This window comes from Carassius gibelio, chromosome B22 (assembly GCF_023724105.1).
Source record: "Carassius gibelio isolate Cgi1373 ecotype wild population from Czech Republic chromosome B22, carGib1.2-hapl.c, whole genome shotgun sequence".
Classification (NCBI taxonomy): Eukaryota; Metazoa; Chordata; class Actinopteri; order Cypriniformes; family Cyprinidae; genus Carassius; species Carassius gibelio.
Window position 1 is genome coordinate 20,506,854 of NC_068417.1, and position 72,089 is coordinate 20,578,942.

The 72,089-nt window shown below is 37.0% G+C and overlaps 3 protein-coding genes and 2 long non-coding RNA genes across 7 annotated transcripts; 3 read left to right on the forward strand and 2 right to left on the reverse strand.

Annotated features, from left to right (window-relative positions):
- Nucleotides 1-619: 619 nt before the first annotated feature.
- Nucleotides 620-43,552, forward strand: LOC127986961 (SLAM family member 9-like). Of its 2 annotated transcripts, XR_008161003.1 has the most exons (7): nucleotides 620-904; nucleotides 1,316-1,648; nucleotides 2,142-2,444; nucleotides 4,394-4,510; nucleotides 4,598-4,665; nucleotides 4,929-5,037; nucleotides 43,446-43,552. XR_008161003.1 is itself a non-coding variant. In XM_052589237.1 (6 exons), the coding sequence occupies exons 1-6, from the start codon at nucleotides 856-858 to the stop codon at nucleotides 4,974-4,976; spliced, it is 918 nt and encodes a 305-aa protein (XP_052445197.1). In that variant the 5' UTR covers nucleotides 620-855; the 3' UTR covers nucleotides 4,977-5,940. The 2 variants fall into 2 exon arrangements, 1 of the variants encoding a protein (XP_052445197.1); XM_052589237.1 differs by lacking the exon at nucleotides 43,446-43,552 and having other exon boundaries at nucleotides 4,929-5,940.
- Nucleotides 23,502-25,465, forward strand: LOC127986974 (CD48 antigen-like). The gene is made up of 3 exons (XM_052589253.1): nucleotides 23,502-23,713; nucleotides 24,014-24,337; nucleotides 24,838-25,465. Exons 1-3 carry the CDS (start codon nucleotides 23,665-23,667, stop codon nucleotides 25,161-25,163), a joined length of 699 nt encoding a protein of 232 aa, XP_052445213.1. The 5' UTR covers nucleotides 23,502-23,664; the 3' UTR covers nucleotides 25,164-25,465.
- On the forward strand, nucleotides 37,007-39,411 carry LOC127988205 (SLAM family member 9-like). The gene is made up of 4 exons (XM_052590831.1): nucleotides 37,007-37,055; nucleotides 37,478-37,807; nucleotides 38,548-38,841; nucleotides 39,281-39,411. The coding sequence occupies exons 1-4, from the start codon at nucleotides 37,007-37,009 to the stop codon at nucleotides 39,409-39,411; spliced, it is 804 nt and encodes a 267-aa protein (XP_052446791.1).
- Nucleotides 43,553-51,263: 7,711 nt separating the features above from the next.
- LOC127986989 (uncharacterized) lies at nucleotides 51,264-53,117 on the reverse strand. Its single transcript, XR_008161015.1, has 3 exons — nucleotides 51,820-53,117; nucleotides 51,612-51,712; nucleotides 51,264-51,505 (listed from the first exon to the last, which is right to left on the reverse strand). It is a non-coding gene; the product is annotated as an uncharacterized LOC127986989 (long non-coding RNA).
- Nucleotides 53,118-55,451: 2,334 nt separating this feature from the next.
- LOC127986992 (uncharacterized) lies at nucleotides 55,452-59,213 on the reverse strand. 2 transcript variants are annotated; one of them, XR_008161019.1, is made up of 4 exons: nucleotides 59,118-59,213; nucleotides 58,770-58,807; nucleotides 58,112-58,233; nucleotides 55,452-55,502 (listed from the first exon to the last, which is right to left on the reverse strand). It is a non-coding gene; the product is annotated as an uncharacterized LOC127986992 (long non-coding RNA). The 2 variants fall into 2 exon arrangements; XR_008161018.1 differs by lacking the exon at nucleotides 59,118-59,213 and having other exon boundaries at nucleotides 58,770-59,061.
- Between the last annotated feature and the right edge of the window lie 12,876 nt (nucleotides 59,214-72,089).

Here is a 72,089-nt window from a genome sequence, read left to right on the forward strand (position 1 = left end):
AACACCCTGTCTAAAGACCTTTTAAAGGTTTGTGTTACACCATCCACCAAATGCTCTTCAATCTGGCAACCAATCCTGGAGGGATCTCACACATAGCTGTCATTTTCAGAAGAAGCTATCCACTGCTGAAAAGCTGCATATCTTGCATAAATGTGTTTATGTGTGTAGCCACCAGGAGGAGCGCTTCCCAGAAAAAAAAAAAAAAAAGAAAGAAAAAAAACTTGGCCCCTGTCCTAAGGTTCACGTGAATAAACATCTTAAAATTCCACTTGCACAAACATTTTAAGCACTGTTCTTGGATCTGGGCCAATTCGTAAGGTAAGTTATGCTAGAAACATAAATGGAATTGACGGCCCTTATTTTAAGATTAGGGATTAAGAGAGGGATTCGCACTAAACTTAAAAAGGTTTGTTTTTAGTACTTAGCGCTGTTTGTTCTAATAGAGATGTAGATTATTGTACTCATACTGTATAATAGGGGAGGATAAAGAGAGAGAGAGAGAGAGAGAGAGAGAGAGAGAGAGAGAGAGAGAGAGAGAGAGAGAGAGAGAGGGAGGGGTTGTGTTCGTGCACTTTGTAGCGTAATGCGTGACTTTTCTTTTTCAGAACCGAATATTCAAGCCTAATGGAACAATCTTCATATAGCCAAATGTGATCATTTCTCTCTTGTTAACGTTTTGTTTTTATTATTATTATTTTTAATTCTTGGATGTTGTTACTGAAGAGGTGATGGAACACTCTAGCTACATCTTTTTGTGAGCAGAGGACCAGGTCGATGAAGTTGTTTTTCACACGCACTTAGTTTTTGTGTCATGTTTAGACTGTTGTTGGGTGTTTATGAAGACGTTACAAAAAAATGCTTCACAGCACATCTTTCCTCTGTCTGTGTCTTGTGCTATCGACTGGTATGTTAAGAATCGCACATTAAGAATCATTAAGACCTTTTTGTTTTTGTTTTTTGTATTACAAACTTCTCTGAAATGTTATATGCAAATAAGGCATTATCTAATTAAATATGAACTCAACTGCATACATTTTTACAACGAAAATCTGAATATTGAATAATGCAAGGTTCAGAATTCTTGCTGAGGAAAAGGAATAAATAAATAATAATAATAATAATAATAATAATAATAATAAACATCCGGAATATAAAACTGTAAAATCTGGTGCATGTAACTTTTTTCTTTAATTCTTTGCCTGAAGTGTCTTGCCTTAAAAGCAATAATATTTGTCCTGCTGGATATCTTCCTCATTATTATTCTGTTTGAACTTAAACAGGTTTTTTATTTGCTTTATAAACTGTTTTTCTCCAGGTGTGTTTGGTGATACAGGTGAAGTGAAGTCAGTGTCAGTGACTGAAGGAGATTCTGTCTTTCTAAACACTGATGTTAAAGTACAGAGAGACGATCAGATACGGTGGATGTTCGGACCTAAAGAGACTGGAATAGCTGAAATCATTAAAAGAGACCAAATAAACTTTATTTTTGTCAGTAATGATGAGAGATTCAGAGACAAACTCCAGATGGACAATCAAACTGGATCTCTGACCATCAGAAACATCAGATCTGAACACTCTGGACTTTATAAACTACTGATCCTCAGCAACAGAGGAAACTCAGACAAGAGATTTAATGTTTCTGTCTATGGTGAGTAACTGGTATCATGTCCATGATGATCCAGACTGATGATTGTCACAATTAAAAAAAAAAATTCTCCTGATTCATCTGTGATTTATGACCATTTAATGACAAACCAAAGTGTAAGTGAAACTTATTTTCTACACCCTGGTTTGCAAGACTATTCCATTATAATAGCTATTGTTTTATATTTCCTGATGGAAATACTTATTAATAGAAGTATTTATATATTAGGTATAATAATTTATAATTTAGTTACAATAATAGTTAGAAAAGCTATAAAGCAACATTTAGAAAGAGAAATGAAATCATTATAGTTTAGATGGATCAATTGGTGTAAGAATTAAAAGTCAATTTAGTATGCAAACATAACTGTCACATCACCAATGTCTTTTACATTTTGAAAGCATCAAAAGTCAAAAAACAAACAGACAGCAAATAAAAACAAACAGACAGCAAAGGCAGTTTTAATGTTTTTTTATGCGTAATGTTTTTGTTTCAGCTCCTCTGCCTGTTCCTGACATCATCAGAGACTCTTTACAATGTTCTTCATCATCAGGATCATCAAGTCAGAATTGTTCACTGCTGTGTTCAGTTGTGAATGTGAGAGCTGTGACTCTCTCCTGGTACAAAGGAAACAGTTTATTGTCCAGCATCAGTGTGTCTGATCTCAGCATCAGTCTCTCTCTACCTCTGGAGGTGGAATATCAGGAGAACAACATCTACAGCTGTGTGATCAACAATCCCATCACAAACCAGACTCAACACAACATCAACATCACTCAACTTTGTCAGCCATGTGCAGGTACATGATCTCTTTTCCTCTAATTTTGTTAAAGAAATAAAACAGTTAGTTGACCCATCCCATGTTTCTTGGCAGATGTACACTTTTCTCTCATGTGACAATGTATTTTAGACCCACCCATAATTATATGCCAGATTGTGAAAAGGAGAAACACATTGGGGGAATGGAAGGCACCCACTTACTTTAAAAACAGTTTTTGGCTTTTTTAGTACAATTTTAGCATAACAGATGTAATGTTTGGTAAATCAAAGCAAAGTATCCAGGTCTAAAAATAGCTGACACATATAGGTGATTTAGCTATAAAACCATGCATATCAACGGGTAAGATTATTATCTTTTTTTTTCAAAATGGCAGCTATGGGCAAAGTGAGCCAAATGTTGTGGGATAAATTCTATCAGCATTTTAATTTACCCCACCATAAGCCACTTTAGTTAAGTCACATCTCTGAATTATAAACCGATGTTTTAATGTGATATTAGTGATTTGAAAGGATAGATACTTTCATTGTACTTCTGCGTCATTTTCTCTTATCTTGAAGAACACATAAGTAAAAAAAAAAATAATAATATTATCCCACTCTTCCCTACAAGTATTAGACATTTAATTTAAGATTTTACAGCATTCATCTATATTATATACAAATAAACAACTCATTTAGAACATTTATATTTTTTAACTATTTCCTACTATTAATATGGTTTTAATAAAATATGATGTGTTATAAATTAAAAGACAACTGATTATAATGGGAAATATACTCAATTACAAGAATTGAAGTGTGACAAACTGTTAAATATTCTATATGATGATTCACCTGCTTGCTTGCTTTGTATTCATGTTTGCAATGTTGAACTTAGCAACCTCCACGCACTCTTTCTCTCTGTCAACAACAGCAAATTTATGTTATTTATGTTAGATCTATTCGGCTATAATAATTTGATTAGACATTCTAATAAGAACGTGGATATTTTGTTGTAATCACTTTAATCACTTTAACGACAGAAATATTCATTCAACTAGAATAACAAAATATCAAATGACTAATTGAGTGAATCATCCACTGACTAATGTGGACTGTGATGCATCTGTTAATGAACGAGCTTCGGGAACTGTGTCTCTACGCCAGAGAGGGGAACACAGGTTGTGAGTGATGTGGAGCAGGAACAGACAACTTTGAGACGGGTGAGGGTTGGGGGTGGTGAGAGGGCCACCTCTGCAAACGAGGGCAAAGGGGCAGTGGCTCTAGCCACCGGGCCACCCCCCTGCACCTGTTAATGTTATCTACATACTGACGGTTCATTGTTAGCAGATACTATCATATACAAGTATTTGTCTAGCCCAGGGGTAGGCAAGTTCAGTGCTGGAGAGCCGCAGTCCTGCGGAATTCAGCTCCAACCCTGAAAAAAACCTTCACCTGCCTGTAGCATTAGTAATCCTGAAGACATTGATGAGCTTGTTCAGGTGTGTCTGATTAGGGTTGAATCTGAACTCTGCAGGACTGCGGCTCCCTAGGACCGAACTTGCCTACCCCTGGTGTAGCCAGTCACGGTGTGACATTTGTCTGAAATGAATGCCAGTTAGTGGGTAAAAAAAAACGGCATGCATTTTGTCCCACCCTAAATCCTGTTTATGTAAAAAAAAAAAAAAAAAAAAAATATATATATATATATATATATATATATATATATATATATATATATATATATATATATATATATATATATATATATATATATATATATATAAAATAAAGTTCATCAAATAATTTCTTTACTAATTGTAAATACTGCAGATATGTTGGGAGTGATAAATTAAATAAAATACTTTGCTTGAATACATGGTTAGGTAAAATGTAGTAATAATTTAATAGATCCCATCACAATAATTATTTATATTTAAAGATTAAAGTATTAAGATTACACTATTGGCTCTTTTCTGTGCATTACAGAACGTGAAGAGAGTTCACGTCTCAAGTCAATAGTTATTATAGCACTGCTGGTGATGTTAGCTGTAGTTGGAGGTTTGATCTACTGCTACAGAAAGCATACACATTCAGAAAAAGAAGGCAAGTATTGACATGCAATATATACAATTGAAATATATATATTAAATGTAGTTAGGTTTATTAAATGTGTGGTTATTATTAAAACAGATGAGGCTCAAGAGGAAGAGATACTTTATGCTGATACAACATTCTGTGCAGATCGAGTTAAGCGTACGGTAAGATATATCCTATTTCTGTGTGAACTCTGACTTTTGTGTGTGTGTAAACACCCTCAGCTTCTTTAAAAACCTGAAGTCTGTTGTGTATGTGTCTGAGAATATGTTATCACGCTGCTGTGTTTCTCTCTGATGTGATGACGCTGAAAGCTTTTCTTCACTCATTCTGCTCATCTGTGGAAATAGAGCCGTTGTTTGTCTTTCACTATTATAATTCAGTGTTGGAACTTGATTTTATTTTTGATTGTGATGTTTCCTTGCAGGATGTCGTTGCACCAGATCAAATATTATATTCATCTGTTAAGATATGAAAGACTGATCAAGCTCAGACATCTTGTAGACGTCTAAATTCTCTACTTGCACCATGAGGAGGTGAAGATCGAGGAGTGAGGAGGCGTCCTGAGGAGTCATGAGCAAGGACACACAGATGTATCATATGAGGAAGTCTTTTTTGAAAAAATCATACATGTCACTTACTTTAACAGGGTATCTTGCTTTATTAATATTTATTCTGAATGCCTTAAATAATGAACATCAAAAACATAAGGGTAGCTGATGATGCTTTGATTCCTCCATCCTTGCTTCCTTTCCTTGTATCTTTTCCTCATATCTTGGTGGAGCTAAGACGCGAGGAAATGTAGCGAGAAAAGGAAATCCTTCTGCAAAGGATGCAGAAATAAGAAATGAGAAGCAACACAGATGTCATGTTGATAACACCAGTTTTTCCCTTACATGTGTTTCATTACATTTCATTTAGGAGCAGCTAAAGTTAAAGTGTCAGATTAGTGAGGTAGTTTTTGTAAATATGTATATTTTCATTTCACTCTACATTTCACAGTATTATTTTGTATGATTTTATATATTTTGTAACGCTTTAGGAGTGGGTGTCATATATATTTTTTTCTTTTCCATCAGCAGTTTTGACTTTATAATTAAGTGTCAAGTTAATAATGATGTAAAAGATCATATTTGAGCAGCCAGAGCATTCGGACTGAGACACATCTGTTAAGATTTCTTTTTTCTTTTTTTTTCTGCTGTTCAATTTTTTTTTTCTATCATTTGGTGATTTTGTTGTTTGTTGGTGTACGTATTGCTGTTTGTTTCTTTTGGCTGTTGTTCTCTCCTGAAACTGTGCTTCCACTGATTGAGAGGCATCATTGTTCTGTGTTCCTGTTTACATTGCGTCTCCACCCTCGTCCTATTTATAAAAAGCACTTAAAAAGATTATCATTGTCTTACATTGGTGATTATTAAAGTATCTCCTTAAGACTTAAAGTTTTCCTTCAAGACTGGTACTCTGGAAGTCTGGACCAGCACCTTTCCAGGTTTATACTGTATGTGATCTCCCTCTCTCTGTGATCAGTGAACGAGCAGCACGCTTGCTCCATCAAAATGAAGTACAAAGTTGTTTTCCAGAACCTTCATCTGCTCTGTTCTTCAGTGTTAAAAGAGGTTTCCAGCCTCCATAATCAGCTGAAACCATCACAACTTTTAAGAACACCACAAAAATATATAACAATGATGGAAACACATAATGACATCGTTGTGACCTTAAATGCCTTTCAGACAAAACAACTCTTTGTGATTGTAATGAAGGCTAATGGGTGTTGTCTCATAACAATGTAGCATTCAAAACATTATCTAAGAAACTTTTAAAGAATGTGCCATGAGAAGGTAGTTTTCGTCTTTCTTGAAGGTGTTGAAATATGTTATGAGCTCCAACAGTTTGTGAGATTCACAATAAGACTCTATTCTAATAAATATAATTGTGGCGAGTGGGGCGGGGCCGAGAGGCGTGGGAACGAGGAGTGAGGCCAGGTGTAGTGATTGGAGATGAGCTACACCTGCGCCCTACCGCCAGTATCGAGTCCCACGTAGGAGATGGAAGGATATAAAACTGGAGTGACGACCGTGAAGGACGAGAGAGGACCAGGCCTGGGACATTATTTTATGTGTTTGCTTTTTTTATTTGTGCGCGTCAGTCGCCGTGAGGGGCTGACGCGCTGTTTTGTTTATTTTTGAATATTAAAATTATGTTTTGATTGTGCGCCGGTTCCCGCCTCCTTCTCCCGGGTTTCGGCACCACTGTAACGATAAAAACTCTCTAATCATCGGGAAGAAGGAGGCGGGAACCGGCGCACAATCAAAACATAATTTTAGGGTTCCATGAATTAAATGTAAAATAAAATTTAAAATATATATATATTTTTTATAACATGTGACAAGCCACGCTGAGCCACACATAGACAAGGCCACGCTGAGCCACACATGACTAGGCCACACTGAGCCACACATAGACTAGGCCACGCTGAGCCACACATGACTAGGCTGCGCTGAGCCACACATAGACAAGGCCACGCTGAGCCACACATGGACTAGGCCGCGCTGAGCCACACATGACTAGGCCTCGCTGAGCCACACATAGACTAGGCCACGCTGAGCCGCACATAGGCGGGGTGACGCAGAACAACGCAACTAATTCATGGCACGAATTATGAAAACTGTACTATTGACAGATAGATAGAGCATGGCACCACCACCAGTAGTTGCATAGGAATTTACCTGAATTATTATTGCAGCGCTTGCTGAGCTCCGAGGATGATCTTAAGGTCAGGTCTTATGTAAGACTCGAATGCGGAGGAAGACCATCTTCCCAGGATCTTAATAGCTGATGTAGGAATGCCGCGTTCGGCTGCTGTAGTAGCTGCTCCAATCCTAAATGAGTGTCCAGTATACAGGGAAGGGGATAGGCTACAGTTTTTAAGGACGGAAACTAGATGAGATCTGAGCCAGGTTTTAGAGAGAGGAGCTCCGTTAGAGAGTAAGAATAGGGGTGAATGATCTATTTTTAAGGAATCTAATCATATATGAGAAGGGGCAGAAATTGATTACACTAGCAACAACTAGAGGATAAATCTCGTAGAGTGCAGAAGACACAGAACCTGATTCTTTCTTAGGAAGGAAGTTTGGCTACCGAAGCCGATAGATAGGGCAGCATCGGTAAATAAATGTAGGTCTGCGGAGGATTCAAAGGCGTCATTGTAAAAAAAGGAAATACTGTTCCAATCATTAAGCAACTGAGTATTTTATATCGGAGAGTAATCCATCATCTAACTGGATCGGCTTAATTTTTGGACGGAATGAGCCATAGTTAACAGCCGAGAAATAAATGCTCTGCCTTGTGGTATGATGCTCATAGCGAAATTGAGGTGACCGAGCAGAGAGAGCATGTCTCATTTCGTGACGCAGCGTAGATAAGAAAAAGATTCCAAAAACGACCTGATCCTTAGGAGTTTATCTTGTGGCAAGGAAGCTTGCATTTTGACTGTGTCAAGAGAAATGCCTAAGAATTTTTACGAAGTAGAGGGGCCTAATGTTTTTTCGGCAGAGAGTGGAAAGCCAACGTCGCTAAATATTTGTTTAAGAATGCTAAGGATGGAAGATTGTGAAGATGGAAAGTCGACTAGCAAAAAATCGTCTAGTAAATGCAAAATGAAAGGAAACTTACAGACGTTCAGTAGAATCCAACACAGAGCTTCTGAGAGACTGTTGAAAATATGCGGGCTACTTCTACAACCGAAAGTGAGCCTCACAGAGTAGTAGAATTTTGAGTTCCATTTCACTCCAAAATACGGCCAATCAGATGGGTGAATTGGCATAGTTTTAAAAGTGTCGGTAATGTCAGTTTTGGCTAACCAGGCACCATGACCAGCTAATTTAATTAACTGGATGGCGTTATCCACCATAGCGTAATGAAGAGAAAAAGGTGTTAAGGGAATGCATTCGTTTACGCTAGCTGTGTTGGAGGAATGTGGAGAAGATATATCAAAGATTAGACGTTTTTTACCGGAATATTTGCGAGTTGCGATGCCGATGGCATTAATCCAAAAAGGAGAAAAAGGAGGAGAAGTGAAGGGGCCGATAACATATCCTTTATTAACCTCTTTGTCAAAAAAAAATGAAACCACATCAGTTTCGTGTCTAGCAGATTGCAAATTTTTTGCAACAAAAGTGGCAGAAAGAGGAGAAAAGATACCCACCCGAAACCCTTGGGACAAACCGGTGATTAAATAATCAACAAATAACGGATCGGGGTGAGAAGAGAGGTAGCTTGAAAGGTTAAGAATATTAATAGGAGTAGATGGGTGTTTATTCAAATTTTTTTCCGAATTAGGGCTTTCCCTCTGGGTGCAGGTTTGTACCGGCGTGGACAAACAGATTTCGGGTGTGGATCCTTGCAAACACTATAAATATGAGCAAATTTGCAATTAGGGAAAGAACAAACGGCCTCATTAAATTGAAAACAAAGAGGTATGTTATTGAATTCTGCCGCAGTAGAGCGACCTCTGGAGTTTGAAGAGAGGCTTACATTTTCAGGAACGTGGACAGCGGCTGGATCATTACTAGCAAACGCTTTAGGGCAAAATGAAGCCTTGTGACCGTGAGCACTGCAAATGGCGCAAGTTAAGCTTTTTGGCCTCCGAAATGGTGGACGAGCAGTTCGGTGTCGGTAACGGACCAGTCTAGTCTTGAATTAAAAAGTGAGATAAAGGAGGCAGATTTCGATGAAAAGGACTTGTGGTACTCGTAAAATAGAGTTCCCCCTTATCTTTGACAAGTCAGCCATCATTAATAGATAAAGATCTAGCTCTTCCCTTCTCTCGGGGTAGGTTTGACATAGAATGTCTCTGTAAATACTGAATGCAAAGACGAATTTGCCAAACGAGAGATTTCGTTGTAAACAGGGATTGGAAGTTTTAAGAAGTACTGCCACGTCACCACAGTCAACCATTTTCCTGTCGGCAACAGGCGAAGGAAGCAGTAAGGTAGCAAGATTGATGTCCTTACCTTGGATGATATTGCTTCTTAAATGGTTAGACACTGTTGCGGCGGCTGGTGGGACAAAACGCCTACTGAATGCTTGTGCTGGAGTTGCTGTGGAGAGGTTGAAGTTTGAGCAATCCGGTGAAGCGGAGACATTTTGAAAAGGCGTCTGGATAGTGAGCTGAGAAGGTGGCGAGGAAGCTGAAGTCGATGGCATGCTCTGATAGTTACTAAATCCAGAAGGAGGAGGACGAGACTGTGGAATAGCTGAGTATTGCCGGATCTGCACTTGAGTGCGAACTGGTAAAAGAATTTTCGAGGTTAGCCATTTTTGATTGTAGCTCTTTGACTGTTTTAGAGAGATTTTGAACAGCAGAGATGAGATGGAAATTCGTATCGGTGGATTCGATGAATTGAGGTGAAGATAGTGCTCTGGCAGGTTGTGGTGTTCTTTTTGCGGGAATGGGTGAAGATGATTTAGCCATTCTTTTCCTTCCGGTCTGTTTTGTCTGTGTTGTCGATGTTGATGCTTTTGGAGTCGTTTGGGTAGGAACAGGGGGATAGCCTTGAGAGACCTTGGCTTATTGGTATGCCGGCGTTTTCGAGGGCTTTGGATATATTTTCCCAAGACCACTGAGCCCATGGTGAAGTGCGGCACTGTAAACGCGAACTTCGGCGAGAGGTAACAGGAGATGGCAGGACGATTTCATTGTCAGAATCTGAATAATCGCAAATATATTGCGAATCTTGAAACATTTTTTGGTCGGCAACTGAACACAAGCAACTGAGTGAAGTGTTCAGCATCTGCAAACTAAGATAAGTGTAAGAACAGGTTATTTTATACTTCTATTATTAGAACGTGATTGGACAATTGAGAAGGTAATAGGTGACGCTAACAATTGAGTCTTCCTGGCAGAACTTATGCTAAAGCTTTCCTTTCATGCATACATGACCTCTAGACTGGACTATTGTAATGCACTTCTAGCTGGTTGTCCTCCATCTTCAATAAACAAGCTACAGGTAGTCCAAAATGCATCAGCTAGAGTCCTTACAAGGTCAAGAAAACATGATTAGATTACCCCAATTTTACAGTCTCTGCTCTAGATACCTATCTGTCACACTGTCTGGTCTCTGTTTCCCTGGGTGTCCACTAGTGGTCTCACTTCCCCTCAGACACCTCACCGTAGGCACTACAATTCCCACTAGCCTTGTCTCTTCATCACAATAATTGCACTCCTGTTAACTGCACCAGGTGCCTTCACTTATTAGTCATTTGCCTCCCTATATTAACCAGACTTTTCCTGTTGTCTGCATGGAGTCCTTTCCTTCTGTACCCAGTCTTCTCGTCTTCCGAATTCCTCACATTCCGAGTTCCTTTTCCTGTTTCCATTCCTGTTCCCTTCCTGTTCCTTCTTTGTTTGTTTATTTGGATTGTATTCTGGTTTTGCTCCCGGCTTGTTGAATTATGATTTGGATTACCCTAAATAAACAATACTGAAATTGGAAAAGAAAAAGAAAAAGAAGCCACTCTAGGCCAGTCATCATCTTAGAAAGCTCTGGTAGAGGCAGTAGCAGAGGAGGCTCATGGGGTTGCTGACCTGAAGAAGCCCTTGTCTGCAGAGGACTATCGGCAAGCAGAGTTGATGGTTTTCCGTAGAAGTCAATCAGAGTGCTTTGCAGAGGAGCTGAGTTGTCTCAAACCTGGAAGGATGGTAGGTCGGAGTAGCCGGCTTCTTACCCTTTCCCCAGAGCTAGACCATTTTCCTGTCTAGGCTTCTTACCCTCTCCCCAGAGCTAGACCCACTCAAGGGAGTGATTCGAGTAGGAGGTAGACTCCGACGTGCATAGTTGTTCCATTATTTTGGACCCTTCATATTGGACAACTAAGCTGCTTATCCAGGATTATGATGCACGTTTGGGTCTTCGCAGAAATATGGCATCACTTCTGGATCCTCCAAGGTAGCGATTAAGCGATTAAGAGGGTTCAACATCAATGTCAAGAGTGCAGGAGATGGAAATCCAAGCCATCAATCTAGAAGATGTCTGATTTACCAGTAGCCCGTTTACAGTTATACGAGCCAGCATTCTACTCGACTGGAGTAGATTGTTTTGGACCATTCCAAGTCAAACTGAGGAGGCGTTCAGAAAAGAGATGGTGTACCATTTATAAGTGCCTTATCACCCGAGCAGTGCACTTGGACCTCATACACACGATGGTTGCCGACTCCTTTCTAATGAGTCTCAGAAGATTCATTGCCCGCCGAGGGACGAATTTTAGAGGAGGCGAGAAGGAGCTCAGTTAATGCTTCCGCAGTATGTCCTCAGATCTCAGACAACTTCTGGCCAAACAGAAGATTGATTTCCATTTCAATCCTCCTGCCGCACCTCTTTTTGGGGGTTCGTGAGAGCGGGAAATCAAATCTGTTAAGGCAGCTTTGTACACAGTCATTGGAGTTCAGCCAATCTCTGAAGAGGTACTGCACACAGTTCTACTCGAAGTTGAGGCTATCTTAAATTCGAAGCTGCTGGGTTAAACCTTCTCTGATGTTGTTGACTTGGATGCTATCACCCCAAATGGTCTCCTCATGGGGCGACCAGATGGGGCACTGCCTCAAGTAGTGTATCCACTATGCCATATATATATATATATATATATATATATATATATATATATATATATATATATATATATATATATATATATTTATATATATATATATATATATATATATACACTCACCTAAAGGATTATTAGGAACACCATACTAATACTGTGTTTGACCTCCTTTCGCCTTCAGAACTGCCTTAATTCTAGGTGCCATTTAATTAACAAGGTGCTGAAAGCATTCTTTAGAAATGTTGGCAAATATTGATAGGATAGCATCTTGCAGTTGATGGAGATTTGTTGGATGCACATCCAAGTCACGAATGTGACGTCTTGATCAGTGTGATTTTAGTCTAATAGAATCCTGGTTCTCAGTCGGAAAAGGGTGGATTGCCCACTTCAGGTTGATGGAGAGTTCCTGCCTCAAGTGGAGGAGTTCAGGTATCTTGGGGTCTTGTTCACGAGTGAGGGAAGGATGGCTCCGTCGGGTGGCTGGGCGCTCCCTTAGAGATAGGGTGAGAAGCTCGGTCACTCGGGAGGAGCTCAGAGTAGAGCCGTTGCTCCACCAGCTGAGGTGGCTCAGGCATCTATTTCGGATGCCTCCTGGACGCCTTCCCAGGGAGGTGTTCCAGGCACGTCTCACCGGGAGGAGGCCCCGGGGAAGACCTAGGACACGCTGGAGGGACTATGTCTCCCGGCTGGCCTGGGAACGCCTCGGGGTCCCCCCGGAAGAGCTGGAAGAAGTGGCTAGGGAGAGGGAAGTCTGGGCATCTCTGCTTAGACTGTTGCCCCCGCGACCCGGCCCCGGATAAGCGGAAGATGATGGATGGAGAATCCTTTTTCATTAACTAAAATTTATCCATGGCTCTAAATTTAGTTAATTGTATCGTTCATTCCAAATTTGTTGTTGTTCCTGTTGTTGTGAAAATATGTATTGTTTTGTTTCCCCTTGTTTTGTTTCATGGTGCTGGCCACCTCATATAAATTCAGTGTATGTTTTGTCTAGTGAGGTTGTTCCTTATAGAACCGTGGTAAAGGTGGTGTGGAATGTTGTCCTCTGTCAGTTTGAGAGAATCATGCCCAATTATGTCCTTTGTGAATCTCCTGTGATGTAATCTACATGGAATACAATTTTTGTTATTTTTTCCTCTCTAATGAGGTCTGGTCACATTTTATATTGCGTAAGCAAGAATTAATAAACTTATCACAATTTAAGACTACTTTGCTCCCCGTTTTGTGGCTATGGACCCTTTTTTTTGTGTGATTTGCTCATGCTCATGACGGATCTTTCACATTCAAGAAACCAATTTGAAATGATTCAAGCTTTGTGACATTATCCTGCTGGAAGTAGCCATCGGTAGCCATTGCTCAGGTAGGCTGTGGTATTTAAACAATGCCCAATTGGCACTAAGGGGCCTAAAGTGTGCCAAGAAACAGCCCCAAGCCATTACACCACCACCACCACCAGCCTGCACAGTGGTAGCAAGGCATGATGGATCCATGTTCTCATTCTGTTTACGCCAAATTATGACTCTACCATCTGAATGTCCATCACCAATGTGCATCTCTTCATAAATAGTATGTGACAATAGAATAAGTCCCAAATCCACAATCCATTTTGCTTTTAACGAGGATTTGGTACGGAACTACAAGCATTTATACTTCTTACTCATCCAACTTTTTTAGAAAATGTATTTATTTTTGTGAAAACCTGTGTCTCCACTGTAAATCAATTGCTATTTTGTGGTCTACAACATGAGAAAAAGCCATGTACATGAAAAACTATGTGGCATCATTGTGCAGCAGCAACAACCCATACAGAGGAAGTAGATCATAAGTTATGGGGCTGTTGTAGGAAATTACAACAGCTTGCAGGACAGACTATATATGCAACTATTAAAATAAGAGCTAATTAATTATCTGAATGATTTATTTGATTGAAGTATAAAGCTACATAGAATGTAAAGCTACATACAATCTCTTTTTAGTTTGTTTTAAATGTAATTATCATGAAAAGGGAATCATCAACATGGGTGCAACGAAGGATGCAGCCTCTGAATTGGGACACAGCTATTGTGAAAGTGAAGAAAAAAAGTGAAAGTCATGACATTTGCCAAGTATGGTAACCTATACTCAGAATTGGTACTCTGCATTTAACCCATCCAAGTGCACACACACAGCAGTGAGAATTGAACACACCGTGAACACACACCTGGAGCAGTGGGCAGCTATATATCCAGCGCCCGGGGAGCAACTAGGGGTTCAGTGCCTTGCTCAAGGGCACTTCAGCCATGGGTATCAAGAGTGGAAGAAAGGGCTATTCATTCACCCCACTTTGGAAAGCACACACGAACATTGCCTGGACCAACCAGAAACTCAAGTTATGTGTTATAGTATGTGACCAAAATTAACATAGTGTGCTCAACTAGAGCAAAATAAACTGAAAGCATTTTATATGAGAAATTGTGATTCAGCACAACTCGTATCACAAGATGCACATATACAAACCTGACCACAATTGAAGACCACTTCCAGAGAAGTGTTTTTTTAGTATAGACTATAGACTGTCTAAAGATCAAAATCTCATTCTGCATAATTTATTGTAAGTCAAACATATGCAGTTACTGCAAAATTACAACTACAGCATTAAATGTAGCCATTGGAAATGGCATTAAAGCTGATATGTTTCTCGCAAAAATGTTTTGCAATGAAAAAGTTGTGAACAGGCCCTTTTTGAAATACAGAATGAACATGAGATGCTTTGTGCATTTACTAACAGCTCAGTTTTAGACTCAACATGATACCTGTGGTCAGAACTATTTAGGTCAGTTTGGGGTATCAAGCGTTTTTGTTGTTGTTGAATGCAGCTACTGGTGTTTTGGCGTATACCTATTATTGGACACACAAGAGTGCACTCAAGTGTTAGTGTGTATAAGGTGTATTTGTGACCACAGTTTCTTGCGAAACTCCCTTACCACTCTTTGTGCTTCACAGAAAACAAATGTAGCTTCAGAGAACTGGAATACATACTTTAAATACAGCTACAGGTAAAAGAACAGCTTGAAATGAAAGCAGTGTTAAGTGACATTTACGAAGGAATGTTTCTCTTTTATGTTTCTCGTCAGCTTCACTGCCATCATTCTAGACAGTCTTCATTATAGTTTTGAATAACACCCAACATATCAGTAAACTGTTACATTTTTATTGTGTTGAATGTAGCTTGTCATTAAGATTTGGAGTTTGGGGGAAAGCATCATGCTTCAAAACTAAAGAAAGTAAATAGCAAGAAACTTTTTGACTTTATGGTGGCATTAGTTTAAGTTCGAGAGACCAAGAAAACAGATTACAAACAGATTTCATTGTTTGGCAACAAATTGCATTTCCACAAATTAAATATGGAAATGATTGAAATAAAAGTAATAAGAAGCATTGTAAGTGTAATAAATTTAGTTTCCTGTCGTTTCATGTTGCTTAAATGGGGGGGGGGGGGTGAAATGCTCGTTTTCACTCAATATCCTGTTAATCTTGAGTACCTACAGAGTAGTACTGCATCCTTCATAACTCCAAAAAGTCTTTAGTTTTATTATATTCATAAGAGAAAGATAGTCTGTACCGATTTTTCCCGGAAAAACACGAGCGTCTGGAGGCGTGACGTGTGGGCGGAGCTAAAGAATCACGAGCGCCAGTAGGTTTTAGCGTTGAGAGCATGTGGAAGCTGTGAAATTATCGTGAGGAAAAAACCATCATCCAAAACAAACCATTGGCTTACAGTCAGATTCAGCCGTTTATTCATGATCCAGAATCAGATCCCGAGGCTGAAACTGAACGAGAGGAGCAGCAGCAACGACTCGCTCCAAGCGGGGCTCGAACCGGGGTCTCCGGCATGTGAGGGGACGCACTAACAAGGAGGCAGAGATATTTGAAGCAGTTTTACTCACTGCCTGCGGTTCCAACACATGATCGTGACCCTTTTTCGTTGGGATTACATCATCCTTAAGAAATAAACGATACGCAAATCCGTCATTAAACAGGGCCTTGTTTGTAAAACAAGCATCTTCGAAATGCAGGGAACAAACAAAAACACTTGCACAACTCCGTTGATGCTCTGTAAAAATAAACTCCATCCACTTGTCCCTTAATGCTGTTTTTTTTTTTTTTTTTTGGTAATCTGTGCAGGGTTGTCTTGCCCTGGCAACCAAAAACACTTCTTTTGTGACTTTTCGCGACGCTCTTGCTCTGATCAGTGAATCGCTCTGATAAGTGAAATGTCTCTGCTCAGCCTCACTATACAGGAGCGCGCGCTCTTCCGGCAGACGTGCCCTCAGGACCCATATAAGGAAATTCCGCTCCATCTAACGTCACACAGAGCCATACTCGAAAAAAACTTTCCGAACCTTGTGACAAACCGGAAGGAGTATTTTGGGAACAAAAATACTCCTTCAAACGTACAACTTGATTTTTGAAACTTTGTCCATGTTTAGCATGGGAATCCAACTCTTTAACAGTGTAAAAAACTCAGTATGCATGAAATAGCATTTCACCCCCCCTTTAAGTTAAAACTGAGCTGATGACTTAAAAAGGATGCTACAGTAATAAGCATATTATAATTCATATTCTCCACAGTTAGGATTTTTCAGACTATTATAAATATGTTTAACCTTAACCATCCGATGAAAAATTTGTCACGGAGGTTGAGTTTTTGTCACAGTTATAAACTTCTGTTCTTACTGAGTTTCCTTATTTGGTCATGTTCCTTTTCTTGTTTAGTTTATTAATTAGCCCCACACCTGTTTCTGTTTCCTGCTGATTATGTTCCCAGTATTTAAAAATCTCTGTTTTAATTTTTTGCTTGGTCCGCTATAGATGTTGAACATTTGTGTTTGTTTGTGCCCTTTTTTCTCCTGTGGATCATTAAAAAGAACTATTTTTAAAATCTCCTTCGTTGTGAGATTGCTTTACACACCAACACGTGTGACAGTTTTAGCTGAATAGGAAATGGTGGCCAACTAGAAATCAAAATGTCAACAGGAAAAAAAAAACCTTCTAGAGGTGAACTGAGAGGAACAAGTCTGTTACACCTTCTCAGTGGTTTAATGGTCATGCATTAGTGCTGTGTGAACTAGCATACTACCATTTTCCTCTGTTCACACAGTATCTTTGAACATGGGGTTGAATGTCGGTGTGCTTACCTGAAAGCTTCCTGAAGTTATGCAAACTCTGTGGTTTGCATTGCAAATTGCATGTTGGGTCACTCAGACTCTCACAGACACAGGTGCATTGTTATATCCCATCCTAGAAAAAAAGAAAAAGAATGTAACATGAAAGATCATTATTTTTATCAAGTTGCCATGGCTTCATGGGAACCAAAGATAAAAACTAACCAACAATAGAAGTCATCAAATATAAGTAACTTGATTAAATGAAACAAAAATACAAAGTACCTTTCCTACCTGACAAAGACAAAAACAAAAAGAAAAGAAAATCACAAACTAATTCAAAATTATATGTCAGGTCATCCCTGTACACTGTATCTAATAATGCCTTTAGCAATTCTGAACATTAACATTAATCTGTATCAAACATGTGTTAGATACACTACAGTTTGGATCTGTCGATGTGAGGAGAATCCACGGAGCTCTTCTCTCCAAGAGAATCAATGAACACTAAAATGAACACCCTGTCTAAAGACCTTTTAAAGGTTTGTTACAAACCCGATTCCAAATAAGTTGGGACACTACAAATTGTGAGTAAAAAAAAGAATGGAATAATTTACAAATCTCATAAACTTATATTTTATTCACAATAGAATATAAATAACATATCAAATGTTTAAAGTGAGACTTTTTGAAATGTCATGCCAAATATTGGCTCATTTTGGATTTCATGAGAGCTACACATTCCAAAAAAGTTTGGACAGGTAGCAATAAGAGGCCGGAAAAGTTAAATGTACATATAAGGAACAGCTGGAAGACCAATTTGCAACTTATTAGTTCAATTGGCAACATGATTGGGTATAAAAAGAGACTCTCAGAGTGGCAGTGTCTCTCAGAAGTCAAGATGGGCAGAGGATCACCATTTCCCTCAATGCTGTGGCAAAAAATAGTGGAGCAATTTCAGAAAGGAGTTTCACAGAGAAAAATTGCAAAGAGTTATTATCATCTACAGTGCATAATATCATCCAAAGATTCAGAAAATCTGGAACTATCTTTGTGCGTAATGGTCAAGGCTGAAAAACCATACTGGATGCCCTTGATCTTCGGCCCTTAGATGGCACTGCATCACATACAGGAATGCCCCTGTAATGGAAATCACAACATGGGCTCAGGAATACCTTAATTCGCCATTGCTGGCTAAAACTCTATAGGTCAAAAATAGGCCATATCTAAACATGATCCAGAAGCGCAGGCATTTTCTCTGGGCCAAGGCTCATTTAAAATGGACTGTTGCAAAGTGGAAAATTGTTCTGTAGTCAGACGAATCAAAATTTGAAGTTCTTTTTGGAAAAATGGGACACCATGTCATCCCAACTAGAGAGGACAAGGACAACCCAAGTTGTTATCAGCGCTCAGTTCAGAAGCCTGCATCTCTGATGGTATGGGGTTGCATGAGTCCGTGTGGCATGGGCAGTTTACACATCTGGAAAGGCACCATCAATGCTGAAATGTATATCCAAGTTCTAGAACAACATATGCTCCCATCAAGACATCTTCTTTTTCAGGAAAGACCTATTTTCCAACATGACAATGCCGGACACATAATGATGTTTTATTAACAAGGTTTGGGAGGAGCACGTCAGGTACTTAGCCTAACCAACACCGGTGGACCACAATCAAGTAATAAATACAACAGTATAAGTACCGCTGACTTACCTCTATCCATTGATGGTTTATCAGCACTGGGTTTGCTCCTTTTGCCATTATGTGTCAGACTCAGCTTCTCTCACAAAACGATGAGATCTATACTGGGGATTTTTCCAGGTGCTGTCTGTAAGCACTGGATCACAGTGGCAGGCTTCCAACCTTTTTACTGCGGCTCTTTTGGCCACAGCGTTGTATGCAGCCAGTCAACAAGCCCTTGCGCTAGCGGCACCAGGTACTTGCTTCTTTGTATGGTTAAGAGGAAAATGCCTGATGTGTCAAATACTTATTTTCCCCTACAAAATCCTTTAAAATTGCTTTATTTAGCTTTATTTATTTATACTATACTTTATTTTGCTTTATTTATTTATACTGTTCCATTGAACAAACTTAACATAATGTATTGCAAACATTATAATATACATGCACATTATATCAAAAGCCTTCAAAGGGCACCAATGTCCGACAATAGTTTCTACATGTCACTGTCTAGTCCTCGTTTGGCTAAACATTTAATTCAAATGTACACAATCTTTAATATTTGGACAATTCTTTATGACATGCATGCTACAGCAATCATAAATCTTTGAATGTGGACATCAAATGTTGCCATTTTTTATTACGTTCAGATATTTCACTGAAATAACCTGTTCAGCTTTCCCCCATAGGTGGCATGGGACAAAGAAGGGTTTATGATCAGCAATTTTTAAGCCCCATCTTCTCTGTTTCTCATTAGCCCAGTGGAGTGGCTAATCTGAAAATTCTGGGATAAGAAACTCCTAATCGTTCTGTCAACTCCATATAATTTGATGTTTTCAAGCATACTCATCTAGATTTCTAGATTCTTAGATGAATTCTCTCTCCCAAACGTAGAACAATGATCATGCAATCAATTTGGAAAAAAAAAAGTCTTGGGTCTTGGCACTTGGCTGGCAAAAGTGAACATCACCTCAGCTATCACGCTATGCCCATGCATCCAGATTCATGGCACTTATTTGGGGTACACTGACAAAGAAAATTATATTTTGTTGTATGCTTAACTTCGAATGCAAGCCGAACCAAATTTGATGATGTTATTTGAAGCATCTTATTGGATTTGCTAAACAACTACGCAAAGTAATCCTCATAGCATCCCCTTTAGACAACTCAAATTGCTCTAAGTATTGAACTCCCTGTCAGGTGCTGCAAGAGTGCTCCCAGCGGAGTAAATGTTAAATGCGTGAGTATTGAACTCTCATCAAAGGCTGCAAGAGCCCTCCCGGTTAAGCATTCTTGGCCTTCCGTCCTACTACCGGCGTACCCATCTGGTGCCGCAAACATCGTGCTCCCGCCGAATGCCGGCGAGAGCCTCTCCAGCTACACAACCTTACCTTTTCTATTTTACAGCCAGCAAGGCTTACCCGTTCGATGCAGTATGCTCCCATCGTACGTTGGCGAGATCCTCCCAGCTAAACAACCTTAACTTCCCCTCTTATGATTGGAGAGACTAACCCATCTGGTGCCGCGAGTATTGAGCTCCCACCGGATACTCAACATTACCTTGTCCATCTTACACCCAGAGAGGTTTACCCATTTGATGACAGGAGTTTGAGCTCCCATCCGAGGTAGGTGAGAGCCTTCCGGCTAGACAACCTTATGAATCTTTCTGCCATAGAGGCTTACCCATTTGATCCCAGGAATTTGAGCTCCCATCGGATGTAGGTGAGAGCCTCCTGGCTAGACAACCTTACCTTTTCCTTACCCTCCTTGTTGGTCATCCCAAATCCTTTTTATCTGCCAAAATGAGAGGACCCAGGCGTCTATTGTCCTGAGTTTTAATCTCCAGTCGGAGGCTTCATGGGCCCTCTCGGTCAGCCATTTGCCCTTCGCCCACTGAATAGCAGGGGTTTGTCAGCCTGTAGGGCCTGTACACTGACACCGTGAACTATTCCAGTCGAGGCTACTCGGGCCCTCCAGGTCAGCTATACAACCATGCTGCTCCTTCTCATCAGCTGGTAGGGCTCACCCATTCCAACGCTGTGAACTCCCGTTGAGCATTGGCTTGAGCCCTACTGACTGGGTGCCCCAAACCACATAGTCCAGTACCTGCAGCCGGTAGGGCCTATCCTTCCAACTCTTAAGTCGCTCCCACCGGAGTATGCAGGAAAAATAAAAATTAGCCCCCGCCAGTACAATTTTTGGGGGGCGTTCTTAATCTGGCGGCTGTCCTTCATACAATTGCTTTTTGGGGGTACTCTAGGTTTGGGCCATTCCCGAGCTCAGAGCCCTTCCCCAGACAGCATGCCAAATACGCATTCCATACCTATTCCATAGCTAATCATATGTAAGCTTGCACTAGTGAAATTATGTTTTATTAACAAGTTTTGTGAGGAGTGCGTCAGATATTTAGCCTAATCAACACCGGTGGGCCACAGTCTAGTAATTAATACCACAGTATAAATACCGCTGACTTACCTCTATCCATCGACAGTTTATCAGCATCCCTTCTCCACCACATTTACAACTAGACGGGGAAGGGGGGGGTTACTCTAGGTTTGGGCCATTCCCGAGCTCGGAGCCCTTCCCTGGACAGCACGCCAAATACGCATTCCATACCTCAGCTAATCATATGTAAGCATGATCTCGTGAACTGCACCAATTACAACATAATGGCTGCGTAAAAGAAGGATCCGGGTACTGAAATGGCCAGCCTGCAGTCCAGATCTTTCACCCATAGAAAACATTTGGCGCATCATAAAGAGGAAGATGTGACAAATAAGACCTAAGATAGTTGAGCAACTAGAAGCCTGTATTAGACAAGAATGGGACAACATTCCTATTCCTAAACTTGAGCAACTTGTCTCCTCAGTCACCAGAAGTTTGCAAAGTTTCTTTTATAAAAAGAAGAGGGGATGCCACACAGTGCTAAACATGGCCTTGTCCTAACTTTTTTTTAGATGTGTTGATGCCATGAAATTTTAAATAAACTTATTTTCCCTTAAAATTAACATTTTTCTCAGTTTAAACATTTGATTTGTCATCTATGTTGTATTCTGGATAAAATATTGAAATTTGAAACTTCCACATCACTGCATTTTGTTTTTATTCACAATTTGTACAGTGTGTCAACTTTTTTGGAATCGAGTTTGTAAATGGAATTGACGGGCTCTTAATGAATTATTCAACTCGGCAGCACAGATGCAAACGAAAGACAATCAAAATTATGGATGAACTCAATATAAGCATTGAAGTATTTAATGCAGAAGAATTGATAATGATTTATTATTGTCATTACTACTATTTTTATTATTATTTGGCAAAATAATTTTTACAAAATTGCATATTTAAACTTAATATAAAAAAACTAATAATTTTTTAAGGGGGGGGGGGGGGGTGAAATGCTCGTTTTCACTCAATATCCTGTTAATCTTGAGTACCTATAGAGTAGTACTGCATCCTTCATAACTCCAAAAAGTCTTTAGTTTTATTTTATTTATAAGAGAAAGATAGTCTGTACCGATTTTCCCCGGAAAAACACGAGCACCTAGAGGCGTGACGTGTGGGCGGAGCTAAAGAATCACGAGCGCCAGTAGGGTTTTGCGTTGAGAGCGTTTGGAAGCTGTGACATTACCGTGAGGGAAAAAACATCATCCAAAACAAATCATGGCTAACAGTCAGATTCAGCGTATATTTATGATCCAGAATCAGATCCAGAGGCTGAAATTTAACAAGAGCACCATCAGCACCATCAAAATGACTAAGTTCCACTTTATGTCGTCTTTTTTTTTTTTTTAAGCTGTACATGTGGAAAGTGCAGTTTGATGACAACATCGCATGTTGTTTACTTGATTTGCTTACGCGCCGATAGCTAAGTTAACAACACAGAGATATTTGAAGCAGTTTTACTCACCGCCTGCGGTTCCAACACTCGATCGTGACCCTTTTTCGTTGGGACTGCATTATCCTTAAGAAATAAACGATGTGCAAATCCGGCGTCAAACTGGGCCTTGTTTGTAAAACAATCAGCAATCAGTGAATGTCTGTGCTAAGCCTCTCATTGCTCTGCTCTACGGGAGCTCGCGCTCTTCCGGGAGAAGTGCCCTCAGGACCCATATAAGGAAATTCCGCTCCATCTAACGTCACACAGACCCATACTCGAAAAAAAACTTTCCGAAACTTGTGACAAACCGGAAGGAGTATTTTTGGAACAAAAATACTCCTTCAAACGTACAACTTAATTTTTGAAACTTTGTCCATGTTTAGCATGGGAATCCAACTCTTTAACAGTGTAAAAAACTCAGTATAAAGAATATAGATTGAGAGAGGGATTCGCACTAAACTTAAAGAAGTTAATTTGTAGTATGAGAACTTAGCGCTGCTTGTTCTAGTAGAGACGAAGATTACTATACTCATACTGCAGATCAGGGGTGGATAAAGAGTGAGAGGGAGAGAGGGAGGGGTTGTCTAAGTGTAGCGTAATGTGTGACTTTATTTTTCAGAACTGAACATTCAAACCTGGAACAATCTTCATATAGCCAATTTGATTATTTCTCTCGTTAACGTTTTTTTTTTTTTTTTAATTCTTGGATGTTGTTACTGAAGAGGTGATGGAACACTCTAGCTACATCTTTTTGTGAGCAGAGGACCAGGTCGATGAAGTTGTTTTTCACACGCACTTAGTTTTTGTGTCATGTTTAGACTGTTGTTGGGTGTTTATGAAGACGTTACAAAAAAATGCTTCACAGCACATCTTTCTTCTGTCTGTGTCTTGTGCTATCGACTGGTATGTTATAACTTTCTCAATTTATTGCAAATTAAGAATCATTAGAAACATGTTTTTTTTTATATGAACTCAATAGCATGCATTTCTACAACAGAAAATCTGAATATTGGATAATGAATTCTTGATTGAAAAAAAAAGTAATAAATAATAGCCTAATAAATCTTCGTAATAAAAAAAATATATAATTTTTTTTTGGTCTGAAGTGGCTTGCCTTAAGAGCAATAACGTTTGTCCTGCTGGATCTTCCTCACTAATATTCTGTTTGATCTTTCATTTGCTTTATAAACTGTTTTTCTCCAGGTGTGTTTGGTGATACAGATGAAGTGAAGTCAGTGTCAGTGACTGAAGGAGATTCTGTCTCTCTAAACACTGATGTTAAAGTACAGAGAGACGATATGGTACTGTGGATGTTTGGACCTAAAGAGAGTCGAATAGCTGATATCTACAGACATAATATTTATATAGATGCCACTTATACAATATTTGAGAAAAGACTCCAGATGGACAATCAAACTGGATCTCTGACCGTCAGAAACATCAGATCTGAACACACTGGACTTTATAAAGTACTGATCCTCAGGAACAGAGGAAACTCAGACAAGAGATTCAATGTTTCTGTCTATGGTGAGTAACTAGTTTCCTGCCAATGATGATCCAGACTGTGTTAATTCTCAAAAAAAAAAATTTCACCTGATTCATCGGTGGTTTAAAGCATTCAATGACAAACCAAAGTGTAAGTGAAACGTATTTTCTACATCCCATTTTGCAAGACACTTCCCTTATAATAGCTATTGTTTTACATTGTTTTACATTTACATTTTACATACTTATGAATAGAAGGAAGACAGACAATAGTGTAGTTTTAGGTACAATGATAGTTGGAAAACTTGTAAAGCCACGTTTAGAAAGAGAATTGAAACATTATAGTTTAGATGGATAAACTGGTGTGAGAATTAAAAGACAGTTTAGTATGCAACTAAATGTCTGTAGTATCACATCACCAATGTCTGTTACATTTTGAAAGCATTAGAAGTAAAAGTAAAAACAAACAAAGAGCAAAGGCAGAATTTTTGTTCAGTTGTTTCTGCTGAACAACTTTTATATTTGTAATGTTTTTTTTTCAGCTCCTCTTCCCATTCCTATCATCAGCAGTAACTCTTCAAACTGTTCTTCGTCATCATCATCATCATCATCATCATCATCAGTGTCTAATTGTTCACTGTTGTGTTCAGTTGTGAATGTGAGTGCTGTGACTCTCTCCTGGTACAAAGGAAACAGTTTATTGTCCAGCATCAGTGTGTCTGATCTCAGCATCAGTCTCTCTCTACCTCTGGAGGTGGAATATCAGGAGAACAACATCTACAGCTGTGTGATCAACAATCCCATCACAAACCAGACCACACATCTGGACATCACTCAACTCTGTCACACATGTGCAGGTATCACATGATCTCTTTTCCTGTAATTGTGTTAAATAAATAAAAATAGTCTATGTGCTGTCTATAGTCTAAATGTCTATGTGCTTTGAGGTGTTCTCTCATCTATAATATTATTTACGTCTTGACAGTTCACTGTTATATTCAAGTATTATCAGATATTATCATATACAAGTATTTGTCTAGCCAGTCATGGTGTGACATTTGTCTGAAATGAAAGCATGTTGGTGGATAAAAAAAAATGGCATGCCTTTTTAATAAAAAAAAAAAATCATCAAATAATTTCTTTACTGATTGTAAATACTGCAAATATGTTGGGAAAGTAAATAAAGTACTTTGCTTGAATACATGCTTAAGTAAAATGTAATAGTAATTTTAAAAGATTCCATCAATATAATTATTTATATTTAAAGATTAAAGTATTAAGATTACACTATTGGTTCTTTTCTGTGCATTACAGAACGTGCAGAGAGTTCACGTCTCAAGTCAATAGTTATTATAGCACTGCTGGTGATGTTAGCTGTAGTTGGAGGTTTGATCTACTGCTACAGAAAGCATACACATTCAGAAAAAGAAGGCAAGTATTGACATGCAATATATACAATTGAAATATATATATTAAATGTAGTTAGGTTTATTAAATGTGTGGTTATTATTAAAACAGATGAGGCTCAAGAGGAAGAGATACTTTATGCTGATACAACATTCTGTGCAGATCGAGTTAAGCGTACGGTAAGATATATCCTATTTCTGTGTGAACTCTGACTTTTGTGTGTGTGTAAACACCCTCAGCTTCTTTAAAAACCTGAAGTCTGTTGTGTATGTGTCTGAGAATATGTTATCACGCTGCTGTGTTTCTCTCTGATGTGATGACGCTGAAAGCTTTTCTTCACTCATTCTGCTCATCTGTGGAAATAGAGCCGTTGTTTGTCTTTCACTTTTATAATTCAGTGTTTGAACTTGATTTTAATTTTGATTATTTTGATGTTTCCTTGCAGGATGTCGTTGCACCAGATCAAATATTATATTCATCTGTTTAGATATGAAAGACTGATCAAGGTCAGACATCTTGTAGACGTCTCAATTCTCTACTTGCACCATGAGGAGGTGAAGATCGAGGAGTGAGGAGGCGTCCTGAGGAGTCATGAGCAAGGACACACAGATGTATCATATGAGGAAGTCTTTTTTGGTGAAAAAATGATGCACATATAAATTCTCCTCCCCCTTCAGATCGGTCTTATTAATTTGCATTTATATTTTACCTTTGCAGTTTAAATAAACCATGCATGTTATATATTTCAACAGGGCATCTTGCTTTGGTAATATTTATGCCTTAAAGGCGCTGTATGTAAGACTTTGACTCTACTAAAGCATAGAAATACCATAATTTGCAGATAATTTAAATAACATGCTAAGTTAAAATACTTGTTTATCTGAAAAACAATGCTACAGCAAAGACCATAGAATACATCTCGGTTACGTATGTAAGCTTGGTTCCCTGAATAGGGAACGAAATGCTGCGATGACGTCATTGCTTTGGGAACACCTCTGGTGTGGTACGCTGGAATGCTATACCATAATGCCTGACACACCTGAGATAGCTGGAAGACCAAGAAAAAGGTCTTCTCAAGTGGAAGAGACCCGGGAGCCAAGAGCCATCCTCACATCCAGACAAGTAGAACTTGATGAAAGTGCTAGGAGAGGACCTACCTGCCACAGCACAGACATCTCCATACAAAGCTCTTGTAAAACTAGCACGCACCTTAGAGGCGAAGTCACACCACTTGCCTCATAGGCTAAAGATATAGTACTATCTGACCCCGCATAACAAGGGATAAAGCCTCCTACCACTATCTGAAAGTGAACAGTGTTGAAGCAGCCTCAGGATATATTAGGCCTAGAGGAAGCAGTACGACTTGACCGACCTTGGGGAAATGTCCATACAAGAGGTGCCGACAGAGCCGGCAGATCCTCATTCCTCTAATAGCGGAAAGATGATTTCAGAAGTTATCTGACAAACTTAAACGGCTCAAATGGATGGCCTGCCAGGCCTTCCAATCTAAATAAGTCCCAAAAAGGAGCTGTGCTGGGTGGAAAGGCCTAAGCCATCTCGTCCCTGCATAATGGAAAACCAGAGGGTGACATCCTTCTGAAACACCTCTAAGGGTGACGCTCAGTAGATATGGCAGCCATATAAACCTGTGGCAGGTCCTTAGGGGTAATGGACTGGGTCCAGAAGTGTCTGCATAAGAGCATACAGTGCCATGTATGAGTGGGCCAAAATGGCACCACCAAAAACTTGACCTAATGTGACAGCCACCAACGGAATAATAAAGTATTGGCAATCTTTGTTAAAAAAGTAAATCTGAGGCACTTCCTGTGTCTCTTGACGATCTGGATGCAGAAGTATGCATCCTTAGACTGATGGTCACAAACCAATCTCTGGTTCAGATAGAGACAGGATGAGCATCTGTCTCCTTGACATTGCTTACTCCAAGCACAAGGTTAGGACGCAAATCCAATCAACCCAAATAAGCTGGTGTAACCATATGACAGCCTGATCCTCCCTCATGAGGCCCCGGGATACCTGATTTGCGGGAAAACCCTTTGAAAAACCCATCTAAATGATATCTGGATATGCAACAATCTGATTTTTGCTGACAGTCTGAACAAGCCCCCTGCATATATATATATGTGTGTGTGTGTGTGTGTTTTGTTTTAGTGTGTAAAGTTACAGTGATTTATTTTTGTATAATTAAAAAATATATATTTCATTATTATTGCATTTTTTTCCTTTCATTTGGTGATTTTGTTTTTGTGTTGCTGTTTGTTTCTTTCAGCTGTTGTTCACTCCTGACTCTTTTCTTCTACTGATGTTTAAAAAACATTGAGAGGCATCCTTGTTCTTGGTTCCTGTTTACATTGTGTCTCCATCCTCAACCTATAAATAAAAAGTATTTTAAAAGACCAGTGTCCTATATTGGTGATATCTCTTCATCAACCATCTTTTAACTTGAACTTTGGGCTTCAAGACTGGTACTCTGGTAGTCTGGACCAGCAGCTTTCCAGGTTTATACTGTATGTGTCCTCCCTCTCTCTGTGATCAGTGAATGAGCAGCACGCTTGCTCCATCAAAATGAAGTACACTTTTCTCTGTTCTTCAGCTTTGGAAGAAGCTTCCAGCCTCCACAATCAGTTGAGATCTTCACAACAACAGTTTCTCCAGTTTCACTCCTGCTCGAGCTGACTTGTGAAATCTGCCATGTCAGTATTGTTAGATTTGTTACTCTTGTATGATACATTGCTTGTATGATAAACAATGTAGCATTCAAAGCATTATCTGAAAAAATTTAAAGAATGTGACCAAAAGAAGGTAGTTTTCGTCATTCTTGAAGGTTTTGAAATATGTTGTGAGCTCCATCAGTTTGTGAGATTCACAATAAGACTCAATACAAATACATATTTCAATAATAATAGATCATTTTTGTCTATTATTTTGATCTATGACGAAAGCACCTCTTTTAGTAGTTTAGATGGAAGGAAGGGAAGGAAGTTAAATGCTGCACTCTACAGCACACAGAGTGTAACTCTCCCAGATTGACAGCAGTGTGTGCACTGTGAATATTAATATTAGATCTTTTGTGAAAAGTGTCCAATGCAACTTCTTTTTTTCAACTCTCAAATCTGTGATGAGCCACATAATGCACTAATAAATTCACAGTGGAGAGAACAACATAGAAACTATGAGAGACGATGTTTCGTCCACTGAGTGGAAATAAAAGCAGTTTATTAGTTTCTACTTTCACTGAACACCTTTGGCTTTATAGTCACTGTGTAAGAATTTTATTTAAAAACAAAAACGTCAAGTTCATTGTCTAAACAATGTTAACCCGAAAAGTATCTTTATTTATTAAGTATTAATTTGAAAAGGATTAGAGGCATCTGAATCTGAAATACTACACTTTAAGCACTTTCTCCTCATAACATGAGTAGATAACCTGCACAAGTACATAACAACACAATGAGCACAACATCAACAGGTTAAAACAAAAAAGACGGAGAGAAACAAATCCATATTATGGTTGTGACCTGTCTAAAAAGCCACCACATGTGGCCACTGAGGGGCGCAATTGTATAATGAGGAAGTTATGCAATTAAAAAAAAAAATGAAGCAAGTACATAATACATTCTGAACATGTTTTATTGTGGGTAGGAAGAAAAAAACGGTTAAAGACCGTTTCAGTGATGGAGGGAGATTCTGTCACTTTAAACACTGATGTTGAATTACAGACAGGAGATCAGCTTCTGTGGACATTTGGACCACAAAGTATCCAAATAGCAGAAATTATTAAAAGGGACAAATTGCACTTTGTATTTGTCAGTAATGATGGGAGATTCAGAGAGAGACTCCAGATGGACAATCAAACTGGATCTCTGACCGTCAGAAACATCAGATCTGAACACTCTGGACTTTACCAGCTGCAGATCAGCAGTTTAAAAAGGAAATTCAATATTATTTTGTATGGTGAGTAATTCCCGAAATGCACAATACCACAACTGAAATGAGCTACAAATATACTGAAATAATAAATAAAGTAATAATAGACATATATTATAATAATTTTTCTGTTCTGTTTTGCAGCGCGTCTTCCCATTCCTGTCATCATCAGAGACTATTCACATTGTACTCCATCCTCACCAGTATGTTCATCAGTACCAAAATGTCTACTGCTGTGTTCAGTTGTGAATGTGAGTGCTGTGACTCTCTCCTGGTACAAAGGAAACAGTTTATTGTCCAGCATCAGTGTGTCTGATCTCAGCATCAGTCTCTCTCTACCTCTGGAGCTTTAGTGTCTGGATGATTCATACAGCTGTGTTGTGGCTTATTCATTCATCAACCGAACTAAACATCTCAGTATCACTGAACTCTGTCTGACATGTTCAGGTCTGTTCCTTTTATAGCATCTCTTTTTCTGATAAATACTACAAAGTGTCTCTAAACTAATAATGTTTTTGCTTTGTCCATTGCAGAACTCCACCAACATGGGCTTAATATACTGATGATAACATGCATGTTTGTGCTGTTAGCATTCACAGTTGTAGTTGTGCTGAAGATCTGTCGCTGTTTAAAGTGCAATATAGGGAAAGAAAAGGGCAAGTATTACCTACAGCTCATAAAATGTATCTGTTCATGCAAAAGTAGCGCACAAGGTGCCAGCTATTTTTTCTAAACAAATTCAGGTTTATTTCATTTCATGAATGTGTTTTCATCATACAGCCCATGGATAATGCTGAAATTAAATCTTGTAAACATGGAGCTCAGGATAAGGTAATATACTGTATATTTGTTCTTTTCTGAATGTAAACACTTAATCTGTTTATAGAAAACTGATGACTGATGCCTTTACAGTTATTTATACATTATATGGTCAGCACATTTGCTGCTTTGTTCTTCTTTTACATATATGCTTCACACACTTTTTTTAACCAATGTTCTCCTTTCAGATGTGATTTACAGATGTGTGTCTCTTTTTCTCAGCAGAATGATGGAGAAGATCAGACAAATCCAAGGGCATAGCTGTCCACCCCTTTGCACAAAGTATTCTGACAGCATTAACAGTTGACATTTCTTTGGCTACTAACTAATTACAAATACTTTCATTACAAGGCAAGGCAAGTTTATTTATATAGCACATTTCATACACACGTTGTTGAGCGCTGCGCACAAATGACATTGCTGTCGACCAGCTTGCGTCAGCATACATCGAAACTGCGAATGGAAACCCTTTAAATGGTACTTGGAAATAGTTCGTGCAAAATCATCCCAGAACTATAGTACTGTACAATTATTTCTGGAATTGAAAACGGTGCGAAAGGCCCTATAGTCGCTGAGTGAGGGATAGATTCAGACAGACCCAAACAGGTGAACATATCAATTTTTGTACTTAAAGGGGTAATATGATGTTACTTCAAGTTTTCCTTTCTCGTTGGAGAGTTGCAAGCTCTTGGTGCATAAAGAAGATTTGTAAAGTTGCAAAGACTAAAATTGTTTGTTATCAAAGTTAAGACTCTGCCATGCCCCACAAGGTATCCATTAACCAAGTTAGTGTTGAAGCAGTCATGTCAGGGAGATGCTGTGTGTATCTAGGTGAAAGCAAAAGCTGAAAGTAGATGCATTTAGGAAGCTTTAAGATGGCTTACAACAGAACATCAACGCATTTTATGGACGATTGTTTTGTGAATTTTGGAGAGGAGGCAATTTTGACTTTGCTATGACAATATGACGCTTCTGAATCAGCTTCTGTAAGTGTTTTGTTATTAGTTTAAGTAATTTCTATTGACTATTCAAATGCAGAGTTTTGCACATCGTGTTTGTGAGAGAGAGAGACGGTCACACAGTGGAGTCAGCTGACTTAACCGTCTGTGGCTTGAGTACTGCAAACACATGAGATTTATCCCTGTGTCACATGACTCTGTTCCCCTTTCAGGCTTGAACTGATCATATAAGCATCATATAACCCCTTTAATCATGATTGTTCAGTTTGTTCATTTTCATGAGCCAATTAGTGCCCGTGTTGTGCATATAAAATTATGTTTCATAAAAAAGCTGTTATAATGTAAACGACAGTTAGTAATAAAGGGAACAAAATACTCTAAATCATTGTATTATTATTATTATTTTCTCAATAGGAAATGCTTCACAGTTCTGAATAGAAGTGACTGAAGCCTAGTGTTTCATTTCCATCAGTATTTTATCACTATTTCAATTCATTTCTCTGGAATATTTGACATTGACTGGTCAGTTTGCATTCAGCAATCAAATATTTCTAAATAATCTCCATTCATCTGACTAACTCCGTATAACTGACCACTTATCCCTGAAATCTATTAAATAGATACTATAGTGAGGGAAACGCGGAAAATCGGTTCGTAGCCCTGCTTCAATAGTGCGATACCTCACGCGAGGTGACCAAGATTTCTGACGTCAGAAATCCATCCAACCAACCGATTGCCGGTCGGGAGAGGCTTATCACCTCTCGTTTCCCCTAGTACACTGCGCGAACACTGCACGACAAACGCCGCACGAAAATGCTGAAATTCGGCCCGACCCGAAAAAGAGTCGCACGAGTCAGAATTCGGCTCAAAATAGGATGAAAATTGCACAGTGTATGCCCGGCCTTAGGAACTTCAGTGTTTGACACCAATTTAATCTAACTTTGGCCTTCAAACAAGCTTTTACTTGTTCTGCATTCAGCTGTTTACCTGTTAGACAAGACATGTTCATACACGTTCAGCTCTGTTACAGGAATCTTTCTCTTATACTCTGTTAAACATTCCCAGACACTGAAGTCTTAACAAAAACCTATTTCTCTATTATTATTTTTTTCTTTTATACTCTTTTATCCTTTTTAATTGTACAATATTTTGTAAACATTTTCTATATAGTTTTTGTATATTTTAGATTTTTGGATTAGTTCTTAACACTTCTGATATGTATTATACATTTATACTGCATTTATACCTTTGTATTAGAATCAATTCTTTTGTAATATTGTACCCACATGTCTAAGCAGATGAAAGTCAGATTCAAATAAACAGTTGAAGTTTTTCTACACATTCTGTTAAAATATTTTGGACCTTCTGCGTTGTTGTTGTGCCATCAACAAATCAAAATTGAAAAGATTTTTCTTTCCTGCTTCTCCAGAATGATTATTCAGATGACATTTACAGCATTGGCTCACATATTGTTCTCAGGAGTGCCCATGAACCCCACATCTAGTTTGACTGCTGCTGCCTTTGAGATGAATGAGAATTAATTATTATATATTATATAGACATCCTTTTTTTCACAGATTAGATACTCTATTACTGATGCCCATTTTATTCCAACCCCATCTGAGAAGCCGTTACTTGTCAGCTGTTACTTGTTCAGCTCGTCAGACAGGACATGTCTGTGCAACTAATACTGGACATATTTTACATGTTAGCTCTGAGCTCATCAGAAGAAGTTGTATTTCCACATAACTTCCACAGTACTTCCACTTTTTTATTATACAAAAATAAAAAGTTTAGCAAATACAGTTTGCCGATCTAGTCTGACAGTTAAAGTAGAAATATAATGAATAATAATAATAAAAAATATATATCTTTTTCTACATTCATGTATTAAACTATCTAAAAAAGCATTGACCATGTGTTTATGTTATTAAATCAGTGTTGCCCCAATGAAGACTAAGTGATTTTTGCCATGACAAAAATTATCTAAAAAAAAAAAAGTCATTCATTGTCTACTTCTGTCTTTATCCCATTAATTTTGTCATGTTCTAAATAACGATGTCATTGTGGACTTACACAGTACTTATTTGATTAATTCTTAAAAAAACTTGTCTCTTCTTGTCAAGACTGGAGTTGTAAAACATGGTGACTTCAAGTCAGTGACACTAGAGGGAGCCAAAACTTTATAAACAATGTGCATCTCTTCATAAATAGTATGGGACAATAGAACAATAGAAGTCCCAAAGCCACAATCCATGGTGCTTTTAAGGAGGATTCAGAACAACAACTACAAATAGAAAGAACTACAAGAATTTATACTTCTTTCTTAATTTTGTTTTGTATAATTTTGAGAATATATTTTTGAGAAAACCTGTAAATCAATTGCTATCAAAACATCAACAGTATATAATATTCAAAAAATATATATAGGTATTTTAACATGCATGGCAATTGCTCAATACATCACTTTTAATGCTACAAACACAATTATAAAGCTGTAAACACAATAAACATTACACTACTTTGGGTATTCAGTGTGTTGGAGCTCTAACCATTTGGATTGTATTATATTAATGCAAGGCCTAAAGCAGAACATGAATGAATCACCATTTTCATAAACACAAACAATGTCTCTTTTAAACATCTTAACTTGATCTAAGAATTATATATTACCCTCCTCACACCACATACACATGAAATCAACATTTTCTGTAATGTTTTATATCCTTGGTGATCGATTTCACCCACCTGTTTAAATAAACAAAGAGAGACAGTTATGTTGAAGATTAGCAAACAGGGTGTTGGTTTATTAAGTGATAAGCTGTTTATTCAATGTAGAGAAGCTTCTCCTTCACTGACATCCATTCAGAATATACGCCCTCTGGTCAACAATTGCAGTTTTTTGGCTAAAGGTTTCAGATTTGCCTTCCAGTGGATTTGAATTTACTCTCTGCTTCCGTCAACAAAGAAGAAAGGTGTGTAGCAAAGCAGGGGGAAGTCGTGGCCTAGTGGTCAGAGTGTTTAACTCCTAACCCTTAGGCTGTGGGTTCAAGTCTCAGGCCGGCAATACCATGACTGAAGTGCCCTTGAGCAAGGCAATGAACCCCCAACTGCTCCCTGGGCACCACAGCATAAATGGCTGTCCACTGCTCTGTGTGCGTGGGTTAAATGCAGAGCACAAATTCTGAGTATAGGTCACCATACTTGCCTGTATGTCACTTCACTTTCAGTACAATTAGTGCAGAATTCTGCTGTGCACTACATTCTCTAACTGCTACAGAATGATTGACATGCTGGTTTAAAGGTGCGCTTGCCGACTAAGCTTCCCTATTTTAGCAAAGTCAAACCATGACCCATCATGGACCTGATTCAGCTGCAATGAAAAGGGAATCAACAACATGTGGTTCAAAGGAAGCAGCCTCTGAATTTTGAAACAACTATTGTACTATGAATGAGAGAAAGAAAAGCCAACTGCAAATTGGAAAAAAAAATTAATCACAGCAGCTGCCTCTATCTGGTTTGCATAAAAGCAAACAAGTGCCCTCAGGTGTGTGCTTAGAAAAGCACACACGCACATTGACTGGACCAACCTGAAATACAAGCTTTATAATGCTATTTCAGCATAAGAAATACTTTTTTTCCCAGCCGATTTCAAATATATGTGATTTATGTGGCCAAAACTAACCAGAACAAAATGAACTGAAAGCATTTTATATGAGAAATTGTGGTTCAGCAGGACTTGCATCACAAGATGCACATATACAAACCTGACCACAATAGAAGACTATTTCCAGAGAAGTGTTTATTAGTATAGACTATAGACTGTATAGAGATCAAAATCTCATTCTCATTCTCATACTCTTGTGTGAGAGAAAGAAGCCAGGGCATCTTTATGATTTTACATTCTGTGTCTTTAAAACAGTATCAGTGTGCAAAGAGCTTTAAAACCACAAAGTCTTGCAAGCCAAACATATGCAGTTACTGCAACATTACCACTACAGTATTAACTAAACCCACTGGAAATGGCATTTAAGCTGACATGTTTGTCACAAAAATGTAGGAAGTTAAATATTGGTTTGTTTGAACTTAGAGGGATTGTCAGCCACATTAAAAAAGTTAACAGCTTAAATCATTTGTGGATTACTGCGTATTGGAGACGCGAACCATTTAAAACGATTCAGTTCGATTTGGTGAACTGGTTCAAGAAGATCCAGTTACATTGAATGATTCGTTCGTGAATATGACATCACTACAACAGACCCGGAAGAGAAGACAATGCTGAATAAAGTCATATAAAACTATAGTTTTTGTTATTTTTGGACCAAAATGTATTTTTGATGCTTCAACAAATTCTAACTGACCCTCTGATGTCACTATTTTGATGATGTTTTTCTTACCTTTCTGGACAAGGACAGTATACTGTACACACAGTTTCAATGGAGGGACTGAGAGCTCTCGGACTAAATCTAAAATATCTTAAACTGTGTTCCGAAGATAAACGGAGGTCTAAGGGGTTTGGAACGACATGAGGGTAAGTTATTAATTATATAATTTTCATTTTTGGGAGAACTATCCCTTTAACAGGACACTTCTGTATCAAACATGTGCTAGATACACTACAGTTTGGATCTGTCGATGTGAGGAGAATCTATGTAGCTCTTCTCTCCAAGAGGATCAACACTAAAATGAACACCCTGTCTAAAGACTTTTTAAAAGTTGGTGCCACATTATCCACCAATGCTCTTCCACCTGAAACGCAATCCTGCATGTATGTTTATGTGTGTACCAAGAGGAACACTTCCCAGAAAGAAATAAAAAAATAAAATAATAATAAACCTTGGCCCCTCTCAATCAATATATGCATAAACATCTCAAAATTGCACTGGCACAAACATTTTAACCACTGTTCTTGGATCTGGGCTAATACTTGAGGTCAATTATGCTAGAAACATAAATGGAATGGACTGCCTTTAATAAATGATTCAACTCAGCAACAGAGATACAAACAAAAGACGATCAAAACATTAAATTGAAATAAGCATTTAAGTATTTAATGCGGGAAGTATTGATTATGAATTATTATTGGTATTACTACTATTTTTATTAATATTTGGCAAAACGATTTTTACAAAATGACAAACAAATAACTATTACTTTTAAATAATAGTAATTTAGAGAGTGATTCGCTCTTAAGTTTAATGAAGTTTATTTGTAGTATGAGAACTTAGCGCTGTTTGCTGTATACTATACTCATACTGTAGACCAAAAGATAGAGATAAAGAGAGAGAGAGAGGGAGGGAGGGCTTGTCTAAGTGTAGCGTAATGCGTGACTTTATTTTTCAGAACCGAACATTCAAATCTATTGGACCTTCATGTGACCTAATTGGATTATTTCTCGCTTGTAAGCTTTGTTTGTTTGTTTGTTTTAATCTTGGACGTTGTTACTGAAGAGGTGATGGAACACTTTTGCTACATCCTTTTGTGAGCAGAGGACCAGATGTATGAAGTTGTTTTTCACACACAGTCAGTTTTCGCGTCATGTTTAGACTGTTGTTGGGTGTTTATGAAGAGGTTAAGAAAAATGAGTCACAGCGCATCTTTCTTCTGTCTGTGTCTTTCGCTATCGACTGGTACGTTATAACTTACTTACTCAATTTATCGCAAATGAAGAATCATTCAAACAAGTTTTTTTTCTTTTTTCTTTTCTTTTTGTATTACAACTTCTATGAAATGTGATATGTAACTAAGTCATCATCTAATTAAATATGAACTCAGTTGCTTACATTTCTGAAAAAAAAAAAAATTATATAAAAATAATGGATAATGCAAGGTCCAGAATTCCTGCCTGAAAAAGTAATAAATAATAGCCTAATAAACCCTCGAAATATAAAACTGTGTAGGCAAGGTGTTTTTTTTTGTTTAGTTTTTTTTTTTTTTGCCTGAAGTTTCTTGCCTTAAGAGTAATAACATTTGTCCTGCTGGATCTTCCTCATTAATATTCTGTTTGAACTTAAACAGGTTTTTAATTTGCTTTATAAACTGTTTTCTCCAGGTGTTTTTGGTGATACAGATGAAGTGAAGTCAGTGTCAGTGCTGGAGGGAGATTCTGTCTCTCTAAACACTGATGTTACTGAAATACAGACAGATGATCAGATACTGTGGATGTTTGGACCTAAAGAGACGAGAATAGCTGAAATCCACAGACAGAACCTTTATATAGATGCCACTAATACAATATTTGAGAAAAGACTCCAGATAGACAATCAAACTGGATCTCTGACCGTCAGAAACATCAGATCTGAACACTCTGGACTTTATAAACTAACAATCATCAACAAAGAAAGAGGAACTTCATACAAGAGATTCAATGTTTCTGTCTATGGTGAGTAACTGGTGTCCTGCTAATGATGATCCAGACTGATGATGATTCTCAAAATTACAACATTTTTTCTCCTGATTCATCTGTGATTTTAAGCATTCAATGACAAACCAAAGTGTAAGTGAAGCTTATCGTCTACACCGTTTTGCAAGACACTTTCCTTATAACGGTTATTGTTTTATATTTCCTGACTGAAATACTTATGAATAGAAGGAAGAAAGACAATAGTGTTGAAGTTTTAGGTATAATGATAGTTGGAAAAGCTGTAAAGCCACATTGAGAAAGAGAAAGACAATTAAATAATTACAGTTTAGATGGATAAATCCATCTAATGAATGAAAAGTCAGTTTAGTATGTAGTTTTAACATCATCGCTGGTTCGAGGGTCTCTCTGTGTCTGCTGAGTTTATGCCGGGTGATCCGGTTTCCTCTCACAGCCCAAAAACATGAAAGTCAGGTCAACTGAAGATTACAAATTGTCTCCAGACGTGTGTGTGTGTAAAGACGAGACTTGTGAATGGATCGAATTGTGTATGGATGAACTGGTTCTGGCTGTGAATATGATAATAGATGTCGGAAAGGCATTAAGGAAATAAACAAACAAACAAACAAACAAACGATATCATCACCAGTCTGTTACATTTTGAAAGTAAAACACACACACACACAAATATGGTCTAGCAAAGGCAGAGTTTTTATGTTTCATTGTTCTTGCTGAACAACATTTATTTTTATGTTTTCCAGCTGCTCTGCCTGTTCCTGACATCATCAGAGACACTTCAAATTGTTCATCATCATCAGTGTCCAGATGTGTTCTGCTGTGTTCAGCTGTGAATGTGAGTGCTGTGACTCTCTCCTGGTACAAAGGAAACAGTTTATTGTCCAGCATCAGTGTGTCTGATCTCAGCATCAGTCTCTCTCTACCTCTGGAGGTGGAATATCAGGAGAACAACATCTACAGCTGTGTGATCAACAATCCCATCACAAACCAGACTCAACACAACATCAACATCACTCAACTCTGTCACACATGTGCAGGTATCACATGATCTTTTTTCCTCTAATTGTGTTAAAGAAATAAAATAGTGTTTTATTGAAATATTTAGTCCATGTCTATGTGCTTTGAGGTGTTCTCTCATCTATAATGTTATTTACATCTTGACAGTTCACTGTTAGCAGATTTTCTCATATACAAGTGTTTGTCTAGCCAGTCAGGGTGTGGCATTTGTCTGAAATGAAAGCATGTAGGCAGTTTTAAAAAATGACATGCAAAGTAATGACTTTAAATTTAACAAATTAAAAAAAAAAAAAAAAAAAAAAAAAAAACTGTTGTGAGCGGTAAAGACCCAATTCAAGTGTCAAAATATTCAAATAATTTATTTGAATACATGCTTAGGTGAAATTGAATAGGTTCAGTGGTAGATTCCACCATTAAACTATTAAGATTACACTATTGGTTCTTTTCTGTGCATTACAGAACGGGGAGAGAGTTCACGTCTCATTTCAATAGTTGTTATAGCACTGCTGCTGCTGCTGTTAGCTGTAGTTGGAGGTTTGATCTACTGCTACAGAAAGCATAAACTATTGGGAAAAGAAGGCAAGTATTGAAATGCAATATATATATATATATATATATATATATATATATATATATATATATATATATATATATATATATTTTCCAATGTAATATAATATGTAGTTAGGTTTATTAAATGTGTGGTTATTATTAAAACAGATAAGGCTCATGAGGAAGAGATACTTTATGCTGATACTACATTCTGTGCAGATCGAGTTAAGCGTACGGTAAGATTTATCCTATTTCTGTGTGAACTCTGACTTTTGTGTGTGTGTGTGTGTGTGTGTGTGTAAACACCCTCAGCTTCTTTAAAAACCTGAAGTCTGTTGTGTATGTGTCTGAGAATATGTTATCACACTGCTGTGTTTCTCTCTGATGTGATGACGCTGAAAGCTTTTCTTCACTCATTCTGCTCAACTGTGGAAATAGAGCTGCTGTTTTCATTTATTCTGTCCTTCACTTTTATAATTCAGTGTGTTTGGACCCTTGATTTTATTTTTGATTGTGATGATTCTTTGCAGGATGTTGTTGCAGCAGATCAAACATTATATTCAACTGTTAAGACTTGAAAGACCCCGGATGAATGAAGAAAGCCATCGCATTTACAACTGTGACAATAAGTTTATCAGGTTCAACTAAATGCAGAATTTTCAAATATGTAAAGTTTGCACTATAGACACAGCGGTATGTTATTGAAGGAACATTTTCATGCCTTTAAACATGATGTGGCACAAAATAAAATATGATTAGTTGCTTTACCTGTCGATCATGGGCTCTTGGAAGTCCTTTGCCATTCCAAGCCCTTCACATCTGTCATAATAATTTACATTTATATTGTACCTTTGCAGTTTAAGTAAGCCATACATGTAATTTATTTCAGCAGGGCATCTTGCTTTATTAATATTTATTATAAATGCCTTAAATAATGAACTCCAACAACATAAGGGCAGATCCCTTTAGAACAGCAGACGATGCTTTGATTGCTTCGTCCTCATTTCCTTTCCTTGTATCTTTTCCTCATATCTTGGTGGAGCTAAGACGCGAGGAAATGTAGCGAGGAAAGGAAATTAAGATGCACAAATAAGAAATGAGAAGCACCACTGATGTCACTTTGATAACACCGGTGTTTGCCCTTACATGTTTTTCATTACATTTCATTTAGGAGCAGATAAAGTTAAATATTAGTGTCAGATTAGTGAGGTAGTTTTTGTAAATACATATATTTTCATTTCACTCCACCTTTCAGAGTATTATTTTTTATGATTTTATATATTTTGTAATGCTTTAAGAGTGGGTATCACACACACACACACACACACACACACATATATATATAATTTCCATCAGCAGTTTTGACGTTATAATTGAGTGTCACGTTAATAATGATGTACAAGTTCTGATTTGAGCAGCCAGAGGACTGAGACACATCTGTTAAGATTTTCCTTTCTGTTTTTTTTTTTTTTTTTTTTTTTTGCTGTTCAATTTTCTTTTTCTTTCATTTGTGATTTTGTTGTTTGTTGGTGTATGTGTTGCTGTTTGTTTCTTTCAGCTGTTGTTGACTCCTGAAGCTGTGCTTCCACTGATGTAAAAGAGAGAGAGAGAGAGAGAGAGAGAGAGAGAGAGAGAGAGAGAGAGAGAGAGAGAGAGAGAGAGAGAGAGAGAGACGTCATTGTTCTTGGTTCCTGTTTGTATTGTGTCTCCATCCTCAATCTATTTATAAAAAGCACTTAAAAAGATGATCCATGTATTACATTGGTGATTATTAAAGTATCTTTTCAAGACTAAAAGTATTTCTTCAAGACTGCTACTCTGGACCGGCACCTAAAGGTTTATACTGTATGTGTCCTCCCTCTCTCTGTTATCAGTGAATGAGCAGCACGCTTGCTCCATCAAAATGAAGTACAAAGTTGTTTTCCAGAACCTTCACCCTCTCTGTTCCTCAGTGTTGAAAGAAGCTTCCAGCCTCCACACCCTTCACAAAAATCTATAAAAATGATGGAAGCAGATAATGACATCAGTGTGACCTTAAATGCCTTTCAGACAAAACAACTCTTAGTGATTGTAATGAAAGCTAATGGGTGTTGTCTCATAACAATGCAGCATTCAGAACATTTCCTGAGAAACTTTAAATAATGTGCCATGAGAAGGTTGTTTTCACAATTCTTGAAGGTGTTGAAATATTTTCTGAGATCCACCAGTTTGTGAGATTCACAATAAGACTCGATTCTAATACATATCATATATTTCAATAATAATAGATCATTTGTGTCACTGTGTACACAGCATAGGTTAGAACTTGAGAGTCTGTACGTAATTATTTGGGGTCAAGTTGTGTTATTTTAATCAGAGGCTTAATAACAGCCAGTTTGAAGGTTTTTGGGACATATCCTAATGGCAATGACGAGCTAATAATATTTAGAAGAGGATCTATGACTTCTGGAAGCACCTCTTTTAGTAGTTTAGAGTGGTAGGAAGGAAAGGAAGTTAAGTGCCTCCCCCTACAGCACACAGAGTATAACTGTCTCAGATTGACCGCAGTTTTCCAGTGTGCAGTTAAAGGAATATTGATGATTTCTTTTGTGAAATGTATTCAATGCAACATTTTTTTTTTCTTTCAAATCTCATCATCTGTGTTGAGACACATAATGCACTAATAAATTCACAGTGGAGAGAACAACACAGAAACTTTGAGTCCATCATTAAATAAAGGACTAGCTGTTTTTGTCCACTGAGTGGAAATAAAAGCAAGAAATAAGTTTATTTAGTTTCTAATTCCACTAAACACCTTTAGCTTAATATTCACTCTGTCCAAATTTATTTATTTTTTTAACAAAAATGTCAAATTCATTGTCAAAACAATGTTAACACGAAAGCCTCAGTTTTTGTTAAGTATAAATTTTAAAACATTAGAGGAATCTGAATCTGAAATATTACACTTTAAGCATTTTCTCATCGTAACATGAGTAGATAACCTGCACAAATACATAACAATGGATGAGCACAACATCAAATGGGGAAAACCAAAAAGATGAAGAGAAACTAATGTAATTTATGGTTGTTATTTGTAAACTGTCTATAAAGCTAACACCTACAGGTATGGCATATAATTGTTATGCTGCGGCGCCCAGGGAGCTGGGGGTTCAGTGTCTTGCTCAAGGGCACCTCAGTCGTGGTATTGCTGGCTCGAGATTTGAAGCAACAACCTTAGGATTAGGAGTCAAACTCTCTAACTACTAGGCCACGACTTCCAATGTCAATAAAGGTGTGACATTTCACATATGGTTAATGTGGGAGAAAAAAAAAATTAATAATTTATTTAGTGATTGTAATACTGCTAAATATTATGATGGGAGTCATAAAGTAAATAAAGTACTTTGCTAAAATACATGCTTAGATTCCATCACAATAGTTGTTTATTTTTAAAGATTGACATGGAAAATATATTTAAATACATTTAAAGACATGAAAAATATATACATTAATATATATATATATATATATATAAATATATATATATATATATATATATATATATATATATATATATATATATATATATACATATATATATATATATATATATATATATATATATATATATTAAATGTAGTTAGGTGTATTAAATGTGATTATCATTAAAACAGTTAAGGCTCAAGAGGAAGAGATACTTTATGCTAATACAACATTCTCTGCAGATCGAGTTAAGCATACGGTAAGATTTATCATATTTCTGTGTGAACTCTGACTTTTGTGTGTGTGTGTGTGTGTGTGTGTGTAAACACCCTCAGCTTCTTTAAAAACCTGAAGTCTGTTATGATTGTGTCTGAGAATATGTTTTCACACTGCTGTGTTTCTCTCTGATGTGATGACGCTGAAAGCTTTTCTTCACTCATTCTGCTCAACTGTGGAAATAGAACTGCTGTTTTCATTTATTCTGTCCTTCACTTTTAAAATTCAGTGTTTGGACACTTGATTTTATTTTTTACATCTGTTAAGATATGAAAGACTGATCAAGGTCAGACGTCTTGTAGACGTCTCAATTCTCTACTTCCACCACGAGGAGGTGAAGATCGAGGAGTGAAGAGGCGTCCTGAGGAGTCATGAGTGAGGACACACAGATGTATCATATGAGGAAGTCTTGTTTGGTGAAAAAAAATATGCACAGATAAATTCTCCTTCCCCTTCACATCTGTCATAATAATTTACATTTAGATCTTACCTTTACAGTTTAAATAAGCTATAAGGCTCAATCCCAATTCTATTTTATACCCCTTCCTCATGATTACTTTTCGTTAAAATCTTTATGCCAAAAAAGATTACATTTATGTGTCTTTTTGTTCGCTGCAGCAGCCATGTTGCTGAGATAATTCATACCCCTTCATCTGAAGTGTGGTCCCGATTCGTTTGAAGGGCTATCTGTCCCTTCCCCTTACCCCTACCCCTCCAACCAAAAGAGAATAGAGACACCCCTACCTCTTCACGTGAACGCGCGAAACGGAGGGGTAGGGGAAAGGCTAAGGGGTAGAATTGGGATTGGACCTAAATGTCATATATTTCAACAGGCCATCTTGCTTTATTAATATTTATTCTGAATGTCTTAAATAACAAACTTTAACAACATAAGGGCAGATCCCTTGAAACGCAGCTGATGATGCAAGTCAGTGATTCTCAACCTGTGGGCCTTCGAGCGCCATCTGGTGGGCCATGTAGGCAGTGGTAGACTATGGAGGTATATCAGTAGCTAAACTCGAGAGGTTGAAAATCTGAATGTAAGAACTTGTCATATTAACATATTTGTAAGTTGAAATTTACACTCACAGCTCTGATGTGAAAAGCTGAATCTTTCAATTTGCACATACAGACAGTGATCAAAACACCTGTGTTTTGAATTGGAAGTTGTGGATTAATAGTCACAAATGTGTAAAATGACATTCACACAAAGAAAATGACATACACAAATGTTTACGACATATTTACTTCATACTTCGCTATTTTGGTTCGTTTAGCCGGCCCTGGCCCGGTTGGAAGACGTGGCCCAGCCACGGTTTGGTTGGGCTCGGGGTGTGGTACCGGTACCCATACAGTATGAGCACTAACCAAACAGATAGTATTTTTTGCATGTGCTACTGTCATCATTATGACCACCAACCTATTCTGTTACTAGCCTACTACACTACACTTTTCAATATATTTATTCCAATCAAGTATATTTAGGTTTATATTGGTTGGTTACCTTATTGATCCATCTAACAGAAAATGTAGTTTGAAAGTAAAGCTATCATTAAGCTGTTATTCTGTGTGCATACTATCATATTTGGAAAGGTGGTCCTCGGATGTTTTTAAACAGTCATTGGTGGGCCAAGAGTTGCAAAAGGTTGTGAACCCCTGGTTTAAAGCTGCGGGAGGTAACATTTGACGCTCTAGCGGTTAATAAACAGATCTGCTTGCGTCTTGCGGAAGAACATTGTAACCGGAGCTACTTCTCTCTGTTTATGTCTATGAAGAATCACAAAGTTACTGGGTTACTCCGCCGCGGTATCCCCGAAGCAATCTAAAATAGTACGAATATAAACACTTATTATAGGTGCACCCTAGTGATTCAGGACAAGCTAAAAACACGGTTTGGAAAATGGATTCATGGTGTACTCGCTTATTATGTTCATTTTTCTACATTTTGAACACAAACAAAGTTACGGACCGCAGCTCTGATTGGTTGTTTTTTACCAGGAGCGGATGAATTTCTGCAAATGGCAATAGGACCACTGGGAGGAGCCAGAGGAGCTTGATTTTTTCACAGATTATCTGTCTCATATTCTACTGTCAGGACATAATGACAGGTTTAACAAAAATGTAAAAAAATATATATTTTCACAAAAGTTACATACTGCAGCTTTAAGTGACGCTCGAGTATTCTAATGTTCATCCTTTAATAATGGAATAATCTAATGTTCATCCTTTGATTCCTTCATCCTCCTTTCCTTTCCTTGCATCCTTCTCTCATATCTTAAAGGGGGTGGAGCTAACACGCGAGGAAAGGAATTATGAAAAATAAAAAGCCCCACGAAGTCACTTTGATAACACTGGTGTTTCTCCTTACATGTTTCATTACATTTCATTTAGGAGCAGCTAAAGTTAAAGATTACTGTCAGATTAGTGAGGTAGTTTTTGTAAATATATAAATAAAATTTTCATTTCACTCCTCATTTCAAAGTATTATTTTGTATGTTTAGGTAAGTCATTTCTATCTGCAGTTTTTATGTTACAGTTGTGTCAAAACAATAATTGTGATATAAAATATCTAATTTGAAGAGCCTGAGTATCCGGACTGAGACAAATCTGGCAAGTTCAATTGCATAAACCAGGGACGGACTTTGACTAGGCCCGGCCCAACGCAATTGGCACGGAAACTTGACAACAACAACAATTATGCCTGGAATGAGTGTCACAAGACTTTAACTGTGGTTCATGATACTATACCATCCAAATTATAGCAATAGCACTGATGTTGACTAGATGTTGTGTTAAAATGAAAAGAAAACAAAAACCTCTAGGCTGTGACTATCTGACTTGGGGCGCTTAAAGTAATTTAAAGTTGAGCTGGTCTTTCTCTGCTCTTGGTCTAAGCTCAACCAGAATAAACAAATAATGAAATGGATTTAAAGAAAAAAAAATAACAGGTTTTATTCCAAGATAGCATGGAATAGATTATAAAATATGATGTTATAACAGCATATTATACAATCTATTCCATGCTGTCTTAAAATGAATTTATTAATTAATAATCTTAATTAATTCATGCCGCAATTAATCTTAGTGCACAAATAATAATGTCACATCTAAATGAAAATACACCATTACAAATGTAACTTCAAATCTTAAAAGTTTGTAAGCATTAACTGTAACGTTACCAACATTTTTAAAAGTAAAAGCACAACATATTTCTTAATATTAGCTACTGCATGTGACATTTTACAGCTAAAATGTTGAAGTTGAGCTGTTTTAACTACTGTAATCATTAAAAATGTAGCAACTTGAATATCACTTCCTAACATCATCTCTAGCAAGTAACTCTCTTTCTCCTCTCATGTTCCATACTTGGATCTGCCTGTGGAACACGCTCATCTTTCTGTCCCTCATCTTCACTGGTGGCATGTTGCTGCATAACTGTCTGGCTCACTTCACTGCTGCTAATATTTAACTGCGAGGTGCTGCTGCTGACTATGCTGCAATATTTCAGAATTTAAATTCCGCAGTTTTTTTCTCTCGCGATCGCCTTTCTCAGCCACACCCCTTTCTTTCCGTTTTTTGACCGCGGCCGCGGCCGCGTTATGCATATTGTTTGTTTATTTCTATGCTTCTTCAATCGAACGTCTTTGCTGATGGTTTCTTCCTACTCTTCCACTTCTTCTTCTTCTTACTTGGCGGCCACGGCCTCTACAGCCATGGACCGTAAAAGAAAGAGTGCAGCTGGCATCCAAGGTGCATTGCTGCCACCTACAGTACTGGAGTGTGAAACAGATTAGTGGGGGGAAAAAACCAACAGGTGATGACTGCGTGCGTTTCGTGCGTGCGTGGTGGGTGGTGGGCCGGCGGGCCGCCCCGGAGTACCGGCCGTTCTGTGATTCTCCAGATCACACAGATGGCCAGTCCGCCCCTGGCATAAACCACCTCCAAACCACATCCATTCTGAATCCATTGGTACATTGCTGTTTGTTTCTTTCAGCTGTTGTTCTCTCCTGAAACTGAGGTTCAACTGATGGTTAAAATAAATTGAGAGACATCATTGTTCTGTGTTTCTGTTTACATTTAAATCTGGTTCAGGTGTGATTAATTAATTGGTTAAATTAACTATGCAGGACAGTGGCCCTGCAGGAACGAGAAGGGTATTCCTGCACAACCGGAGGCTGCAGTTACAGGACCGCAATTCTGTGACCGCAGGTTTAGGACCCTAGTATTTTTGTGACAGCGCCACCTACTGTACTGAATCAACACTAATTAAAGATGGACAACGTGGACAGCAACCAGAAGGTGAGTATCGATATTAAATTAAATTATATTTTATAACGTTTAAAAGGTGCAAAGTTTACATAGTGAGAACTGCTACCTATGAATTAATAATTAATTCCCACCAAATTAAGAATTTGTGACCTAGTTGTATTAATTACTACGACGTTAATTCGTGGCCATGATTTCATAAATCCTTGTTGTGTTTTAATGACGAAGTATTATAAGTGAATCTAGCCTGCACATTAATTAAACTTATCAGATGACATAGCATGGTTGATGTAAGGTTTGTAAGATTTACCTGCAGCTTAATGTATTAGTGTGAATACTGGCTTAATAGTCGTTGTTTTACCATATTTATGTATAAAATATATTTTATAATTAAACTGCACTGACTGCCTAGTTGCACTGTGTGTTAGCCTGTTGTTATGGCATTGTTTTGCAATGATGAATGAGGCATTTGGCAATTTTAATAGTTTGTTACAATTTGGCCTAATCTGCAGGTCTACTCCACATACAGTTATACATTGCTGTCATGTGTCAGTTTCTGTCATGTTCTGCATGGCCAATATGAAGTGATTTTATGGATTCGATTAGGCTCACTGTAGGACAGATGATTAAAAAAGGCACTAGGGATATTTTCATGATCTCAAAATATTCTAACAAGTAGACTCTCTCTTTTCCAAGATACATATAACAATCAAAAAAGGGAGATCCCTGCCCGAATTGAAGAGATGCACCACATGCTGCAAGGACTTTCACTTTATATATATATATATATATATATATATATATATATATATATATATATATATATATATATATATATATATATATGCCAGTTGAATATGTTAAACAAATGTTTCTTATTGATCTCTCTCTGTCTCTCACTCTCTCTTTCTCTAGAGTTGAAGCCTACAGCCGTTCTATCCATGCAGCAACTGATGGAGAAGGGGTTCACTTTGGTGCTGTTGTGATGTTGTCACAAAAATGACATTTATATACTGTACAGACCAAGAGTTTGGACACACCTTCTCATTCAAAGAGTTTTCTTTATTTTCATGACTATGAAAATTGCAGATTCACACTGAAGGCATCAAAACTATGAATTAACATGTGGTATTATATATGGAATTATATACATAACAAAAAAGTGTGGAACAACTGAAAATATGTCATATTGTAGGTTCTTCAAAGTAGCCACCTTTTGCTTTGATTACTGCTTTGCACACTCTTGGCTTTCTCTTGATGAGCTTCAAGAGGTAGTCACCTGAAATGGTCTTCCAACAGTCTTGAAGGAGTTCCCCGAGAGATGCTTAGCACTTGTTGTCCCTTTTGCCTTCTGTCTGCGGTCCAGCTCACCCCTAAACCATCTGGATTGGGTTCAGGTCCGGTGACTGTGGAGGCCAGGTCATCTGCCGCAGCACCCCATCACTCTCCTTCTTGGTCAAATAGCCCTTGATGCCTTCAGTGTGACTCTACAACTTTCATAGTCATGAAAATAAAAAAAACTCTTTAAATGAGAAGGTGTGTCCAAACTTTTGGTCTGAACTATTATATATATATTTAACTTACCTGATAATGAGCTTATTCACCTTAAGGAAGTGAATCAATATACTGTATAATTCAAGAGACTTTTCAAGAGACAATTCAAGACTTTTAAGGTTCTTCATTTTTTACAATTGTTTTAACATTGATATACATCAATTTTACAAAATTGATATTTCATTTATATTTTGTGTAAATTCATGTTTAAATTTAAAATTGTGACTCAAAGCACACTTAGTAATTTAACTCTGCTGCATTTTGAATCAAAAATCACATTTAAAAACATGCTACTGAGATTAATATATTGATGCTATATACAAAGTAACGTGACTGCAAACTAAACCAACAGGATACTAGAACTGCGTTCCTGAAACTGCAGCCATCGCTATATTGGCCAGTACGGTAGGTGGCGCTGTCAGGAAAAACTAGGGTCCTAGAACTGCGGCCCAGATCTGCGGTCCTGAATCTGCAGCCTCCGGTTGTGCAGGAACATACTATTGGCTTAGAAAAGTACACATGACACACCTTTGACAAACCTGAAATACAAGTGTAACAGGTCAAACCACTTGCTACATTTATTTTCATGTATGGCCCCTTTAATTGCACAACACCCTTAGGACAGGTTCACACCGCAAGCTGCAGCAGAGCAGAAGCAGGGCGTTAGCAGCAGGTAGGCAGAGCAGTATGGAAAGCCTTTTTGACATTTATTCTTTAAGCTGTACTAGTATCTTTTTCCATGTTACTAGTACTTATTTTTTAGATACTAGTATATTTTCCATTAAGTACTAGTACTTATTCATTAGGTACTAGTGCTAATTCTTTCAGTACTAGTGCATATTCTTTAGGCACTAGTGTCTTTTGTAAAGTTACTAGTACTTAATCATTAGATACTAGTGCTTAATCATGAGATACTAGTACTTATTCATTAGATACTAGTGCTTATTTATTAGGTACTAGTACTTATTCATTAGATACTAGTGCTTATTTATTAGGTACTAGTACTTATTCATTAGATACTAGTACTTATTGATTAAATACTAGTACTCATTTATTAGATACTAGTATTTATTTATTAGGCACTAGTACTTATTCATTAGATACTAGTACTTAATTCAATAGTGACTAGTAACTTTTATATTGTTACTAGTAACAAATTTAAATTTTTTGCTATTGACTTCTATGGGGATCCATCATTGAGATATCAACTATTGAGTTTTGACTAGTATGTATTCCATTAGTGACTAGTACTTAATTTTTATGTACTAGTACTTATTAATTAGGTACTAGTGCTTATTTATTAAAAACTAGTTCTCATTCATTAGATACTAGTACCTATTAAATAAATACTAGTACTTATTTAATAGGTACTAGTACACCTTTATTAGATACTAGTACTTATTCTAAATGTTACTAGTATGATTTTTTATTTTACTAGTATTTTTTTTTTTTGTTGAACTCTACTGTAACCATGTGGACTAGTCATAACATAAGACGAGTGAAAAAGCAGATCTGACTAGTAAGATAAGAATAGTTACTAGTAGTGATTAAAAAAGGTACTGGTGTCTAAAGAATAAGAACTAGTACCTAATGAATAACTACTAGTATCTATTAAATAAGAACTAGTATCTAATGAATAAGTACCAGTATCTAAAAAATAAGTACAGTACTAGTATCTAATGAATACTTACTAGTAATATTTAAATAGATACTAGATACAACTGCAATAATTACTAGTCAGAAATTAAAAGATGATATCAAAAACAGAATAACTCTGAGTCCCTGTTCGTTTGGAGATATCTTCAACCTCATTAAGAACTAGTAAGAATGTATTTGGAGATATCTTCATTTAAACAGATCATTACATAAACATGAGTACCTCTCCACCGTCCAATCAGAGTCCACATGGTAATACAACACGCAGAATAAATTTGCATTAGGATTGCGTTTTAAACTTTATTCTCATAAAAATACGCGCGATGGTTTGAAGAGCAGAGATAAAAGCATATATTGTCACAGTCATTGTTTATTTTCATCAAGTTTCATCAGTAAAACGTCTATCTGAATGTTATTCAGCTACATCTACAGCGAAAGCTGAGATTCCCAAGAGGGTCTGGCTGCAGACATATGGGCGAGTGGAGCTCCACTCAAGAGCGGAAATACATCACCTCCACTAGCGACGCCGCTGCCATGTTGGACCGGGCCACACTTTCAGTAGAATTACTTCGCCTCCACTAATGACGCGGCCGCCATGTTGGTCCGGGTAACACTTTACGTAGAGTGGAGCTCCATTTAGTGAGATTACTTAGTCTAATTGTTATAGCCACAAAAACTAGAGGGTTGACAGCACTTACTGAAGTCACCATCAAGCCAGTTGAATGTGGCTCCTGTTAAATATGCTCCTGACTGACAGTGTTGTTAAATCTCTGGCATGAACAATTACGTCAGATGGGTCAAGTTTAATTACAATACTGACATTTAATTATCATTAATGTTAAAGCAATTTACTTGTTGCTGAAGGTGCCTGGGCCACCACAGTTGTGCTTTGTTGTTCTGATGTATCTGATTGCTGGGCTGGGGACACAAAGAAGACATGAGCACAGCAAAACTGGAGCAATACTAAGTCTGTGTGCTGACGTTAGGTAAATTCAACACAGAAAAGTACTACTGCATCATTCACCTATGACAGTCCCAAAGCAGACAAGGTGATGGTGCTCAGAAGTTCCAGTCTCTATTTGTGGAGGTGTTATGAGGATGGATAACACTTGATATACATTTGATCTGAAACAAAAAAGTAAAACAATAGAATAACAGAACAACAAAATAGAAAAAATAAATATGTTAATGTCACATGTAAAAAGACTTTGACTTCTAGGGTGGCAACATACATTTAAAATGTAAAGAGTGTTGCATCTTCTATGCCAATCCTATCCCTGGAGGTGAATGAAAAATTAAATATGAAAACAACCTCCTCATATGACCTTTTTAAAATTATACAACAAATGCTAAAGGAATACACATACAAAACGATCGTGTCCTTTCATTATTCACTACGTTATTTTACCACAAGCCACCAAAAACTAAGTTACATCTATGCTATCTGTCATGTACTAAAGGTAAAAATTTAAAGAGCAAACAATTAACAAATAAGTTTATCAGAAATGTATTATCCAAACTTTACTTCCCCAGTCAACTGAAAAGAAAGTATGTTCTTCAAGAATTTATTGAAGAAGAGGCAAAGAAAATAAGGAAGCTTTATTTTACTTATCCAGTTCTTCCTAAAGCCAAAGAAGTAACATTTAAAATTCTAAAGGACATTTATCCATCTAATCACTTCCTACAAGAAAGATTTAATTGGGAGAACAATTCATGCGGGTTCTGTGAGAAAGATATTGAAACTGTAGATCATATGTTTTTGAAATGTGAATCTGTACAGACTTTTTGGCTGGAATTTCAAAATTGGCTTCATTTCAAACAGATATCAATACACCCTTTGACTGTGATCTCAGTTAAGGTTGGAGTATTGTTGAAGGAAAAGATCCTAGACTTTTTGATAAATAACTTAATTACTTTGTGCAAATACTAGATTCATAGATAAGTAGATAAGTAAGATAAGTACGTTTTTAAAGGTTAAACCTCACTTCAGCGGATGGAAGAATGAACTAAAGATATTTGCAAAGTCTCTTCATTACAGGATTGACAGGAACGCCCAGAAACTCTTGTATGCTTTGAACTTGTTTTTGTTGTTAGAATAAGACCCTAAGACATCTTTATTTTTCTTTCCGTTATTTATTCCGTTTTATCTTATGGTGTGATTATTGTTATTTGTTATTTTTTTCCATCTTTTTTCTTTCTATTTGGCAGTATCAACACTAATTATATGTGTTCAGTTGTTGAAATGTGGCGTAAAGGTTTGTAATTGAACTTGATAACTTAATAAAAAAACACATTGGACAGACACATTGATCTATAAATTACTATATGTGGTGTATATATGATCAGTGGCCAGACATCAACATTGCTCGCGATATAAATCTATAAATCCATAGTGTTTATTAATTCTTTTGTTAGTAATTTCACGTAAGCCCTGTGCGTTTTTCTTACACTGCACGTTACAACAGCGTCAGTTCAACATTTTAGCAATGCAGAGATAAAATTACCTGAGTTCAAGTTTGAAGTACTCCCCGCGACGCCATCTTGATGTTGAAGTGGAGGTGACATATTTCCGGTTTGAGAGTGGAGCTCCACTCGCCCATGGTCTGCAGCCAGCAAGGGGCAAGGAACTCGACCGGAAGTTGAAGTCAGGTGGGGGCTGCCATCTTTTAGTAGAACTTCACTTTCGTTAGCATTCCCATTGACTCCCATTCATTTTGGCGTCACTTTGACAGCGAATAACTTTACATCTGAGGCGTTTAAAGACTCTGTTTGTCCATTATTTATTTCTAAAGATACACGACAATGTATAAAGGGCTCCATTACCTTCTATGTTACATTATGGCCCCGTATAAACAGTTTTTGTAAAAAATAGGCTAACGATTGCGTCATAACCACTCGGCTCTCTGTCGCATTACCGTACAGACAGGAGGAGAAGCTCGCAGGCAATTAACTTAATATGGCGTACTGGCGTTACATTTTAAAATACTTTACAAAATAATTAATCAGAATACTTACTCCTGCTCATTCATAACAAAGAACTCCCCGCTCAAGCTCGCCGTCTCTGCAAGATTAACGATGGCAGTTTGCACGCACAGCTACTAGAAGATTTACATCTGTCAGACAGGTTGCTGACGTAGTCAAGCTTCGTTTGAGTCTGCGCGTCAGAAACGGAAGTGCTAAAAAACGCTAAAACTGGGCTTCATTTGCAAGGGGCAAGGAACTCGACCGGAAGTTGAAGTCGGGTGGGGGCTGCCATCTTTTAGCAGAACTTCACTTGCGTTAGCATTCCCATTGACTCCCATTCATTTTGGCGTCACTTTGACAGCGAATAACTTTACATCTGAGGCGTTTAAAGACTCTGTTTGTCCATTATTTATTTCTAAAGATACACGACAATGTATAAAGGGCTCCATTACCTTCTATGTTCCATTATGGCCCCGTATAAACAGTTTTTGTAAAAAATAGGCTAGCGATTGCGTCATAACCACTCGGCTCTCTGTCGCATTACCGTACAGACAGGAGGAGAAGCTCGCAGGCAATTAACTTAATATGGCGTACTGGCGTTACATTTTAAAATACTATACAAAATAATTAATCAGATTACTTACTCCTGCTCACTCACGACAAAGAACTCTCCGCTCAAGCTCGCCGTCTCTGCAAGATTAACGATGGCAGTTTGCACGCACAGCTCATAGTAGATTTACATCTGCCAGACAGGTTGCTGACGTCGTCAAGCTTCGTTTGAGTCTGTGCGTCAGAAACGGAAGTGCTAAAAAACGCTAAAACTGGGCTTCATTTGTCTCAATTGAGTTCCAATGGGGTCGCTGTGTCCATTTCTTTTACTGTCTATGGCAGCCAGACCCTTCTCTTCCTGGAACTTCATCAGTGAGTCTCACTTGTAGAGTTTCTGCGCGAGGGCGCCCTCCGGCGACGAGTATGAATTAAAAATAAATAAATTCCTAATTTGAGTAAAAATAGCTAAAATAATTAAGAACTTTGAGGTAAAAATTTGCAATTCCTCACGTTCTTCTAAAGAAGTGTGCATTATTTTGCAGCTATATTTATATTTAGTCTTGTATAGGCTTCTCAGTTTTGTATATTATAGTGAAATAGTGTTATTACAAAAGTAATGTTCCTTATTTTGTTTAGTGTTTTTATTTAGAATTAATAAACATAACATAATTATTAGTTATATATATACAAAAAAAATAAAAAACATTGAGCAAAATTGTGCAGCCCTTGTTATTATTACTATAATTTTTTATTAATATCTTTTGGCCTTCTTTTCAAATAAAGAAAATGTTTGTCTGAAAACCACAAGGTTTGGATTTTGTCCCGCTGTCTAGTCTCTGTTTCCCTGGGTGTCCACTTGTGGGCTCACTTGCCCTTAGGCACTTCACCGTACACTGTTAATTATTTGACTGTAAATTTACAATAAATTGCAGGTTAATAATTGCATGACTTCCACAGTAAGTTACTGTAACATTTTTACAGTAAATGATTGTGAAATGACAGCTGTATACTGTGACTTCACAGTAATTATGACATCGCATTACTGTGATTTAGCGGTAAGCTGCTGTAGAATTAATGTATTTAACTGTGAAATTACAGTTGGTGTCTATCTATTACTGTAATTTAGCAGTAAGCAGCTGTAGAATTACTGTACATATCTGTGAATGTCTATCTATTACTGTGATTTAGCATAAATGATGGACCAAACAAAACTGATAAAAACAGTGACATAACTTTTATTTTTTAGAAGTAAAATACAATTTAATTACATGAATAAAACACTGGGCAACAGGGATTGACACTGGGTAACAGGAATGTGTGTCAAAAGAGAAAGAAGGAGACAGAGAAGAGAGTCTCGCTCCTTCCCTCGCAGCTGGCACCTGCATAGTGTGGGTTCTATCCACTATATACAAAAGATAAGAAAGACAAAAAGTTTAAGTTACTCTGTGGTGGACTGACTCCCTGTAAGTATGATGTATGATTGTAACACTAATCCTAAAATGTCTACAATTTAAGTAATTTCAACTATTAAAAAAAAATTATGTGAATAGTACTCTCATTTAATATTAAATCAACAAACCAGGACTCTAATCACTCCTGTTACTTTTACCCAGTCCTATTATTTTTCACGTGAGTAACTGGACTGAAAGTAACATGATTGAGGTTAAAAGGTTAGTTCACTCAAAAATGAAAATTCTGTCAGTAATTACAGAGCACAAATTAAGATATTTTTGATGAAATCTGAGAGCTGGATCACTCCTCCATCGGCTTCTAAGGGTTTGAAACTTGCTGGCCCAGAAAAATTTATTAAAGACATCTTTAATATAGTCCAAGTGACTCCAGTAGCTCAATCTTAAGTTTATAAAGCGACGAGAATACTTTGTGCGTAAAAAAAAACAAAAAACAACTTTATTCCACAATTCATTTCCTTCTCTGTGGGCCTTGAGTTTTTTCATGTAGTATAACAGCGTAGCGCTTCTGTGTTATACGTCACACGTAGGCTCACTATTGGCCGACGCTGGTCATGTGTGTGATGCATGTGAGGTATAACACAGAAGCGCTACGCTGTTATACTACATGAATTCACCCGAGGCCCAGAGAGAAGGAAATGAATAGTGGAATAAAGTCATTATTTTTGGGGGGTTTTGCGCACAAAAAGTATTCTCGTTGCTTGGTAAACGTAAGATTGAGCCACTGTAGTCACTTGGACTATATTAATTATGTCTTTAATACATTTTCTGGGCCAGCAAGTTTCAATCCCTTAGAAGCCTATGGAGGAGTGAGACAGCTCTCAGATTTAATCAAAAATATTTTAATTTGTGTTCCGAAGATGAACGAAGGTCTTATGGGGTTGGAACAACATGAGGGTGAGTAATTACTGACAGAATTTTCATTTTTGGGTGAACTAACCCTTTAAACAAAAATTGCATGCTAAATTGCATAGTAATTCAACACAGTAGCAAGTAATGTAAATTTACACTTAAAACTATTGTAAAGTACTGTAAATTTGACGTTTTTTAGACGTCAAGGCATGTTAAATTCAAATAAACGTAAAAACAATTAATTTTACACATTTATTTTGCAGTCTGTTTAAACTCTACATTGAATCAGGAGACACTATAGAACACATTAAAGGGATAGTTCACCCCAAAAATCTTTGGAACACAAATTAAGATATTTTAAGAAATCCGAGAGCTTTCTGTATACTCCATGGACAGCAATTATTTTACTTTCAAGGCCCGGAAAGATTGTTAAAATAGTCCATATGTATACAGTGGTTAAACCTTAATGTTATGAAGCGACGAGAATACTTTTACTGCACAGAAACAAAACAAAATAGAATACCGACTTTATTCAACAATTTTTTTCCTTTCTGTGCCAGTATCCGATGCTGTTCACGTGATGTGTTCTCGATCATGCATGTGATTGCATTGGGCACAAAAAGTATTCTCGTCGCATCATAACATTGAGGTTGAACCACTGTAGTCACATGGAGTATTTTAACGATGGTTTTACTACCTTTCTCGGACTTGAAAATGGTTATAACATAGTAGTCTATAGGTGGGATCAGAAAGCTCTCAGATTGCTTAAAATTTTCTTAATTTGTGTAGAACAAAATTCTTGTGTTTGGAACATCATGAGGGGATGTAATTAATGACAGATTTTTCAATTTTGGGTGAACTAACCCTTTAATTGCTTCAGTAAACTTCTTACTGCATAACTACATCTAGCTTAAAGGAACACGCCAACTTTTTGGGACTTTAGCTTATTCACCGTATCCCCCAGAGTTAGATAAGTCCATACATACCCTTCTCATCTCCTTGAGTGCCTCTGTTTGACGCACCCACCGCTAGCCTAGCTTAGCACGAAGACTGGAGGTAAACGGCTCCAGCTAGCATACTGCTCTCAATAAGTGACAAAATAACGCCAACATTTTCCTATTTACATGTTGTGATTTGTATAGTCACAGTGTGTACAAATAACAAGGTCATATGAGACACAACCATCTTCTAACTGTATACATACTGGGAACTATATTCTCAGAAGGCGAAGCACTGCTACTTCTGTGGAGTGATTTACTCCAATTCTGAGCAAACTCTCTGCTCCTCACCACAGGGCTTCTCAGGTGCTGTGAGAAAATCACTCCCCAAGTAGCAGTGCTTCACATTCTGAGAATATAGTTCCCAGTATGTATACGGTTAGAAGATGGTTAGAGTCACTGTGACTATACAAATCACAACATGTAAATAGGAAAATGTTGGCGTTATTTTGTCACTTATTGGGAGCAGTATGCTAGCTGGAGCCGTTTACCTCCAGTCTTCGTGCTAAGCTAGGCTAGCGGTGGGTGCCTCAGACAGACTTACGGCAAGCACGGAGATGAGAAGGGTATGTATAGACTTATCTAACTCTGGGGGATACGGGGAATAAGATAAAGTCACAAAAAGTCAGCGTGTTCCTTTAACACAGATACTGTGTTTCATTAGTCCGTTTTTAAATTGGAACACAGCTTACATTAGATTGACATCCATTCGAAGTCAATGAGCTTCCTGATAAGAGTGCAGACTTGCTGGTTCATGTGACCTCTCTGCCTCTTAGATTTTGTGCCCGTCTCTGGGTTGATGCCCAAGAAGCACCTACAAACAAAAAGACAGAAGAAACCTGTTAGTTTAATTCAAGTGTGATGAAAAAGGTGTCAGTTCCCAGTCACCACCTTCAGTGGGTCACTGCTTTTGCAGTACAGAGTCAAACTAAAGTTAGCTCAGTTTAAATAAAGGTGTAATTCAGGTTTAAGTACTGTAATTCAGAAAAAAAAAATGCATGGAACTGAACTGAAAAACATTTCCATCACAAACACAGTCAAGAATAGACCTTCACCAAAGTAGAGGTGTGTGATTTACCTAGGCAAAGCATTCGCACACAACAATTTACATAATTTACAAAAAATTAAATTAAAATAAAATAAAAAAAAAAATACATGGACATGCGCACTTCATTTTTCTGTTGACGAGAAAGACAACGGGTGCTCAGTTTCACACACACAGCAGGGAAGAAAATTATAAAGTTACTAATTTGAGATGAATTTAATCCACCTTTGCCCAAATCCACAAACACCATAATTTATCTAGTTGATAATAACTGTCATAATACCCACATTAAGGCCACATCTTACCTTATAACTTTATTTATCGTCGGTCAATGTAGAAAATGCTGTGGTAAAAGAGAGAACGCTGTTAGAGTAACTAAGATAAGCTTTAAGTAAAGCTAAAGTTAAATGTTCGACGGTGTATCTAATCAGACATCTCACAGTTAACTTAATACGGTATAATTAACACTACAACCAACGTCTTTTCATTCAAATTTGCGCGCTTAAACGTCGACGCGAGTCTGCTCCAGCTAAGTTACAAAAACATGACAACAGAACCTACAACTAACGCTAATTTGGTTCATACTTTTAAAATTACATGCACTATCATATAAAAAACATCAAATTGATAAAGTTTGACATTTAAACACTTACCGCTGTCTGAATCCACCGAATGAGACCACGTAGATCAGAGAGCTCTGATGACGCTCTGATGGCGCTGCCGCAGTTGCCACTCAAAAAAGACGGCATTCACAGTGGTTTCTTGTAAAAGCCCCGCGTCTGCATTATTTTCACAGTAAAAGTCTAAATACGGTATTATATTGTGAATTATCACAGTTAAAGCCTGTGAAGTGGTAATAATGTAATTAACTGTGAAATATTACAGTTATATCTTGTGAAATCCTGGAAAAATTTTACAGTGTAGGCACAAGAATTCCTCTAGTCTGGTCCTGTCTTCACAGTAATTGCACTCCATGAATCGTCACAGATTTTGGGTGCCCTGTACAGAATATTAATGTAAAAACATTCAGTGTCTGCAGCACCAGTGCTACAGTCATGCCCAAAAATATGGACAGCTTTGGTATATATGATGATAAAGAAGGCTGTGAAAATTAATCTGCATTGTTAATCCTTTTGATCTTTGATCTAAAAAATTCTAAAAATTCTAACCTTTCATTGAATAATAAGAATTTAAAATGGGGGGGAAATATTATTATAAATAAATATTTTTCTCTAATGCACATTGGCCAAAATTAAGGACACCCTTTTATTGAATTATTATTTAAACCTCCATTTGCCAGTTTAACAGCTCTACATTTTCTCCTATAATGCCTGATGAGGTTAGAGAACACCTGACTAGAGATCAGAGACCATTCCTTCATCCAGAATCACTCCATGTTGGTGTGTCTTCTCTTCAGTTCACTCCTCTCATTTTCTGTAGGGTTCAGGTCAGAGGACTGGAAAATGCTATAGCAGAAGCTTGGTTTTGTGCTCAGTGACCCATTCTTGTGTTGTTTTTGAGGTTTGTGTTTGATTGTGATCCAAACATGGTCATTATAAGATTTCTAACAGAGTCCGTCACTTAACTGATTTTTTATATATTGGTATTTGATATAATCAAAGATGCCATGTATCTAAACAAGATGTCCAGGACCTCCAGCAGAAATATAGGTCCACAACATCAAAAATAGAGCAGTGTATTTCATTGTACATATGGTTTACTTTTTATATCTGTGTTCACCAAACCCATCTTGAGTGTTTGCTGCTAAAAAGCTAATTTTTTAGTTTCATCTGACCATAGAAGCCAGTCCCATTTGAAGTTCCAGTCATGTCTGATAAATTAATATGCTTTAGTTTGTTTTTGGATGAGCTAGGAGAATTTTTATTGTAACCCTCCCAAACAACATGTGGTGATGTAGGTGCTGTTTGACAATTTTGATCCTTGGTGCTATGATCCTTGGAGAGTCTTTAGCCACTCAAACTGACCTCCTCACCATGCATTAGGACAATATAGACACACATCCTCTTCCAGGCAGTTTTGTAACATTTTCTGTTGATTGGAAATTCTTAATTATTGCCCTGATGTTGGAAATGGGAATTTTCACTGCTCTAGCTCATTTGTTAGTCACATCTTGCAGTCACTTTCTAATTTGTAAAGCTCAATCATCTTTTGCTGCACATCAGAAATATATTACTTGGTTTTTCTGACTGTGATGGATGATTAAGGGCATTTGGGCTTTTTTCCCCTCTTCTTTATATTTCTGTGAAACAGGAAGCAATGGCTGGATAATTTCATGTTCATAATCACTCTGGAGTGCTCAAAATTGTGAATATAACTGGGAATATACTTTAGAGTTATTTTACTCATAAGAATTTCTAAGGGTGTTCTTAATTGTGGCCAATGTGTATTGGAGAAAAACATTTATATCATAATGATATTTCCCCCATTTTAAATTATTATTATCCAAAGAAAGGTTAGATTTTTGTGAATTTTTAAAATAAAAGATCAAAATGATTAACAATGCAGATTAATTTTCACAGGCTTCTTTGATCATGTTTACCAAGGGTGTCCATATTTTTGGCCATGACTGTATATGAAAAAAAATTAACTTACATTTAGTATAGGAAAAATACTAAAATAACAGCTAATACAATTGGTGTCGTATCTACATCCTGCCAGCAGAGGTCACTCAAAGACCATCAAACACATTAGGCTACTATATTTATGAAATTACAGTTAAAAAACTGACAAAAATACGTTTTCAATGTGCTTGTGTAAAAAAATAATTGTTTCTTTTCCATTTGGTTTTCTAAAAAAAGTACATCCATCTCCTTGTTTCTGTTTCCTGATTAATCTCTCTCCTATATGTTGTTGGCTCATTAATATTCAACATACAATTACCATACTGGGCAGAAATGCAAATTTAAAAAGTACTAGTATCTATTAAGTTCAGGATATCTCTGGTCTAAAAAGTCACTAGTAACTAAAAAATAAGTACTAGTTCTATTTTTTGTTAACACGGATAGTTTAATTAAATACTAGTCACTATTGGAATAAGTACTAGTATCTAATGATTAAGTACTAGAATCTAATGAATAAGTACTAGTAACTTTACAAAAGACACTAGTACCTAAAGAATAAGCACTAGTACCTAAAGAATAAGCACTAGTAGTTAACAAATTAGCACTAGTACCTAATGAATAAGTACTAGTGCTTAATGGAAAAGATACTAGTGTCTAAAAAATAAGCACTAGTAACATGAAAAAAAGATACTACAGCTTATAGAATAAATGTTAAAAAGGCTTTCCATAGAGCAGAAGCAGCGCGCGCCTATTTTGCTTTCACACCGGCAGCGGAGCAGCGCGCAACTGAACAGCGGATTTTGGTCAGAGTACTCTAATGGGTACGTTCGCATTGCTTTATTTCCATTTAAAATACATTTAAATAAAAAGACTTGGCAAGAAGCTTTTTTAATTAATAATTTCATTGTTACTTTTGTTGCATCTTTGTTTGGCTGTCTTTGTTTTCCGTGCAGTACGTGTTGTTGATAGAAGAAAGGCCATCGCGCTATATTTGTTATTAAGGAGACTATGAAAAAGACGCATACTTTGGGTGCATCCCATTAACCGACGTAGGAGAGAACATGGTGCATATTACCATCTTGTCACTGGGTTTGTTTCCAATCAAATTTACCAAAGGACACCCTGAAAACCATTTAATAAACGGTTTTAAATTATGTGTATTTTAAATGGTTCACAGCCTTGACTTCCTGCTCATCTTGAAATCAGCATTTACTTATTTATTATATATGCATGTATCACCTGCTTTTGTTATTTGTGTGCTTATGTGTAATTTAGAAATTGTAAATAAATGGTTCCAATCAGGGCCGGCCCGAGGCATAAGCGAACTAAGCGGCTGCTTGGGGCCCCTTCGCCACCAGGGGGCCCCCCAATATTTTTATTTTTTTTTTACAATTAAATAACTTAAACAAGTGATATAAATGAATGAATGAATAATGAACGAATCAATTAATAATTCAAGACAAAAAAAAACTTATTTACAACTGCTGCTGTGTCTGCTAGCGTTTAAATCATGCGCAATTGCCCATATACACCTGCATGCATTGACAATTCGGGCTGGCGCGCAAATGCGCGTCACTGTAATAAATGATAAGCCACGTCACAAAGATGATGTATCCCTCTGGTGCCGAAAAGAGAAAGAAGAAAATGGCATAACGTTGGCTTGTCGTTGGACGTTCGAGAGTCTCCAATTTTCCGTCTCTAAAGTTCAATGCGATATTGGTATACACTTTTCTAACGTCAGTAGCATTAGAGGAGAATGACTTACAGTCATAAAAACAACTGTAATTGTTCATCTAGGTGTCAGTTATAATACACAATTGAATTTAATGTTGAATATTTATTAAAATAAACTGTACAGTATATGTAAATTATGCTACTTTTTCACATGGGCTCAAAGGCAAATTTGAAGCTCAATAGCATTTGAGGAGAAAGACTTGCAGTCACCTTATACATTTTTTATATATATTAAAATAAATTATAAATCATTAAGATAAAAACGAGGCCTGTTTATCACTTTCAGGCACATTCCTGTTAAAGTTTTTTTTTTTTCAGGTTCCCTTACGAAAATGACCCATGGTTTTATCAATAACACCACAAATCATCGTTCTTGTAGCTATGGCAACTGCAAATTAACCATGGTTTTGTTACTTCAAATAATAATTTACAAAGAAGTATTAATATACTGTAATATTTTTGTATTGTTGTTGTTGTTGCTATAAAAACAGACCTAAGCCATCAATAGCCTTTAAATTGACTTTATATAAATTATTGCATTATATAAAAAAACTATGAGGCAATAATGATTGGTTAATAATAACACTGTTAAAATACATATTGTAGGCAAATACAAAATAAACAATTTATGTACATGTTATTACAAATGCCTGCACAGGGAGCCAAATGCTATGTACTTGCTGCTGTTACATTTTAGCTATAGATTACACAGCCTAGATGGTTTCAACGGCATCAACATAAACAAACGTTAATGCACGTGAGCGCTTTTGTGGACCTACCTTAACTTCCGGTAGACTCCAAATAGAATCAATAACAACAGCCAAGTCCCTCTAGAGTAGATATTTTTTGATAACAAACAAAATGTTTTCTGTGTGGATCAGGCGGACTTAATGAAAATGCTAATTCATTATTTGCCAGCAGGAGATGTTTTAAAGCATAAAAGCGCGAGAAATAGAGGTTTCCCCAGTAACAGCTGTAAACAAAGCAGAGCTGGTACGCTCACACGCTGCTTTATCAGGCATAGAACATGCAAATCTTCTTTCAGAAATACAGCGATATAAAAACACCCGTGCCTCGTTTTGATATTTAAACATAAATGTAAGGAATTATTATTATTAAACGTGCATTACGTTACGTAACGTTACGTTACTCATGTTTATTTAACGAAGCCTTTTTGAAAATCGATCAGTTTTAAAATTGTTGCGAGTCTCCAAAAATAAATATGGGAAACACATCCCGCAGCACAGCCACCTGAGCCCAACTTCAGTCTACTCATCACCTTGGCTTTAACTGCGTTTGTAGATGGCACCGCAGCCAGACCAATATACACAACACAGACCGGAAGTTAACTTAGGTCCAGGCGCGTGCGCCCGATGAAACCGTCTATAATTTCTTCAACAAAAAAACGGCATATCACAACCCTTACAAAAATAAACCATGGTTTCATCATAGTAAAACTGCTTAATTTCCCATTGCATGATTTCTGAATTCTTAAGACTATGAAATAAATTAGTCATTATAAAGTTATTGCCATAGGTAAATGATGAATGGTACAATTGTAATTAGTAAATAATATAATTTATTATTTTGCTTTTTTATTTGATTAAAGTTCTATTTTCACCCCTATAGTAGCCTAGGTGTTTTTTTCCATCATCATATTTGAGGAAGGGGGACACAACAATACAACCCTGCTGTCCCGATGTTATCAGTGACTTTGCTTCCTGAAAAGCTAGGAAGGAACAATGTTGAGGTCATTGTTGTACAATTGTCATTGTTGAATCCTAGCGGTTCTTATGTTTGCTTTCATTATTTAAGTTTTTAACTATTTGTAGCATTATATTTTTTATTATATTAATGTTTTTCTATTTTGGTTTCATTTAAAAGATTGCAAATTTAAAATCAAATTCTGCTTAGGGCCCCCAAGAGGCTCCGGCCGGCACTGATTGTATGTGTATTTCACTATTAAATTGCAATACCCCACGAAAGATAGCTGAATTCGCACTCAGATTCTGTCTGAGAGAAGCAGCTTAGTGTCTCTCAATCAGCGCAAGCACCGCATTTTAGTATTTATTCACGACTTACTGAGCTTAACATTTTTTACACCTTTTAAACACCATGTACGTCCTTGTCCTTCTTTTCTCATGCAAGCATGTTTCCTCAATCTAGTCTGGGTAGCAATAACTTTAAGTAGCAATGTGCTAGCTGCTACGTGGGTACAGGCACGTGCACAGGTAGGGCTCAACAGAGCACATGCCCTTTTTGCCCTTACACTCCGAAGTGCCCTTTTTTTGGTGGTTTTTTTTTTTTTTTTTTTTTTTTATCAATGCTATTGGTCACCCTTTACGTCTGTCTGTCTGTTTTACAAATATTTAGCAAATGAAAGTTCTTAAAACGAGCTTGTGTAAATCTTATTCGATCCTCAAGCTGTCAGTAAGCTGATAACTCCGCCCCCTCTATATTCATTGAATCAACTGAAGTTCCACAGCAGCCGCACAGTAGACACCAGCTGAGCTGAACAAAGTTTTGCGAAGGGTAAATAAATATCTTGTTGTTTGAATAAGTACTACTAAACACTATGTCTATAAAGGCTCATATTTTATTTATTTGATGTCTGACTGACTCACTGACTGAGACATGTGGGACGTCGCCTGAGAGAGAGGGCTAGCATTTGCCATCTAGTCATAGCCAACACTTAAATAGCCTGTGCATACAGTTGCATTTCATCTTTAATAAAATGCTATTTTGGCCAAATGCATTTTACCACAGGAAAAACTGAGCGCTAAATTGATAAGTAATACAACAACATATAATTTGTTTTTACCATTGGAAAATCATAACAGGTGCGCCCCCCGCGCTGTTTCGTACTGGAACTTACACAAAGCGACGAGTGATCCTCGTCACCTGATAATAAATTTCTTTTTTGATTTATGATTGCTGATACACTTAATTTATTAACATTTAGGCTAATCATGTTATGGTATACTCTCCGCTCGTCCTCACATGTATAAAATGTTGTAAAACATTGTTTTACTACAGTAATTTAGTAGTAACAAAAAAAAAAATTAAAAATTACAGAAGATCACTGAAATCTTTATATTTTATCATGCAGAATGTAATTCATGATTCATTCCAAGGCTTCATTTATTTGATCCAAAATACAGCAAAATCAGTAATATTGTGTAATATTTTTACAATTTTAAATAACTGTTTTCTATTTGAATATTTTAAAATGTAATTTATTTTTGTGATCAAAGCTGAATTTTCAGCATCATTACTCCAGTTCAGTACTCTTCAGTGTCACATGATCCTTCAGAAATGCTTTTCACTGCAACTGTACTTTTCACTATTTTTATTTATTTTTTCATTGCTGGCTTATTTTAGGGAAAGTGTAGTGAATAAGAGACCTTCAAGAGACCAACATCCCTGGTCCACCACAGTATCAAATTTTTGCCAGATACATGGCTCACAGAAGGTTGCTGTTGTATTAGGTTTAAAGAAGCCCTTAAAACCCTGTTTATCTATATTATCTAATTATCTAATATTATTATTATGGTCGTTATTAATCGTGAATAAATCTAAAGCTTTTGAGACTATTATTTTGTGTTACTGAATTTGTCATGAAGATGTGACCATTTCTTCCTTTTATGCAGGCTTACTAAATAATCTTGATATATAAAGGGGAAGGGGGGGGGGTGCCCTTTTTCAGTTTCAGCACATGCCCCTCAAAAGGTCTGTGCACGGCCCTGCGTGGGTAATCTCTAAATAGAAACTTATAGTCACCATGAATATATATTTTAACATAATACTATATTTTATCATCATTTGTGCAAAGATTAATGGCATCTAAAAATGCACAAGAACTTTTAACACATAAACTTTTTATTGTTCTCATTATTATGAATAGTATTAATAATACTAATAACTTGTATTTGTATTTTAATTATTATTATTTGAGTTTATTTTTTATTAATAGTAGAAGTAGTATTAGTACTAATATTATTATTATTAACACTGTTAACAATAATGATTGAATGAAAATAATAATAGATGTCAAAGAAACAATAGTAATATTATTACATATTTAAATGTTATTAAATGTAGTGGTATTAATAATATGACTGACGGATGGCCGATTTCATTATAAATCTGATCTCATCTTTACAAAACACGTCTCGCTCTCTTTAGGTGCATGGCCAGCACTCACGCGCTCACGCTCACTCGCAGCCAAGCCTGTAAGACAACGCGCTTTCCAAAGTAACGTAACGATATTATTATTATTAAAAATTATATAATTTATTTATTTTAAAGTAATGATATAACATCACAGACATGCCTGAAATAAACGTTAACATAATAGACATGACTGATGAAACAAAAAAAAGTTTCTTTCAATCTGAGGGGATTTTCTCCCAAATGACGTCACACAGACTTAACGGCTCTTAACGGTATTTAATTGTGACCGTATGGGGGAAAAACCCGGAAAACCATTGTTTATGTGAAAAGTAGTGGTACATTTCCTGGAAAAGACAGTTAATAAATTTTGACAATTTAAAAGGTTTATATGTTCATTAGGTGAAGGCGGCAGTTATTTATCTGGCTAATGTTAAAGTTACCCTGAGTAACGTTAGGCCTACCAATAATATAGTAATTATTATGAATAGATTTTATTATTTACTTTCTTCAAAGTTTCAAGTATCATTTACCTTTGTACTGGGCTCGTATGTTTCAAAAGCAATGTAGCATAAATCGGTTAAGTAAAAAGTACTTTACCTCAGAAAAGCTGGTAAGGAAAATGTCCAATGTCTGTTGATGCCCACTACGAAAACCAGGTTGTGCGCGCGGTGGTCACCCCTGCTTATATACCCGCTGGCAGGTTTCGCGGGCATGGCACGCGAAGAATATCAATTGTGACAGAAGATTTAATATATATATATATATATTATATATTTATTTATTTATTTATTTATTTATTTATTTATATTTAATATATATATATATATATGATACCTTGCGTTACCTTGTCAAAAAGTGATAAAAGAAAAAGTCAAAATAAATAATAAAATAAAAGAGATCTAAGTAATATATTTTCACTTTAGAAAATAAAAATATTAACTAAATTGGCTAGATTAACGAAATTGATTAACAATTAAAATTAAATGTAATTAATTAATTAAAATTAAAACACAAAACACAAAATCTGTTGTGCAGTCAGTGTTGGGTACCTGGAAGGGATGGGAAAATATACATAATATAATATTCAACAACCCATAGGTGGCGATATATGCGAGTCGCCAATAAGCCAACGCTGAAAGAGAAGAAACTAGAGGTGTGCGATACCGCTAGATTTGGTATCGATCCGATACCAAGTAAATACAGGGCCAGTATTGCCGATACCGATACCAATACCAATACTTTTTAATAATTAAGGTGGAAGCGTCTTCAACCTAAATCTAAATGAATTTTCATGACTTTTAATTTGTTTTTGTGATTTGCATTTTGGGTTATTTATCAGTACTACAAAAGCTTTTGTTCAGAAACAACTTTTGGTTACTTCTGTTTTATTTAAATAAACAAAGTTACAAAATGATTACTTCACAAATATAAAAAAAAATGTAAAAACAAATTCTCTTTTCAAGTAGCATGTTAATAAAAAAATGTTTCTCCTCTGTGCACTTCTTTTCAGGATTTTTTTTCTTAAACAAAGTCACAAAGTTTTACTTCACAATGTAAAACAAATTCCCCTTGTACAAAATTCCTGAAGCCGACATCTTCCACTATAGAAAGAGGCTGCAGGTCCTTCACAATCATTTCTGATAGACGCCTTGTAATATCCACTGCTCTTGGAGAATCAGCTATTGATAAAATAATAAATAATAAAAATAATTAAGTCTGGTGCAAATATATGTGTAGTTTAAATATAGAAACTAGTACCCCTTTCACAGCTAACACAAAAAGGGTAGATCGGCCTGAAAATACAGCCATACAACGCTCCTCTTTCTCTCCGCCTCTGACTGACTGCTGTTAGAAATGCGCGGCTGAGCGGTGCGCGCGCCTGACTGCTGGTGGTAGCGCTAGTGGTGAGTCACGTGACGGTACAACACAGGAGAGGGGGCGGAGAGCAGTATCGAGCACGAGCAGCACTCTTGAGAGCTTGCTCTGCTCTGTGACAGTAGCAGCATTTTGACAAACACGGCCAGGTCGCAAAAAGAGAGAAACTGAAACTTAAGTATCGATATTTTCCCGTTGGTATCGATCAATACCGATACCAACGTTGGTATCGATATTATCGATATTAGTATCGATCTGCCCACCTCTAGAAGAAACCGCTACACGCGACGCTTGATGTGCAAATGTTTGAGAGGTTAGTAGTATGTAATATGGAATAATGTGTGCAAATTTATGGTTTATCATAGTGTGATAATTTGTGGGATTGTGAGCGCTTTCTCCAGAGCTGTTTAACGCGTTTTGCACGCGGCCCTGTTGAGGTTAAGGCCGGTATACATTATATATAATGTTGAAAATCTTTGAAAGTAAGTCAAACATACAAGAGAAGGGCAAGGTGCATCCATTAGGTGTGAATGAAACCGTTTGCCATACAAAATAACCTACAGGAAACCTGCAGGGTTTTTATATATTTACCTATTTTATATACTTATTTTTTGTAGGATATTTGCAGGTACATACATTAAGTCAGGATAGGAGCAGGCTTCACTCAATGCATATGCTTATAAACTTATGAAAGATTGCTGGCCTGGATAATTAGAATACGTAAAGTAGGAGAGAGGCCGCACTATGCATATATATATATTTTTATTTGCAAATAAAAGTGTATATGCATAGTGCAGCCTCTCTCCTACTTAAGGTACATACATTTACAATATGAATACATTGAAATTTCTACAGGTTTTAGAATGATCCCTTCAGTACAACAGAAAACATGCAGGGACACCCAGCACATGTGCACTGCACAAGTGGAAAAATCCTACAGGATTATTATTATTATTTTTTTTTTTACTATTTTCATCTGAGATTAAGCAAAATTACAGGGGTAAAAATGACTTCAGTGAAAGTGAAGGCAAATTACTCGGAATTTGTCCTTCAACCCATCCGAGTTAGCGTACACATATTAGCAGTAGTGAACACACACAGCACACGGTGGACACAAACACCCGGAGCAGTGGGCAGCGCCCGGGGACAGATTTGGAGAAAAGGGCAAGGGCATCCCAATTGAACCCACCTATACTGTTTAATTCTACTGTTTAATTAATGGTCTGAAAAATACACATCATATGCTAAATTGAGTTTTTTCATTACACTCATGCAGGTTTGGTGCATGTAGTCAATCGAAAAAAATTGCTCTATCATGTCCAGTCGGAGGCTCAAGAATCGAGACATTGGAATGTCCTCATTCTCCTGACATCTGGTCACTTCAGCATGGTATGTGTCATTGGTGCGTAGAGTGAGGTTGTCCATCTCTGGGTATGTCACTCGCCCAGAAACCCATGTGCCCTTTTGTGTGCATTTGATTCGATGTACTCTAACATTTAAGCCATGATCAGCAATGCAACGATTGGCATCATGACAGCAACATAACATCATATAAGTAAAAAAGGAAATGGCCAAGCAGGCAAAATTATATGAAATGTCTTAAAGATATTTTTTTTTTTTTTTTTTCAGTGCCACGAGTCTGTGTTTGTGTTTTTTGTGTTGTGTTGTGTTTGCTGGCTTTAAAGAACCTAACAATCCTGAATCATCTCAAAGCATAAACAGTAAAACTGATAACTAATCCTAATTTAATCCACGAATAAAGAACAGGCCCGTTTTTTTTTCTTACCTTTTAGATGACATTAATTTATTCATTGTATTCATTTAATATCCTATCATTATTTTATAGGTGTTCTTCTGTTTAAAGATTTCCTCATTTGTCTGGTTTTAAAGGACCAAGTGTCAGCATTACAGGAAAGGCACAGATGGGTGAAAGCTGGTGAATGACACAAGTTTTTCCTCTATATGCATTCAGCAGTGGCATAGTTGAATGGGGCATATACACACTCAGTCCAACACACACACAAGTGTGTGCACAACAAACAGGATATTTGACAAAAAAGAGCAGAAGGGGTTTTACTTAACACTTTCTTTACCAGAGGCAGAAGAAATACAACACAAGTACCAGAGTTTAGTTAAACATGAACTTTTCTGAGTGTCCATGGAAAAGTGCAAAACCAAACTAATTGGCTACTAGTTAATCCTGTTTGACTATGTAGGTCTATGTCTACGTGCTGAACAAATTCTTGGTAAAACTGCAAATAATAAACCTATATAAAATTTAATCTTTTATTACAAGTGGCAAAAAAAAGTTATAATAGTAAAGGAAAAATATAAAAAGGAATAGTGCAACCATTTACTTTACTTAACCAAACATGTATGACTCTGTTTCATGGAAAACAACAGCTAAAACTATTTGCCCAGTTATTTATTTTTTTAATGCTGCAACAAAACTTTCTGTTGTCCCATTTGTTCCTGGTTTAATAAAACTTGTAAAGCCTGTTGTTTAATTGTATTGTCATTTTGTTTAGTCTTTTCCAAAAGACTATGACCCCCCCCCCCCCCCCCCCCCCAAAATATGTTTGTATGGTAAAAATAATGAAAAATCTTTCATAATTAAATAGTGACTGCCTATCTGTCCCCCACAGTGAGCAGAGTACAGAAGTGTTTTTGCCACTTACTCATGTTTTGCAGCCGTTTCAACACACAGCATATTGTACCATGTTTTCATATGTCTCGTCTTGTACCATATTATGCAGTTTTCGGTTTGCTTTTGAGAAACCTTTCAAAGAGATTGCCTTTTAGACACAGTGTGTGGTACTACAATCTTGCAACCAATTACACTCATGTTACAATTATCAGATGGAGGAATAGAGAATTGTAAAGTATTGGTTAAATACTAACTAATCACAACATGATTCTGCACATGTGGATAGTAAATCTTGATAGGTGATATTGATAATGTGCTTGTAAGTGTTTCCAACGCTATTCCCCAATCTAACTGGATTCAGTTTGTCAATTGTCTAGTAATTTGCTTCAAGAATCGAGACCTGAATGCAGCATTCCCGGAAAATGCTTACAACTAAACACTAAAAACATTGTGCATTAGCGCCCTCTGCTGCCTGATAATGGTTATGTAGCCTAATCTTTTCTCTGGCTTGTGGAACTAACTGATCACACTTGGGAGACTATTTTTAATACTATAAATCTTTAAATTGTTCAAACACTTGATTTCTCTGTAGGACTGTAGAAGTTTGTGCACCT

Bases quoted from the DNA above. Each gene is read 5' to 3' on its own strand.
- LOC127986974 (XM_052589253.1), top strand. From the start codon at position 23,665: ATGCTTCACAGCACATCTTTCTTCTGTCTGTGTCTTGTGCTATCGACT. The intron at 23,714-24,013 runs GTATGTTATAAC...GTTTTTCTCCAG, and splicing joins GTGTCTTGTGCTATCGACTG to GTGTGTTTGGTGATACAGAT. The intron at 24,338-24,837 runs GTGAGTAACTAG...TTTTTTTTTCAG, and splicing joins ATTCAATGTTTCTGTCTATG to CTCCTCTTCCCATTCCTATC.
- LOC127988205 (XM_052590831.1), top strand. From the start codon at position 37,007: ATGAGTCACAGCGCATCTTTCTTCTGTCTGTGTCTTTCGCTATCGACT. The intron at 37,056-37,477 runs GTACGTTATAAC...TGTTTTCTCCAG, and splicing joins GTGTCTTTCGCTATCGACTG to GTGTTTTTGGTGATACAGAT. The intron at 37,808-38,547 runs GTGAGTAACTGG...TATGTTTTCCAG, and splicing joins ATTCAATGTTTCTGTCTATG to CTGCTCTGCCTGTTCCTGAC.
- LOC127986961 (XM_052589237.1), top strand. From the start codon at position 856: ATGCTTCACAGCACATCTTTCCTCTGTCTGTGTCTTGTGCTATCGACT. The intron at 2,445-4,393 runs GTACATGATCTC...TGTGCATTACAG, and splicing joins ACTTTGTCAGCCATGTGCAG to AACGTGAAGAGAGTTCACGT. The intron at 4,666-4,928 runs GTAAGATATATC...GTTTCCTTGCAG, and splicing joins CAGATCGAGTTAAGCGTACG to GATGTCGTTGCACCAGATCA.